This window comes from Cibotium barometz, chromosome 29, assembly GCF_041138505.1.
Source record: "Cibotium barometz isolate CiBa-2024 chromosome 29, ASM4113850v1, whole genome shotgun sequence".
Taxonomy (NCBI): domain Eukaryota; kingdom Viridiplantae; phylum Streptophyta; class Polypodiopsida; order Cyatheales; family Cibotiaceae; genus Cibotium; species Cibotium barometz.
In genome coordinates, this window is record NC_141074.1 from 14872908 (window position 1) to 14944996 (window position 72089).

Sequence of the window (72089 nt, forward strand, 5' to 3'; positions counted from 1 at the left end):
CCTTTGAACACCACACAAAAAAGAAAAGAAATGGCTTCCTATTACAAACATAGTTTAAAAAAGTGAACTATGGTTTCCTCGGCTTTACCACACTACTTAGAAATCCCATCACCAAAACCCACTTTTACACAAACATAGTTTAAAAAAACGTGGGCTATGGTTTCCTCGGCTCTACCACACTACTTACAAATCCCATCACCAAAATCCCATTTTTAAAGGTTTTGAGTTAGTCCAAATAGCTTTCTATAAAACCAGAGAAGGAAATAATTTTTTGGCTTAATAAGTTGGGACCATAAATGTGTGAATCTATAGTTCCACTGGCTCCTATCCTAGAGTAGTTCCATATGGCATTCCATCTATGGCTTACAATGAACTGGGGTCTTAACCAAGTTGCTAGGGGGGATGGGAAGCAAGTCAAGCTGGCCATTCCAAGAGAAGGTGTTATGGATTCTTTGCCTACTAATTTGAAATAGCGGAGGGAGAACTAGGTCCCATTGACTAAGCATATTGAGACTCAGATGAGGGTCTCTAAGAGGGAGCCTATAGATTTCTTGTAGTTCTCTTATGGATTTCCAATGTCTACGTCTATTTTTCCATAAGTCCATCCTGACCGGATGCCCTTTTTCTAGCAAGAAAAAGACTTGCGTCGTGATACTTCCCTCAACATAGTCCCCCAAAAGAGAGAGAAATTGAATCCTCCCTCATGATAATGACCTTGTGTTATAGTTAAGGGGAGAGGGCCAGTTCTCCTTTTTTTTAATTCCAAGTTCCATATACCTTTGAACACAGGGTTGCCAAATGGGACAATCTACAAGGGGCTGAAGAACAAGGCTGAATTGGGAAGGTCGCGCCACTTCTTGAAAGTCTTCACCTTGAGTTTGCTTTGGTTTCTGTGTAGCAATCTAGCCCAGTCAGCAGAGGGCAAAAGAAAGCTCCTTATCACCTATTTGGAATTTAATCTATCTACAAGTTTCAGATTTTGGACAGTCCAAACTCCCTTGGGATTTTGGGAGGGCATAGTAAGTCCAGGCCACTTTAGGGATTTTATAGGTCAAGCCATCTCCTCAGAAGAGAAAGTTTCTGCATAGGGATTCCAAACTCTTAAGATCCTTATCAGAAGGCATCCAGCAAGAGAGAAAAGAGATTAATGTTTGAATCAAAATGTGCTTCAAGACAAAGATCCTTCCAACCGGACTCATTTGCATGCCTCTCCACTTGTCATTTTTTTTCCTTTTTCTTTCTAGAACCCACATCCATCTCTGATGGATGGACTCCCCAAATCCCATTGCAATGCCAAGGAGCCTGAAGACCTAGCCTTCTTGAAGGATTGAACATCCTCATCGGAGGAGCCAATCACGGGGGTCATTGATCAAGGTTTTGATGCCTACCTTGGCATGATTCATCTAGAAACTTGAGGCTAAACAAAAAATATAGACATTCCTAGAAGGTAGAAATAGATTGGTTGTCATTGTGGAGGAGCCCATTTGTGTCATTGGCAAACTATTGAAGGCAAGACTGGGAGGAGTTATTACAAGGAAAATCCTTTGAGGGAACCATTATTCATGGCTTCTTAAATAAGCCAACCCAAGGCATATATCCCATTGGCAGATATCATGGCCTGGCCATTACTAAAAAGGGTGCAAATAGCCTTGATGAACCAAGGGATAACCCCATATCCTTTAGAGATTGGTTGATGAAGGGCCATTCCAACTTGTCATAAGCTTTGCCAAAATCAATTTTGATGAACAAAAAAACTTGGTTTGTTTCTCAACCCCTTCCTTAAGGGCCATTTTAGCCTGTCACATAAGCTTTGTCAAAATCAATTTTGATAAACCAAAAATCTTGGTTCATTTCTTCGGCATGTTCAACTCCTTCCCAAAGAGCAATGGTGGTGTCTAGAATATCTCCCTTTTACAGAGTCTTTTTATTCCGGTCTAATCTAGGAGTTAAAGTGAATGGTGAGCATGAGAGCTAGGACCTTATAAGCTTGGTGGGCCTCTTACGAATCCCTTGCAGATTATGTTGCAAGGTGTCAACTGAGGCTTTAATCTCCTGCAGACAGATGAAGTCAGGCATCATCCCTGAACTAGTAATCCACTCCTTGATTGTGGAAGCTCTGCTTTTGTGTTGCATGATAGAATTCTGATTTCTTCACTGATTTCGTTGGAGTTTTTGAGGGGGCTTTGGGTCCCCAAAGCTGGGGAATACAGATTATCTTCTTCTGGTGAGCTGAGAGTAAATCATATATGTAACCAGTGATTCTTTACCTTTGCTTTGGTCAAGGGACTTATAAGGGGGATCTTGACCTAGAAGAGATTCTTCTTCAGCTTGACTGTTTTGGGCTCCACCTAAAGGGCCCCCGAGGCATCATGAAGCCTGAAGCCTTGACTTTACGGTCTAATCACCTTTAGAGCATTCTGCAACCTCATCTGCAGTTCACGCGATCTGAGAGATTAGAACAAAACAACAGCAAAAACCCAGCTGGTTAGATCTCTCATTACTTGCGGGTGCTTGTCTTCTTTCCTAGGCATGAATTTATCCATGAATTGTGGAGCACGTTTGAGCATGAAAATGTGTGTCTAGCGCAACCTTTGAGAAACACATTTTTTAATTTGCAAGTATGCCTGAAGATAGATGGAGACTTCATGAAAATTATTTATAAATCTCACAGTTGAAATAAATCCAGCTACTTTCAGGGTCATAAACTTTTGAGTAGAGGTTTCAAATAAATCCAGCTACTTTCAAGGTCATAAACAGAGAGCAAACTTTTGATTAAGTATTCCCACACATCAAGTTTCATGATCCATTCACCAAATAGCTTGCCTCCAAACAAGGCTCTGAAGCACATTCAGCGCTAGACTAGCTTTACATTGTGGTTGCTTTTATGGTTGATTTATCTTTACAAAGGCTCTTCACTTTATATAGATATAGCTTTGTACAGATATAATTGATGGAAACTCCCTGTGAAGTGATCCATGAAATGTGGATTACGCATTTTTTTTTTTTTGAACTCTTTATATATGCCCACATGTATGGAACCCTAAACAGAAAATTGTCAACAATTCACCAGTGGATGCCACCCTTTTATGGCAAACACTATGGACCAGTAAGTATCACCCTTTTTGTACCACACTCTGAGCAATACTTAGAGGTCTCCCGTATATATCGAGCACCACATTCATCACAATATTTTGCAGGCTGCAAGAAAATCATCACGACAGCCCTATCAAGACAAAAAAAAAAATGGATCCCATCGTCCCAAAAGAAAGGCTTTTCTGATAAATTTGACTAGTTTTAGCAATGAGTCCAAAAAGGTGTTCATACCATTACCATGATGCGGCTTCCAACATGTAGAGCAGATGGTGGATGCATTCCTCGAGGCATATGTTGTGGCGGTGATGGATGATGTGCATGCAATGCATCCGCTAGGTGAGGAACATGAGAATGCTGTGGATGTGAAAGATGGGACAACTGTTGTTGCTGTTGCTGTTGCTGTTGCTGCGGGTGAAGCTGATGATCTGGGTGGCATTCCATGGGATGTGACAGGTGCTGGATTTGGTGTTGGGGCTGCATACGAACAACACATGAACAGGTCAAACATACATTTTTGTTTCAATACGTGAAAAAAAAGCAATTCACTCATCTTCTCCAAGGTGCCTTCGACAGTGTGAAGTGAGAACATTGAACACCTCCACGTAAACTGGTCTCAAGAGAGCTTAAGCTCAATAACCGGGCCATGGACAACTTATTCATAAGAGTTGCACGCTAAGCCCATAGGTTCTAGCAAGCAAGAAGGGTTTCTCCACTGCTCCTAGGGACTAGCGGACAAATGTGAGACCAAATACAAGTATAAGATATTCTTAAAACCACCATCCAAGCTCAAAATCCATTAACGAAATGCTATTCACCTGCAAGCCCGACCTTGAGGCCACCAGTGCAGTCTACCCTATGGCATGTAACCCATCAAGGATAAATGCATGAATTCTAGTAACTATTCCCCATGTACACTAGGCTTGTCCAATAGAAAAGGTATTCAAACTATGCACCAATGGAAAGCTCAGGCTATTTCCCAAACTTAGTGTCTACTCACAAAAGCTTCAAATCATCAACTTTATCATGCATAACATAGACTTCATGCTATAGCATCCCCACTCACGTCATCGATGCCAAGAGTAGGTGCAGTTTCACACATAAAGATATGATGCCCATAATAGTGGGTGATTCTTCATGCATACACCATCATACTGAATTTCTATCACTTCTCTGGCAGGGGCAAGAAGGATCACTGTCTTGTATTCCATACATACGTTCCATGGGTTCCTAGTCAGATCCAAGCCATGGACATTTGTGAACCCATCTGGCCTTACAATGCTAGACCTAGGCCATGCTGCCAATCATTTCTATCTTGGCACCTTTTTTTTTTGGTAAAAACAATTGTTCTATTACTTCAGTATACACGGAGAGAAGCCCTCAAAACTTCTTTTGAGATCAGAAACAATGGAAAAACGAATCTAATCCCATTGAACTGTATCAAAATCCTTTGCAACATCTATCTATAGCAAGAGTACATCCTGTTGTGAGTATTTGGCATACTTAATAACCACATAAGATTACAAATGTTATCTGATTTGTCATCTAGGAACAAAGCCATTTGGGCTTGATGCAATCCTCTATGCAGTATCTTTTTGACTCTCCGAGTTATCATCTTAGAGATGATCTATATAAATAACAGGCATAAGAGTAATTGGACGCTAGTCCAAAAGATTCTAACAAAGCTACTGTTTCAGCACTGATCTGACCAGTCCTCTCCAGGATGATGGGATAACACCCTCCTGCCATGATTGATTGATCATAAGTAATAATGGATCCTCAAGCAAATCCCAGAATTGCAAAAAGAATTCCACAATCAACCCATCCCATCCAAGAGATTTCAATTTGCCTAAATCCATGACTGCATTGTGTATCTCCATAGACGTAAATAGGCTTTCTAGTTCAATGGCTTCTTGCACATCCATTATTTCGATGACATTCTGAAGCAATTATGTTCGAATGGGTGTCATGTTAGGGGTTTCAACAAGAGGCGACGCAAAAGCTTGCTGAAATTGAGCAACACATTCTTGCTCAAGCTAGAGTACATTGTGTGTCCACTCTCCATTGCCCTTTTGCACTCATGAAATACATTGTTTTTGTATGGTTACATGTAAGCTTTTAAAGAAGGCTTTAGATGAGCAGCCCTCGTCCCAGATAGGCTTCTATCAAGACCTGATTTGCCACTTTTGCAACTTTCGATAATTATTCAATTCAAGTCGATGGTTGGCATAAAATATCTGGTCCTCTTCCTGAGGAGACAAGGGACAAACATGACTAGTTTCTTCACGAGTTTGCAACTGATTTTTCAGCTGTTGAATTCTCTCTCTCCTCACCCATATACCATTTGTCATAATCTATAATCACCCCTTGCATTCAAGATGCAAAATGGTACCAACCAATATCCATATCTTCATAACTTTCAGCTGTCAAAGCAAGGACTACATTGACAACCATGTCATTGAAATACTGATGCGTCAAATAACTGTTTTTAATCGGTAGTAATCTCTTAACAGATAGTTGTAAATCATCTACTGGCATGTCAAAGTACAAATTCAGTCATATAGGAGCACTGCAACGAGTAATCCACCCACATTCTACATGTAAAAGGATCAATCCAAGCAACATTAAACAGCCTGTCAAACCTTGCCTTGTAAGTTATATAAGCATTATGATGAAAGGTATAGCCCTTCTTATCAAGGCACATAGTCGTCCAAATGTCAAGTGCATCTATGTGACTTGTTGCATTTTGCCAGGCAACTCTTTCACTTGCAATCATGTATGAATTTCCTTGAGTAGTATCATCTCTTGCCAGAGAGTTATTTAAATCCCCATATATGAGAGAATTCATCAACCAAGAGTAATGCTACAATTGTGACCACATTCTAGCTCTTTGTGCAAAGATTGTGGATGCATGCAAACTCATGTCTCACCAGAGCATACACTGCACCATGAGTAATTTGCCTTCCACATCATTGTAAGCAACTACATGTTGCAATTCTTGTTTGACAAGAAAGCACACACTAGAGAAAGTAGAACCACCGAATATATACAATATCCATCAAAGAATCCAGTCCAGCCAACCAAAGCATGTTGCTTTATGTTCCTGAAGACATACTATGTCTGACTTCATTCTATGTACATAGTCCTAGACCAACCTCCATTTATTCAAGTTTCTTAAACCCTGTACGTTATATGACATGCATTTGAGAGGTGCCTTCATGATCATTTTATTGAGAAGTTAAAATTAAGTGCGAGCCATATCCCGATGAGCAAGCTTTACTCCGCCAGGTAGATGTTTCAGTCCACATTCTAGACTACAACGGTCGGGTCTCACAAAAATAACCTTTCTCGGGTTTGGGGTTTGCCAACCCTCCACATCTATCACATTCTTATCCTTATTTACAGCATTTTAGTTCTAGTAGGCATATGAGCTGGCTTCCCCGCTCTTGCTCTTATTTGCACACGTGTTAGCAACAGGCACTAGAGGGGTTTGCCTGTCCTATTGATGTTTCCACAATCAGAGCCACAAGAATTGAATCAACAGGTGGCCGCAACATAAGAGTGGGACAATCAGAGGCCAAATGTCTAAACTTATGGCAGATGTAGCATGCTCCTGCAAATACTCCCCATTTCAATTCATAATATTTCTCCCATATTGACATCATCAACCTCCACTGCAATGGATAGTGGGGTGGGTTTATCTACATCCCATAAAATACAAAATCTACTTCTATTACCCAATTTACGTGGGGGGAAAGATGATAATGCCCAACATCTAAGCAAATCCTGGCAATGCATCAGTGAAATCTACTGGGAAATTAACCACCTCAACCCATACTGGGCATTGATTCTTTCAAATTGCTTGATAGTCTTTCATGGGGTGTCCATGGAAGCACATGCACTATCCAACGGCCATAGAACAATGGCAAATTTTCTAACAATTGCTGCTTTATTGGTTTTAAGAGCACCACTTCAAAAAAGCCACGTGCAGCATAATAAACCCCATTGACATAGCATCCACCAAGCAAGTTCTTAACCCATTGAGCAACATCATTTGCACTAGGCATTTTCCCAAGCAAAAACAAAATGACCACACATTCCGAGAATTTCTTAACTTTTGGCAATATAGTTTGCATTAAAATTTTTGTATAAGTGGGTTCAGGTTTATCCCACACAATCAGATTTTCCTTGAAGTCCTTATGCAACACATCAAATAGGTACTGCGCATCAGGGTTGTCATGGTGTGGCATCACAGTTGCCGATTCCTTGAGTCTCTTGAGACCCATTTCATCCGGTACCTTATCTCCACAACCGGAGTAGACTGCGTGATATCTTGGCACCTACGAATTACTGCACAATGCATACTACTAAAGGAAATTTGCCTACTAGTGCATAACAATATACCTCAGCCTTTGTCAAAGTCTAGTTATGGCATGGTTGAAACATAAAATTCTTCCTCTCCCAAAACACACATCCCCCACATGCACACATGCACACAAGCACACAACAAATTAAAAAGAGAGAGTACTGTTCCCAAAAGAATGGGTGGGGCTGCTTTACTGGATGTCCGCTTGCATATGGTGGCACGTAGGTGGGCGCTTTTTCAGGATATGTGTTTGCAGGAGCAGCCTTGGGTATTCATGGCTCGTGACTTGATTGAGTTGGAGGGATTGTCACATGGACGGACACGTGTGCAGGCTTCATGGTGGGACATTGTGAATGCGGCTCATCCTGTCCGTATTCGCTCATCTCACATTTTATCGCATATTCTCCTTTCTTGGCATGCAGTTCTACTATTGGCTCGGTGGGATCCTGGTCATGAAAGACTACTTTTGAACTCTTTGCAGTTCGAAACATTTGTGGAGTCGCGTGTCATTGTTTGGCCAGACAGAGATGCTTCACGCATACGACTCAACCGCATGGTCAGGTTAGGCTTGGTTAGAATCCGAGATGCTGTGATACCTGGTCGTGGCAGGCCATATTCGTTTCGTCGTATTCGGCAGCACTTTAGGGTTCCTCGGACATTTCAACCACTATGGGTTGACATCATGCATGCAGTTGAGCCTTTTACTCCATTGCCTCGGCCATCTGCAGATCAGCCTTGGCTTGATTGGGCACTATGTAAATCTGGTGACTTGATATCACTTTCAGCTAACCAGGTCTATCATAAGCTCGTATCAGAGAAAGATTGGGTTTCAGCCAAGGCCAATAAGGTGTGGGGATTGCACAAGTCTAAATCATGGTGGCAGAAAACTCTTATGCGTGGTTGGCAGTCTAAACTCCCTTACCAAGGTAAGGTTTTCATTTGGAGGATGTTGGTGGGAGGGTTACCTACACGGGATCAGCTCAGCCGTCGTAAAATTACATTGGCCTCTTGCTTCTTCTGCACGACATGCACTGAAACAGTTATGCATCTGTTCATGAGTTGTCCAGTGGCCCATCAGATTTGGTCTTTTGTCTCTCGCGTTTGGGAGGCAGTAGAGAGGTCTACTGTTTCGGCTCATCAGTGGATATTTGGGATTTGTCCTCAAGTCATTACTTCGGACAGTCACCTTGTGATATTCCATTTCCTTAGATGGACAGGACTTTGGCATATTTGGACTACACGGAAAGGGTTCATCTTTGATTCCTTGTCTGGAATACATGGGCACATTCTACGTATCCGCGGTTTGCTGCTTTGGCAGTTTTCTTCTCTTCTTCATGGCACACATGCAGCCAATCCTTTTACAAAATTTCTTCTCCTCAAAACAAATAACTTAATATTCCAACCTAAACCCATAGTATACAACTGAGATGAAAATTGAGTTGAAGGAAAGATGACTTACAATAGCCCGCATGGTTTGAGGTGTAGCAAGAACAGATGTAACACCCGCAAAGTTCTACCCCAAAAAAAAAAAAACCAACAGTAGGCATGTCGGTTGAGGCTATGGCATAAACTGCAAAGTCTATATAAGATATTCAATAAAAGGCAATTATAACCCACATACTGGAAAAGCTGGAACATTGGGCATCGAATGCTGGGGGGCTCTGCGGTACTTGTGCCTTGGTGAAAAAAACTTATAATCCCTTTCAGAAATCGCAGCCTCATGTCTGCCTGTCAACCTTTTGAACCTGTACTGAGGACAGTAACCTCCATTTACTGACAAACAAACTAATCAAATTCCCATACACCGAAAAGCAAACATAATGTCACAAGCATCATCCACATTCAGTAGATGCATGTGGATGATGCATGTCTGCCTGTCAACCTTTTGAACCTGTACTGAATACAGTTAACCTCCATTTACTGACAAACAAACTAATCAAATTCCCATACACTGACAAGCAAACATACTGTTACAAGCTTCATTCACATTCAGTAGATGCATGTGTCATGCTAGGCTACCAATCAGTGTTAGCTTTTTGCACAAAATCAGCCAATGTTGTGATCCCTACTCTATGAATGTAATCATTGCAAAAGTATTCAGTAAAGCAAGAATCGCAAATTGGTAAGTTGACCTCCTTTAAGGCCTAAGAAAAAATCCCCATTCTACATATCTTCTGCAAGACTACTAGAGCAGCCAGCCAGAGGAGAGGAGAACAACTTGGAGAGTGATAAAACCTGCCCAAAGAGCAGATCAGTCTACTGCTTTCTCTAACATCAGATTCAGCAATTAGGAGTGGACTACACGAGGTTTTCTTGCTTTTGTTCACAGCACCTCAATTAAGTTCTTAGCATATCTAACAAGATTCTTACTAAACATGCAACTATACATAGTAGACTATCTTGAGAGTATTATCATCCCTCTTTTTGTATCTTCTTCGCTTTAGCCTCGCCTTCGCCTGAGCTTCAGACTCTGATGGAGACTCCTCCCGCCTCGCCTCAGAGGGACTCATCCGCAGCCCCCTCGCCCGCCCCCGAGGACATCCCCATCAGGCTTTCTCTTTCGCCGGAAGAGGAAGCGAGCCTCACCGCAGATGTGGAACGCCTTCAGGCTCATTCCACCATCTGCCGTATAGTCGGCACTCGCCCCAGCAGAGGGGAGGTCCGGGATCTTCTTCAGGCCCGCCTTCTTGCAGATGTGGGCAAGATCCTGGACGTACAGCTACTGGGCCGTGGACATTATCAGATCGAGTTCGAGACCGCCCAGAGTGTGGCCAAGGTCCTTGCCATGAGTCCCCTTGACATCCGGGGTGCTCGAGCTTTCTTCAGACCTTGGCAGCATGGCTTTGACCCAGCAGCGGCTGAGCAGGGAGAGCGCCTTTTTCATGTTACAGTTTGCTTCCCTGGACTCCGTCGGGAGTATCTTCCGCTCCTCTCTCGGCTAGGAGCATTGGTGGGCTCGGTACTTGAGACTGGCCCCACAGCAGCTTCAGTGGTGGCTAGAGCAGCTGGGCTACCCTCCGTCAGAGTTTTGGTGTCTGACATCTCCTCCCTTCCTAAGGTCATTCAGCTACCTAGGATAGGGGGGGGATGGATTGATCAGAGAGTGGAGTTTTCGGGGCTCCCGAACCAGTGCTTCATATGCAGGCAGGTCGGCCATCTGGCCAAGGCCTGCCCTCGCAGGAGACCTCGACCCCCACCACAGCAGCAGGCCCCTGGTGGCCCGCCCACAGATGCGGCACCGCAGGCTGCCTCCAGGACACCTGCTCAAGCCACAGAGACTTCGGAGTGGCAGCCTGGACAGGGGCGCCGCCGAGGGAGACAGCCACAGCAGCACGCTCAGAGACCGCTGCAGCAGCAGCCACAGTCTCAGCCTCACTGGGTTCCCGTGAGGAATAGCTTCGCTCCCCTCCAGGAGGAGACACCTGCAGAGACCACTGAGGACCAGGAGATGCCAGCACCCCCTCCTTCTCCCCCCCCACCCCCATCCCATCCCACCGCCTCGCTTCCACCTTCGCCTCCTCCCGTCCCCGCTCCGGTTGCGGCAGCGGCTCCCTCTCCACCCCCCTCGCCCCCCCCTCCTCCCCCCCCACCCGCCTCGCCTTCCCGGGAGGCCCTGGCAGTCCCCTGGCGTTCGCCCGCAGTCCGAAGGGCGCTGAGCACTGACCTCGCTCGAGCACCACAGAGGAGACCTACCATGCCGATTCGGGCTTCACGGATATCATCTATCCGCAGTCGGCTGAGTCGCCTCGGTGTTAGACAGCGATCGGAGGCTTTCGATTACACCTTCACTCGGCTTTTTGGAGCAGAGGGCCCCCATGAGCCAGCACCCATCCGAGTTCATGTAGTGATACCTCCGGCCCACGGGGAGGAGGCACTTGATTCAGCGGTGGCCTTCTCGTTCCCTCTTTGTGGCCCTTGCGACCGGGAGTGGACTCTAGAGCTCGCTCTTAGCACTTTGAAGACTCAGGCAGTTGAGTTTTCTCATCATGTGAGCGACCTGGAGGTGACAGATGTGATAGGCTGGCTCAGGGAGTCCCGGAGCTGGCTCATTTTTTCTTGGATCCCGGGAGTGTGGATGCCTCAGGGATTCGTCATTTGGTCGTGCGTATAGTGGCAGACTTAGCACGCGACCCTGGATATGTATGTATACACGAGGTTGCTCTGTCAGAGCAGGAGGCAGTCGCCATGGGCCACAGCCACTGGCGCCTGCTCCGTGATTCTTGTGGTACACCGGGTGGGCAGATTCAGAGCCGCTTGGATGGAGACTACTCTCCATCCAAGCCGCTTGCGAAGGCCCGCCGTACGGCTGGGACAGCATCCACCTCAGCAGGTCACCCATGAGGATCATCTCATGGAATGTACAGGGCCTGGGCGGAGCACATTTTATACGCTATCAAGGTTGCTTGAGGCAGGAGCTTCAGAGATGCCTGGTTGGTGGCAGCATTGATATTTTGATGATGCAGGAGCACCACTTGGGTGAGAGCAGGATCCGGAGATATGGTTCGGTGATGCCTGGTAGATGGGATACCTTTTGGTCTGCAGGGTTTGGTCCTTTGGGTGGACAGGGAGGAGTTTGCATGGTCATTGCAGATGTATGGCGGAAGGCCATTGTGGATCGAGGGATCATTGTGCCTGGCAGAGCGCAGTATGTCATTCTGAGGATGCATGATGAGCTAGTGGGCGTGCTCAACGTCTATGCGCCTAATCATGCTAGTGCCAGAGCAGAGTTCTGGACCCAGGTTATGGATGCATTGCCAGAGGCCGCACATTGGTGTGTCGGGGGAGACTTCAACATGCTTGAGGATCCGGCCGATAGGGTGGGAGGCAGTCATGTTACAGTGCACGGCCCAGAGCTTGCAGCTTGGGACCGGTTTTGCATGACACTGAGGATCACTGATGCATGGCAGCATGGGGCCTTTTCCCGCTCTCAGGACAGTCTTAGGTTCTCTCGGTCGGATCGTCGACAGGGAGGGACTAATTTATCTCGGATTGATCGCTTTTATGTGGGCGACTAGTTAGGGGAGCGAGGGGGCTCCGTCGGCATTCTCGCTGGCACCTCATTTTCAGATCATGCGCCAGTTATCCTGACATTGGAGGAGAGGACACGGGAGCCCAGCTTGCAGTTGAGGATCCCAGAGAGGGTACTTACAGATCCCAGTCTCGCTGAGGACATTGAGAGGATCTGGCATGATAGTCAGTGCCCTGACCAAGATGTAGCAGGCCAGTGTGCCCAGGGACTCATCGAGCTTAGCTCTTTTCTGCACGCTGCAGCTTTGACACGGCTGGGAGAGATTCGCGAGCGGGAGCATCGGCTCAGACGCAGCCTTGCCTCGCTTCAGCGCCTTCAGGAGCAGCAGCCTGCATGTGAGTGGTTGGCGTCACAGCTGAGCCAGGCACGACAGGAGGTTAGAGAGGCAGAGGAGCAGAGACATGAGTTTTACTATCGTCGTCAGGCCTCTCAGTGGACGCAGCTTGGTGATAGAGTGACTGGGGAGTTCTTTGAGATCACTGGACCCCGCCATGCTCGGGCAGGAGTCCGTCAGCTTGGTAGACCGGATGGTTCGGTAGCTACTGAGCCTGGGGAGATCAGAGCCATTGCCACTGCATTTTATAGAGACCTGCTTTCAGCGGAGTCAGCCACTGAGGACAAAGATGCTTGCAGACAGACTGTGTGGGCCCATGTGCAGAGGAGGGTCACAGATCGTATGCGTTCAGTTCTTGGTGCGCCTCTTTCAAAGATTGAGCTTGCTGAGGCCTTGAGGGTCCTGCCGCGACATAGTTGCCCAGGGGAGGACGGACTGACGCCGGCCTTTTTTATGCGCTATTGGGACCTATTAGGGCCAGGCCTCCCGCAGGGGCTTTCAGCATGTTTTGGATACTGGGGTGATGCCGCAGAGCTTTTCAGAGGGCTTGATTTATCTTATCCCCAAGGGGGAGGGAGTATCAGATGATATTCGGCATTGGAGGCCTATTACGATCCTCAATACTGTCTACAAGGTCTTAGCAAAGGCCTTGAGTTTGAGGATCCAGCCCTTCCTGGGGGAGTTGATTCATGCTACTCAGACAGGATTTGTCAAGGAGCACAGTATCCTTGACAACATCTTCACTTTCTGGGAGGCAACGGCCCGAGCTAGATTTCTTGGCGAGGACTTGGTCGTGATGCTTCTCGATTTTGAGAAGGCATACGATAGAGTTGATTGGGGTTTCTTAGAGGGCACCATGCTTCGCTTGGGCTTTGAGCCAAGATGGATCAGAGGGGTGGCGGCTCTGTATTCCACAGCTTGCAGCCAAGTGTTGATTGCAGGAGGACGGGGGCCGAGTTTTGAGTTGACCAGATCAGTCCGTCAGGGGTGTCCCCTTGCTCCTTTTCTTTTTCTCTTCTTTGCGGAGGCTATGAGCATGTATTTGACAGCAGAGGAGGTTGGTTTGAGAGGACTCCAGCTCCCAGTCCGGGGGGAGGACCTGCTTGATGCTGAGTTTGCAGACGACACGGGCTTATTTTTGCATGGCCAAGAGGCCAATCTTCTTCGGGCAGAGCAGTCGCTCCAGGTTTTTAGTGCAGCCTCGGGAGCATTGATCAATTGGCGCAAGACAGTGGCCTTTTGGATCAGTAGTGCTCCTACTCCGGCATGGAGCCCGGACCCCGGTTTTAGATGGATCCCTCCAGGCACAGCAGTGCGGTATTTGGGATGCCAGATTGGCCTAGATTTGTCACCTGAGCAGCAGATTGCCCCGCTTCTTCTAAGCATTCGGAAGAAGCTTTTGTATTGGAGTACAGCTCGACTATCCTTGGCCGGGAGGGTGGTGGTGGCAAATCAGGTGCTGTTAGCGACCATGTGGTACATTACGTCTTGCTGGATCTTCTCGAGCTCTTGCATCAACCAGGTAGTACAGAGGCTGATCAGGAACTTTTTGTGGTCTGGGCGGGACGGTCAGCCAGCTCGGGCAAAGGTTGCATGGGCAGTTATTACACTTCCGCTGGCTCAGGGAGGTTTGGGCATTATAGATCCAGTCGATCAGAGTAGAGCCTTATTGGGGAAGCTTATTGTTCGGGGGTTGCTTCCAGGCGCTGAGCCTTGGAAAGAGCTCCTCTTGCAGCGGCTGCAGGCTCGAGCGCCCCCAGCAGGGGGCACTTGGGCACCAGAGATTCGCTGGATCTTCATAGAGATGAGGACAGGCCTCAGTAGAGGATGGGAGGACAGATTTGCTTTGAGTATCCTGAGAGCTTGGAAGCTGCTGAGACCGGGGCTCTCTCAGCGACCTCCTTGTGTTGAGGAGCGGGCCAGACAGCCGCTCATCTGGAGCCCTGCGGTTCGCACAGAGCAGGGTCATATGCTGGGTTCTCGGCCTCGTCTAGCCTGGGGGCCTTTAGGGGCAAGCCCAGCTCGTAGCTTTGGAGACTGGCAGGCCTTCTGCAGTCTCCCAGAGGAGATTCACGTGGAGAGGCTGAGTCACTTCAGAGGGGGGTTGATTATGAGGGATGATATCCAGGAGGCACTCACAGAGGAGTGGTTCACGCCTCTTGAGCCAGTGGCCCCACGATGGATGGGAGCCTTTACTCAGTTGGAGATCCTGATTGCGGTCAGGGCTTGCACTGAGGATGGCAGTTGCCTCTACTATGAGATTCAGGATGAGGGCAGACTCCAGCGAGTGGAGGTGGAGTCGCCTTTGGTTGCAGAGTGCACTTTTCAGAGGATTCGGGTAGTGGCCGCCGCTTCTCGGAAGTGGCATATTGACCCCAACCTTGCTGATGTACTCCCGGATTGGCGCATATGGGCATATGCAACGCGCCCCTTGGCCCGGCTACAGTGGGACCCCGGGGAGTACGAGTGGCATGATCCTTATGCATCCCTTGAGGCCACAGAGATTACCTTTTTCCAGTATACTGTTCGGCTGGGACGGCATATTTTGACGGCGAGGAGGACGGTCTCTCCAGCGGCAGCGGGGCATTGGCGGCTACAGGGACTTTCACAGGAGTTCCTGGAGGATTTTTGGGCTCGGCTCTGGGCCAGTCGACAGGCCCGCAGGATCTTGACTTTTCAGTGGCTGGTTGCCCACAGGGGCTCAGCAGTTGGCACTTGGCTTGTTTACAGCGGTCTTCCGGCGGCCTGCGTCCGATGCGGCCACCCTTTGGAGACACAGAGACATTGCCTTTGGGATTGCCCTCAAGCGCTCCAGAGGGTATGTTTACGTGGGGTGCCGCTGCTTGGTCGACTTCGTCAGGGCCTGCTATGGGCTATGAGATGGAGCAGGGCAGTCAGGCCATCAGATTTATTAGGGGCCAGCCTCGCCTGGTTCCGGCACCGGATTTCTCGTCCGCCAGCTGGACACAGGAGAGGGATTTACGATGGGAGCTCCTCAGTAGCCTCACCATCTGGTTCACCTGGAGGGCCCGTTGCTTTACGGCCTTTGAGGGGAGACTAGAGCCACCAGCAGAGACAGTACGGGGGATTTGGCAGGAGCTGATCCACACCCTGCGAGGACAGTACGACCGCATCCGGGGTGACTCGGACGAGGCGATCTTACGACGCCAGGCCTTTCACACCACTTGGCGTTGTGGCCCCTTCTACACCTTACACACGGGATCCCCCCGTTGGCACTACAGGCCACCGGTTTGGCTCTTCCCCCCCCCTATTGTATGATTTAGCCTCTCAGTCCTTTGTACTGATGCTTGTATTCTGCAGCACCTAGGGAGAGTCTCCCGGGCTGCCATGCTGTACTCACTGCTCTGTCTCTCTTATGAGCAGGAGCGATCTTTTGTAGCCCTACGGGCATTTTTATATAACTAATGAAAGGATCTTTTCTCGGAAAAAAAAAAAAGTATCACTATGTTCGTGAACGGGTTCTTGCTGGAGATTTGCGTTTGGAGTATTGTCCTTCCGCGGAGAATGCTGCAGATCTGTTCACCAAGCCGGTTTCTCAAGCTTCCTTGACTCCTCATCTTCAGATTCTCGAAGTTTGTTCAGCATCTAGTGCTGAGAGGGGGTGTTAGCATATTCATCCCCAGATTCTACTCTTTTATGGTGCCCATTTGGTCCCTTTTGCATGGCCCTTGCTTGTGGGCTGGCCACCCCTTTTTCTACTATTTTTCTGGGATTTTTCCCAGCCTTTCTGGCATTTACCAGTTGGCCATGTCCAGTAGCTCCAGTTGGCCTCTTTTGCAGCTCCAGTCAGCGAGCACTTACTATAAATAGTGGGTGCTGGCCTCTCTTTTCTCATTCAGTCTTGGACTAACTGTGTCTCTTGCTTCGGACTGCTTTGCTTCAGTATATTCAGCATAGTTCTCTCCATATCTCTCTCTCTTGCACTCTCTGTTCAACACATTCTAGTGCCACTGCTTACGCTGTGTGCATTCTTTCAGCATGTAGGGTAGGATCTGCAAAAGACTTAGCCTAGGTTTTGTTACTTCCTCCACCAAAACCTCACCTCGATGGAGAGCAATGATGCTTGAAAAGAAGAGTCAGCATAGTTCTCTCCATATCTCTCTCTCTCTTGCACTCTCTGTTCAACACATTCTAGTGTCATTTTGCTTACGCTCTTTGCATTCTTTCAGCATGTAGGGTAGGATCTGCAAAAAGACTTAGCCTAGGTTTTGTTACTTCCTCCACCAAAACCTCACCTCGATGGAGAGCAATGATGCTTGAAAAGAAGAGTTACAACGTAAGTATGAGACTATGCAAAGTCGTCGAAGACAGAAAGATGAAGAAGGATACAAAAGGAAACGAGAACAATTAAAAAAGGAACAAGAACGCCAAGCTCAATACAAACAAATCATGGCCAAGTATATGCAACGACTCATAGAAGAGGAACGTCGACAACGCCAGAAAGAAGCACATTAAGTAAAACTTCAGGAAGAGGCACGTGAAGCCCACCACAATTGAAGAAAAAATGGGCACCGCTCATGGCAACATCAACAAAGGCCAAGGAGAAATCATCTAGGGTTGTGAAGCAACCCAAGACCGAGAGCATTGATGCAACGAAAAGAGAGCTTCTAAGACAAGAGTTCTCGAGAGACGTGATCATAGAAAGAGGTGTTTTCGAGGAGGTGCCATTACTGGAGATGCACGTGCTAGAGCCAGAGCCAAAGCCAGAGCCACAAATCGAGCAAGTGGATCTTTCCAAATCCTATTTGAAGAAGGATGAGGTCAACTTGATAGTTCCCAAGGAGGTGGATCTCTCCAAACACACTTTCAAAGGAGATTCCATAAAATCTATACGAATCATGTGAGGAGGAGGAAGAGACTACATGTGATTCAGAAGATCCAAACATTGTGCCAAAGAACTTGAAGACCAAGTTAGAGAGCTTGGGGATCGAGCCAGTGGATATGAAGTGGAGTCTTCAATTGAACTGAAATGGAATTGGAGCAAAGGTGTATGGATTACCCCAAAGCTCCAAGCTTAGCAGGTGGGGATGTCATGTGTATCCGCTAATCCCGATGCTCATAGACATGAATATTCTCATAAGCAAATTTAGGGACAGATTTAGGACGGATTTTGCAACCCTACAAGCTCCTAGAAGTGCCCAAGGCATAGCCCAATGGTTGGGACATAGTTTGGACACAAAATATAACTTGTTTTGTGGAAAAAATATGCAAAATTGACTTGATTATGAATTCATACTTTTTCTCTTTAAATAGCATCATTAGGCATTTATCAAAATCATCATTCAAAGATCAAGACGATCCATTTGTTAGAATTTGCAAGACAGCAAGGACACAGTGGTGGATCAACAGAGGCTTCTCTTGTCCGATTGCAAGATAGGACTACAAGGCTCTTTGGTATGCATCATGAAGCTGTGAATCAACAAGATCATTTGCACAAAGTTGTGAATCAACAAAAGCATTGTATATAAAGCATATTTTAGCAAATATACAATAGATTAGGTCTATCTTTTTTTCTCTTCTGTGTCTTTGCTAAACATAGGATTAGCATTAATCTTCTTTGTTTGGTGTTAATCAAGAACACGCTTACGTGATGCATGTCACATTTCTTTACACCACAATTTTAAGATTCTAAGGGTTTATCCCTTTGAGTATGCTTTGACTCACACAAAAACGAAATGATCTTCTCTCTGAGATTTGCGCCTCTAACTCCAGTGTGCCTAGCACTTATTAACCTGTATATCCACTACTTCTGTCCATATCTCTTACAAATCCCCCTTGTAGTTGGAATCAAGCCCAAAGCTTTGCGGAAAGCTTTGAACTTCTCCCATGAAAGTGGCTTGGTGAAGAGATCTGCCACACTGTCCTGTGATGGACAATAGATAAGACAGAAATCTCTTGCAGAAGTCTCTCCCAAATGTAATGATAGTGAATCTCTATGTGCTTGGTCCGTGCATGGAAAACTGGAGCCACAACCATAACACTCTGACTATCTGTTAGTATAGGAGTAGCACCCTGCTCGCTAGCACACAAGTCGATAACCAATCTCATGAACCATATACTCTCAACTGTGGCCGTGAAGACTGCTCTATACTCAGCTTCACAAGTAGAAGTAGCCACGATAGGTTGCCTTTTGCTAAACCAAGATGTGGAAGAATTACCTAGCAAGAAACAAAATCCACTAGTGGACTGTCTAGTATCATAGTCTCCAGCCTAGTCTGAATCACTATAAGCATAAAGCTGAAAATCAGCCCCCCTGGCATAGAACATCCCATAAGACTAAGTGCCTTGGAGATATCTAAATACTTGCTTTACAACTTACCAATGCTTTATCCCTGGACTGTGCATAAACTTACTCAACAGGGATACACCATAAGAAATATATTGCCGTGTGTTGCATCCAACAACTTGGTTGTAAACAGTAGCATCAAAAGGCTCACCTGCATCATGGCTACTAAGCCTCATACCTGTCTCAACTGGAGTAGAGATAGGTTTGCAATCTTCCATGCCAAACCTCTTCAAAAGCCTTTTTATATACTTAGATTGATACATTATAATGCCACCATCTGTGTGCATAAAGTGAATACCCAAGTACAAGTTCAACTAGCCAAGATCTAATAATTCAACAGCTCTATGTAATTCAACTTTAAAATTTTCTGTTGATTACTCCCTGTCAAGATTATGTCATCAACATAGAGTATGATGACCACTATGTCTGCACCATCAATGTGCACATACAGAGTACTTTCAGTTGGACTATCATCGAATCCATGGCTGGTCAAATGTGCATGTATCTTTGCATACCATGCCCTTGGTGCTTTGCTTAAGTCCATAAAAAGTGTTCTTCAAAAGAAATACTTTGTGTTCATGGCCTGTAACCACAAAGCCAAGAGGTTGACGCACATAGCCCTCTTCCAAAAGTTCACCATTCAAGAACGCCATCTTGATATCCAATTGATGCATACTCCATCCATGATTTGCTACCAATGCAATAACTGTCCTGATAGTAGTATCTTTGACGTAGGGGCAAAAGTCTCTTCATAGTATATTCCTTTCTCTTGAGAAAATCCTTTAGCGACTAGTCTTGCTTTGAATCTATCAATAAATCCAGCTAGCTTCCACTTGACTTTGTACACCCATTTTGTTCCAATAACATTTTTACTAGGAGGCAAGTCAACAAGTTCCCACGTACCATTCTTGATGATGGAACTATACAAAACCCCAAAAACCGACATCATATACTCCATCACAGAATGGAGTTGCGAGAGGAAGAATAGGACCATTATGGAGATGGCCCGTGCTATGCTTGAGCATTCTTCATTACCTCGACGTTTCTTGGCTAACGCGGCTTCCACTGCTGTCTACATTCCGAATAGGTCTCCTACTGCTGCTCTTCCAGATAAAACTCTATATGAGGCTTTCCATGGTGAGAAGCCCTCCATGTTCATTTCCGGATATTTGGGTGTGCGACGTATGTTCATGTGCCTAAGGAGTACCGCTCCAAGTTGCACTCGAAGTCTCAGCGCATGACTTTTCTTGGATACAGCACTGTGTCCAAGGCATATCGTCTTTATGATCCTCAGGCCGGCAAAGTTGTTGTGAGCCGTGATGTGTTCGACGAGACTCCTACATCCTCAGAGGGGGGTGGTGAGCTTCTTCTTCCTCCACCTCCGTCTCCGCCTCCTTCTCCTACTCCTCCCGTTGCTTCTGTTCCGTGTCCAGCTGTGGATTCTCAGTCAGATGATGATGACTCTTCTCCTCCTCCAACGAGTTCGAGCAGATCTGTGCCTGGATGGTATTATCAAATAATTCGTGATTCTGGGTTACGTGAGCTACCTTCTGCTCCTCCGCCTAGTTCTCTCCGGCGTTCCTCCAGAGTCACAGGGAAACAAATTCATGAGGGCAACATGTTTGTTAATTATGCTCTTATGTCCTCTATCATTAATGGTCCTTCTGATCCCACTTTTGTGGACACGGCTCTTTCACATGAGCCTTGGCGTCGTGCTATGCAGGCACAGCTGGATGCTATCGAACGGAATGGCACTTGGATTTTGGTGCCTCGGCCACTGCAACGTAAGGTAATTGGTGTGCGTTGGATTTTCAAATCGAAGTTTCGAGCTGATGGCAGCTTGGACAAGGACAAGGCGAGGTTGGTTGCCAAGGGTTATGCTCAGCGCCCTGGAGTCGACTTCGATGACACCTTTGCTCTGACGGCCCGGATGACTACCATTCGCACCGTTCTTGCTCTTACAGGTCAACATAGATGGCCCGTTTTCCAGATGGACGTCAAGTCGGCTTTCCTGAATGGAGAGCTTACACAGGAGGTTTATGTTGATCAACCGCCAGGATTTGTTGTTCCAGGCAAATAGGATCATGTGTACTGGTTGAACAAGGCTTTATATGGTCTGAAGCCGGCTCCACAGGCTTGGTACCAGCGGATTGATGAGTTCTTTCAGAAGCTCGGCCTGCGCCGTTCTCATGCAGATTCGAACCTTTATATCCTCCTTGAGAGGGGGTTGATTGTTATCATTGTGGTCTATGTTGATTACCTCATCTTTACAGGTTCTTATTCTGTGAGGATCCGTTTTGTTCTGGATGCTTTGGAGACAGAGTTTGAGATGACGAATCTTGGCCTCTTGCATTATTTTCTCGGCTTTGAGATTTGGCAGACCTCGAAGGGCATTTTCTTCCTCAGCAGAAGTACACACGAGAGATTCTCGTTAGATTTCAGATGATTGGGTGCAAACCAGTATCTTGTCCTGTGGATATTGGTGAGAAGCTTTCTCTTCTTGATGTTCTCTAGGGATTGATCAGGGACCATATCGGGTTCTCGTAGGTTGTTTGGTGTAGTTGACCTACTCCGGATTGGACATATGTTTCGCAGTCAGTTTATTGAGTTCTTTCTCATCCAAACCCCGTCAGCAGCATTGGCGGTGTGCTCTTAGAGTTCTTCGGTATTTGCGTGGCACTTTGGACTTTGGCATCTTCTATGGCCAAGGATGCACTCTTGTTGGATGGTCTGATTCAGACTCGGCTGGAGATCCAGATACTCAGTGTTCGACCATCGATCGTGTTTTTACACTCGGATCTGGAGCCATTTCTTGGAGCAGTAAAAAGCAGCCTCCTGTGACGCTTTCCTCTACCGAGGTGGAGTACCGTGCGGTTTGTTATGCTGCATGTGAGGCGATATGGTTGCGGAGATTATTGGAGGAGCTCGGCTGTCCTCCTACCGGATCTGCTCTTCTTTGGTGTGACAATCAGAGTTGCATCGCCATCGCCAAGAACCCTGTGTTTCATGCTCGTACGAAACACATTGAGATTCAATATCACTATGTTCGTGAACGGGTTCTTGCTGGAGATTTGCGATTGGAGTATTGTCCTTCGGTGGAGAATGCTGCAGATTTGTTCACCAAGCCGGTTTCTCAGGCTTCCTTGGCTCCTCATCTTCGGCTTCTCGGAGTTTGTTCACCATCTGGTGCTGTGAGGGGGTGTTAGCATATTCATCCCCAGTTTCTGCTCACTTTTGGTGCCCATTTGGTCCCTTTTGTATGGCCCTTGATTGTGGGCTGGCCACCCCTTTTATTATATATTTTTCTGGGATTTTTCCTAGCCTTTTTGGTATTTTACCAATCGGCCAGTATTAGCATCCCCAGTCGGCCAGCATACCTGACCTATAAAATGGAGGTGCTGGCCTCTCATTTCTCATTCAGTCTTGTACATATTTGCTCCCTCACTTATGAGACTTCTAGTGTCTCTTGCTTGGGACTGTTTTGCTTCAGTATATTCAGCATAGTTTGCTCCACATCTCTCTCTCTTGCACTCTCTATTCAGCACACTCTAGTGCGCCTTTGCTTTCGCTCTGTGCACTCTTTCAGACTGTACAGGAAAAGTGCAAGCCCTAAAGCTGGACACATGGCCCCTTGTGAGCCCTTGTCTAGGGATGCGTTAGCCAATGTGCCACTACACAAATGTCAGGATCAAGTGTGCATGTCCCGCACACACATTTAACCCTCTTGAATGAAGTATTGGTGTTCTAGGCACTTATTAGGCTAGTAGCCAAAGTGAAAACGGTCACCTGTCTAAGTCATAGGTAGAGGAGCCCGTATTTGTGTGCACTACAAACCCGTCATTGGCATGCAAACTAGCAACAAACAGTAGGGTTTATGGTGGCTATTGGGACCAGCTGTGAACAGCCCATTCCCTAGGCCAAAGGGCACAATAGGAGGCCATATGGGCATAGGTGCACATCACTTAGGAGCCATACGTGTCAAAACGCTGGAGACAAATATTATTATTTATCCTCTTTTTCAAGTCGGCCAGCCCCTTAGCCCAGTTGGCCTCTTTTTCCAACCCCAATCCCCTATATAAGAGTGCTCCAGCCCTCAGTCTCAGAATCTGACTAATTTGCAAAAACCCCCGCATCGTGAGCAAGCCCCAAGCAGCCCACAAGAAAGAAAACACAAAGGAGAAAGGATCTGAAGCTAGACGTGCAGCAGCGTTTAGCAAAACGCAGCACATAGGGGGTCACCTGGAGGAAAATGCAAGGCAGATTGCTGTCCAGCAGTGCAGCAGAAGGTGGCCAGTTCAGCCCCTTCACGGGTGCTTTACATAGGTATATTGGTCAGTGTTTGGTGCTGATTTGCAGCTCACAGTCAGTCCAAATACATTCAGCAATACAAGCAAATACACCTTCAATGGGGACCCTTCGAAGGGTTAATTGGGACCCAATAAGGTGTACTCTCTAGTGTCTCTCTCTTTCACTTGTTCATTTGCAAATCATCAAGTTATGAATGCTGAATTATGCTCTAATCAAGCTAATCATTTTATCTACAAACTTCCACATGCAACATTCACACAGCAGAAAGACTTAAAACATATTATGATTAAGCACATGAGAGATTAAAGCTAATTAAAACTGAACAAGACACAATGGGGAAACAGAGATCCCAAGATGAAGTCTCCTCCAAGAGTGGCCAGCCATGGAGAAAGTGTTGGAATGCACAGCGGAAATGAGATGAACTGCTGTGAGAAAGAAAACGCAGAAGTGGAGAGAGAGGGAGAGAAGCTGTATAAACTCTGCTATATACACAAGATCCGGTACAATAAGAAGTGTGGGGGCAAGGGTGGTATAAATACCACCCTGGGCTGCTGCTCAGCCAGCCTAAAACAGGCTGACGGCCCTATAAGAGCCCACGGCTGGGAAAACCTCCAGTCAGCCAGCAGATGACCAGTCGGCCAAGACCAAATCAGGTCGGGCTGCATACAGATCAAGTCGGTCTGGAGAAAAACAGTCAGCCAGCTCTGAAGGTCCCCCCCATGACTAGCAAAACTGGGAAAAGAACATGGAAAATGCTGAAAAATGGAGACTACTCCTAACTGGCCGGGCACACCCACCACAGAGACCCTCACTCCCTACTGAGTAATATGGTACAGACAGGAGATGACTGCTAACACCCCCTCTCAGCTCCTGGATGTCGAACCAAACCCAATGAGCTAGAGTGTTGACAGAGCATCGCCTGAGGTAGGACCTCGTGAAGAGGTTTGCTGCATTGTCCTCCATCAAACAATAGATAAGCAAGATGTCACCAGCCAAAATCTTCTCACAAACAAAGTGATATTGTATCTCTATGTGCTTGGTCTGGGCACCGAAGACCGGGTTCCGAGTAATAGCTACACAGCTCTAGTTATCGCACTAGATGACCGTGGGTTTCTTCTATGGAAACCCAATCTCACCAAGTAACCTCCGCAGCCACACAACCTCGCAAGTAGCACCACAAGCAGCCCGGTACTCTGCCTTTATAGAAGACAAGGCAATAGTTGGTTGCCTCTTTCTGCTCCAAGAAATAGCTCATGATGTAGATCTCCTCATGTCTGGATCTCCTCCCCATTCTAAGTCACTCCAACCTCGGAGTCTGACTCGGTCCTTGATTCCCCATCCAGTAACATAGAAGAGTCCAAGATTCTTCGTACCCTACAAATACCACAAGATCTGCAATCCTGCGTCCCAATGAATCTTCAAAGGTGTCTGCATGAATGAGCTCAACAACCCCACTGGAAAACTCAAGTCCAATCTAGTGTTCAGTAACCAAATCAATGAACAAACAAGCTTCCGATACAAGTAAGCATCAACTTGCTCACAAGGATCATTAACTGTAAGTTTGGTATTCAGGTCTATTAGAGATGAAATAGGCTTGCAATTCTCCATCCCAGAGGCCTCAAGCAACTCATGAACATACCGCTGCTGAGAAACAAAGAACCCCCTCTGGGTCTGCCAAATCTCCAATCCCAAAAAGAAATGGAGTAAGCCTAAATCCGTCATCTCAAACTCCTTTGACAAGGCAACCTTCGTCACAGCTATGCGATCCACATGACCGCCAATGAGAATAAGATCATCCACATAAAGGATAATCAAGGTCACCATACCGCATTCCCGAAAGAGATACAAGTTCGGATCTGCAACTGATCTCTAGAAACCCTTTCTAAGAAAGAAAGAATCAATCTTCTGATTCCAAGCCCTGGGAGCTTGTTTAAGACCATACAAGGCCTTCCGTAACCTGTAAACCAACCACCCCTTTGATCCCGGCCTCAAAGCCTAGAGGTTGCTCAATAACACCTCCTCCTGCAAGTCACCATTAAGGAACGTAGATTCTACATCCATCTAATACACCGGCCAACATTGAGAAGAGGCAGGGGCAAGATGTAAGCCCAACGGGACGTGCAATGACAGACTCAACCACATGTCCAAGAGATAAAGATATAGAGAGAGAGGAGAGAGAGAAGGGAATAAGGATCTTGCACAATACACCACATTGAGCGGGGAACAGGCTCCACTTCCTTTCAGGAATTTATTCAGGAACAATCCACGAGCACACTGGCCAGGATCAATACAATCAATGAATACAAAACAAATAGATATGCCGATGTAGGTTATCCAAGTTGATGCCGATGTCGATGTCGATGTTGAGGGACAAGATCTCTGACCCACAAGTATCTCTCACCGGGCTAGTACCAAATCTAATATCCAAATGAATCCAAATCCAAATCCAAGTCCAAGTCTAGATCCAAGTCCAAATCAATTCCAAAACCAAGTCCAAATCCATGTCCAAGATATATATATATATATATATATACCTAGATGAATCCAGGAATATGTCCAAATTCACCTTTTAGGAACGTGCATGTTATATTGTCATGGTAGTCAACCCACAGGACTATATAACTATCAACTCCATTATGCATAGTATGGACTAGATACTACTACATCCCCACTAACATCATCAATGCCCAATAGTGGGTGTAGAACTCTGTATCAAGATATGCTCTCACACACGCACTCCACACACACACACACACACACACACACACACGAGCATATATTCACACAGCCCTTCGTACTTTAGTTTCTGTCAAACCTCCGGAGATGCAGGGCCCACTCAGCCATATGAAGCCTAGCACTAAGGGAAGTAGCAAATAGAAAGAATTAGCACAGCAAATATGTCTAAGTTCCATTTCCATGCCCAAGCTCTATGTCCAAGTTCTCCTTGTCTATGCTCCATGTCCGAGCTCTATGTTCCATATCCAAGTTCAAGTGGTCCAAGTTCCCATGAGTAATCTCCACAACTCCTACAACATTGTCGATAAAGAAAACCATGGAAAAGCTCTTTCTGGCAAGAAAACTGATATACAACCCGTTTTAATGGTTTTCAGGCGATAAAAACATCCATTCAGATTTATCAATTTTAAAAAAACAAAAACAAAAACCTTTGCAGTCATTTCAAGGAAGGTTCAGCAACTTTTGGGGGTCTGCCAAGGTTCCCCTTTGCCAAGACAATTGGAAAATTGCAAGTGGTGCCATACGTACTTGCTGCTCTGCAGAGTTGCCCATCATTTTGGTACAGGATTTGGATAATTTGGGAGATTTCTCCATTTGATGCCAAATTGGAAAAATTGAACATGGTGCTTTGCTTACAATTTGGGGGGTTTTCAAATTGAGGTCAAAATCAGCAAATTGAGCCTCTTTCAATTGCAGAAATTTGGGGCTTTTGTCAAAATTGGGCAATTGACTACACATTGAAGCAATTGGAGTGCATAAAAATTGGGGCTTTTCAGATTGGAGCATGTAATTGGGCATTATAGCTGTGATTTATCGCATATGTATACACATTGTGTGTAATTGGACAATTTGGTGCAAGTTTACACTTGCTTCACTTTGAAGGCAAAAATTTGCACATGACATTTGGTTGCCTGGCAGTGCACATTGGTGCTTGGTTTGCTTGCAGGTATATTTTGTTCACATGGCTCAAAATGCACAGATGTATTTGGTGTGCTCACCTAGGAGGACAAGTTGGATGGATCTAACTACTCCCTCTAGAGTTTCATGATCCGCAATTTGCTGGTACCCAAAGGGCTTTGGGGCATCGTGTGTGGTGATGACACACGCCCAATTACCATACAGCTAGCAACGCATCAAAGGGGAGGTGCTCAAAGAGCTCCTGAGGTAGAACCTTCTCCCACACAAGAGCAGAAGATTTGGGACTCTAGGGATGCACAGGCCATGTCATTGATAGCCCTTTCAGTGAAAAGGACTATTATTCCGCACATTCGTTCTTGCAAGACATCGAAGCTTGCATGGGACACATTGAAAGTAATGTATCAGGTACGCAACGAGGCAAGAGTTGCCTACTTGAAGAGGCAATTGGATCTTCTTTCTATGGATGAGGGTGACTCCATGGCAGATCATCTCACCAAAGTGAAAGATTTGCAGGAACAATAGCTCAAAATTGATGAGGTTATCCCAGACAGACAGTTGGTCACCAACACTCTTCATTCTTTACCACCTGCCTACTTGGGATTTCACCTCTCTCTCAACCTCTCTATGAGAGGAGGTGGTGATCCTGTCACTTTTGAAGAGCTGGTGGGTTTACTCTTGTTGCAGGAAGAGCAAACAAGAGCAAACTTATCTAGCAACCGTGGTGGAGACAAGGCATTTACAGCCAAGGATAAGGGAGCTTTAGGCATGGGGGATAACAGTCTAGCAAGGCTGGTCATGGACAGCCCTCTTCTAGTGGTGAAAAGTCTGACAAAGGGGATGCAAACAAGTCTAAAAAGAAGGGCAAATGTCACTACTGCCATAAGCCTGGACACTACATCAGTGAATGTAGAAAGCGGATTGGAAAAGAGAAAAGGAAAGAAGCAGGCAATGCAGTAGCAGACTCTTCTGATGACAAAGCACAACAATCGGCTAATGTAATTCAGGAAGAGTACACCTTTTTGGTCACATGCACTAGTGACACACCAAGTGCTTCAGACAATGATATGTCTTGCATTGCATGACAGACAGAATGTATCATGGTATTTTGATAGTGGTGCTTCGAGCTACATCACTTCATGCAAAGATGTATTTCAGCACTTGGTTTATGTTTCAAATGGCCGCATTGTATCATGTGCAGATCATACCACATATCCAGTAAAGGGAATTGGCAATGTCATACTTATTGCTGCCAATGGTGCCAATATATGTATAAAAAATGTATTGTATGTTCCAGGGATAAAGAAAAATCTGCTCTCCGTCTCAGCCATAAACGACCGAGGTTTAAAGGATGAATTTGAAGATGGGAAGTGTTTCATCAAAGGGTTATGAAATAGTCACTTCTGGAACACGATACAAAGGCTTGTATAAGCTGAACAGCTATGACAAGCGTACTTATGATGCAAATACAGTGGCTGCCCACACTCCTGCTATGCATGATGCAGAGCTATGGCATGCTCATTTTGGGCATGTAAATTTTCGGAGTTTGATGCTTTTGCAGAAGCATCATATGGTTGAGAATATGCCGCCACTTGAGTCTCCAACAAGACATGTATGTGAGGGGTGTATTTTGGGAAAGATGCAACGTAAACCATTCCCCAAAGATGGAGCTGTTAGAGCTGAAAGTAAATTATAGCTCATACATATACTGATGTATGTGGTCCAATGCGGACACCATCCATAGGGGGGCATCTTTATTTCGTCACATTCATTGATGACTACTCCAGGTTTGCTTGGGTTTACCCCTCGAAAGCGAAAGCAGAGGTGTTTACATCCTTTCAACACTTTTGTTGGAAGACTGGCGATTCCGAGTGTGTGATCTATGTCTAGAAGGTGCCTTGGATTATCCCATAAGTGGAAGCATGGGAAGTTGAAGAGCCATATATAGGCTAGAGTGGCACCTTGTCATAGTCATCTCCTCCGGCCGGTGTTTTGGGAGGCAGCTCACTGGGAGATGGGAGCCATGTGGAGGGATGCAGCAGTGCCTGTTGGGGGTGTTCATGGAGCTCGATGGTGATGCGTCTCCTACGTGCGTTAGTCTTCCACTGCGCATTCTGACATGGTATCAGAGCCCGGGCGTGTGTGGTCCTGGGCAGCTCAAGCGTGTGTGGTCCTAGGCGACCCCCTCGCGCCTCAGTGGCTTGCGGAGCTCGAATCGAGGGAGGGTTTTGAAAGGTTGGCGATTTCGAGTGTGTGATCTATGGCTAGAAGGTGCCTTGGATTATCCCATAAGTGGAAGCATGGGAAGTTGAAGAGCCATATATAGGCTAGAGTGGCACCTTGTCATAGTCATCTCCTCCGGCCGGTGTTTTGGGAGGCAGCTCACTGGGAGATGGGAGCCCGATGGAGGAATGCTGAAGTGCCTGTTGGGGGTGTTCATGGAGCTCGATGGTGATGCGTCTCCTACGTGCGTTAGTCTTCCGCTGCGCATTCTGACAACTTTGTAGCAATGGCTGAAAATATGTGTGGATGTAAAGTCCAAACACTCCGCTCAGATAGAGGTGGAGAATACATGTCAAATGCATTTAAGGATTATATGCTTCAAAAGGGCATCAAACACCAATGTATTGTGCCTTATACACCGCAGCAGACCTATGCAACTCATGTGTTGAACAGGTGTCCAACAAAAGCTTTTAAAACCATAACACCATTTGAGGCTTGGTATAGCCGAAAGCCAACAGTGGATTATATGCGTACATTTGGGTGTTTGGCATATGCACATGTGCCAAAACAACTCCGAACAAAGCTAGATGACAAAGCAATGAAATGCATTTTTGTGGGCTACAGCAATGAGAGCAAAGGATACCGTCTTTATAATCCAACAACACGTAGGATTTTTGTCAATAGAGATGTGGTATTTGCTAAAAATTCAGAACAGCCCATGTACAGCTTGTATAAAAGTAATGATACAGGCATACAGGACATGTTTGATGGGCTATTACCCATTGCAATTAGGGGGGATTCAGATCAGCCATCCCCTACACAAGAAAATCCTCATGTGGAACAGCCAGCCATTCAGCCCCCTTCTATGGAAGAAGTGGAAGATCTTGTCAAGGAAGAGCAAACAACCATAGACACAGCCAAGTCGGTGCCAAGATGGTTGCTGATAACTTTGCAAGAAAGCAAACTTGCAGCTCCACTAACAAGTAGAACAAGGACTAGTTCCAGCATATGCATCATGAGGAGTCTGCATTAGCCATGGGTGGTCTCTTTGATTCAGAAGAGCCTTCTTCTTATGAAGAAGCACATGAGAATGAGCATTGGGTGCAAGCTATGCAAGATGAAATCTCTTCTATCATGAAGAACAATACTTGGGATCTTGTGGAATTGCCGCAAGGCAAGCATGTCATTGGAACAAAGTGGGTGTACAAAGTCAAAAGGAAGTCTAATGGTACTATTGACAGGTACAAAGCAAGACTTGTGGCTAAAGGCTACTCCCAGAAAAAGGGAATAGATTATGAGGAGACTTTTGCCCCTACTTCGAGAATGACGACAATAAGATCAGTGATTGCATTGGCTGCACATAAAAGATGGAAAGTGCATCAATTGGACATCAAATCTGCATTCTTAAATGGGGATTTACAAGAGGAAGTATATGTAAATCAGCCCATTGGTTTTGTAGTTCCTAGTGAGGAACATAAAGTATGCAGGTTACACAAAGCATTGTATGGGTTAAAGCAAGCTCCAAGACCTTGGTATGATAAAATACATGTGTTAGAAGTCATCTCCTGTCTATACATATACACCAAGGCCTCTGTTGTGGGTGTGCCCGCCCTTTGTAGGTGTCTTATCATTTTTGCTCACTCCCCGTATTTTTCCCCCATTTTTCTCTATTTTTTTGTGGCATGGGAGGCAGTCTTGTAGTGGCAGGAGAACCTTGAACCTGGCCAACTGCATCTGTGGAGACACTGGAGGTGGCCGACTGCTCTGCATAGGTCGTGGACCTCCTTGATGCTGGCCGACCCCCCTGCTGCTGGCCGACTGTGCATTTCAGCAGTCGTGGGGTTTTGTGGTCCTGTCGGCTGCCCTACAGCAAGCCGACTGCTGTTGGGGGCCATATAAAATGGCCCCCAGCCCCCTTGTCACCATTGTATCATTCCGGGATTCTTTTGTGTATATAAAGTTACGCGCCTCTATCTCTCTCTCTCTCTCGTGTGCTGTTATTTTCTGCATTGTGTTTTTGCTTGTGTTCCCAGATCTGGTCATCATCTCCGCTGCGTATTCTTACAGCATACTCATCTAACAAGCCAAGGTTATGTGAATAGTCCAGCTGAAAGCACATTGTATGTGAAGAAAACCGGTGCCGATATTCTCTCAGTCATCTTGTATGTAGATGACATGCTCATTACAGGTACTAGCAAAGCACAAATTTCAAATTTTAAAGCTGATTTGAAAGCTAAATTTGATATGTCAGATTTAGGGCCTTTACACTACTATCTCGGCATACAGTTTATGCATACAGATGATGGCATTGTTATGCAACAAACTAAGTACGTAAAAAGTTTGCTAAAAAGGTTTCACATGGATGAATGTAAGCCCATTTCTACTCCAGTAGAACCAGGTGTACAGCAATGCATGATATTGGAGAGCCTTTTAAGGCTGGCATTTACAACCAAGTAGTGGGATGCCTCATTTACTTGGGTAACACGAGGCCTGACATATCTTTTGGGGTGTCTTTGTTGAGCAAATTCATGCACAGGGCAGGCACAAAGCATTGGCAAGCAGTCAAATGCATTTTTCGTTATCTTCAAGATACCCTCGATCTTGGTTTGTTCTATCCCAAGGGGACAGCTTGCAGCTTTATGCATACAGCGATTCAGATTGGGCTGGTGATTATGACACCTAGCAATCCACCAAGGAGAATTTTTTTTTTCTTGGCAGTTCATGCATATCTTAGTTGAGCAAAAAGCAACCCATTGTTGCCACATCTACTTGTGAAGCTAAGTACACGGCAGTCTTCACAGCTACAGTAGATTGTGTATGGTTGAGGAGATTATTGGCTGATCTTCGTGAGTGTCAGCAGACACCCACCACCATTCTCACTGATAGCCAAAGTGCTATGGCCGTGGCACGAAATCATGTATTTCATGCACGTACCAAGTACATTGAGATTCATTATCACTATGTCAAAGAGAGGTTACATGCAAGCCTACACAGGATAATGTTGCAGATCTATTCACAAAGGCTTTACCTCGAGAAAAGTTTGAACCTTTCCGCAAAGCTTTGGGCTTACTCTCATACAGAGAGTGATCTGCTACCTTAGACAGACACTTTCACTACAGGGGGGATTTGTAGGCATATGCTCACTTATGGTAGTGTTATGTGTGAACAGGACTTAACCAAGGACACTTTTTTCCATGTGGTTTTCCCCCTTGGATATCAAGTGTGAAAGGACACTCTACATATAATATTTTGTACTTCTATATTATATGGATGTGACACACATGCAAGGGTTGACTTGCATTTTGTGGCTACCTCACTTTTGGCTCTCTCTCTCATTTCTCTGTGTGAGCTTCTTCTTCCTACACCTAACCCTGATGTGCAAGTTTCTGTGTGTGTGAGTCCAACACCAACACGACTAACCACTGTGCGCATGAGTCCCTGTCGGACTCTCACTACCCTCTCAACCACAATGAACATATATGCAAACCTGGTTTGTGAGGGCTTCAAAAGCTCAAGGTCACTATTGGCACGAAACATTGCCAAGACCTTAGGCCTCTTGGTAACAAACTTCACCAAGCTACGGGCAGTGTCAAAGATGTCAACAATCCACCTAATCTTGGCAAGATCTTCAATGAGCAAGTCTAGGCTATGGGATGCACATGGAGTCCATACAATCTGCAGGAACTCATCCTTTAGCATCCGTCCCATAGAGACATAGTTGCTACCATTATCAATGACCACTTGCACTATGTTTGTGGGCCTATCTCCATGATAGCCTCGCGGAGGTGTGACCATATAAAAGCTCCTATCACCACTATCCCACGCATAGATGCATCAATGGCACGCAAAAACATAGTGCCCTTGCAAGAGGACACCAAAATATTGTACACATTCCTCTTGCATATATTCACATAACAATGTGCAACCATACTTGCTCCAAGTGGCTTTTAATGGCTCCATCTACACCTCCACTGCTTGTTGCTCTCTTCTCAGCTCTTTAGTGCGCAAGGTCTCATAGGAGGGTCCCTCCCACTCACATCCAATGCAACTAACTGTCCTCATGGCCTTTTTCCATCGTGGTGTGCGCACAATGTGAAAAGACAAAGCACATTGGATGAAAAGCCTAGTGAGTTTCCTAGTTGCATCTTTAATTGCCTGCTTTTGCATGCTTGCTCTTTTTAGAGAGGCTTTGGGTGCTACGGGCAAAGGGGTTCGTGTTGCCGTGGGAGTGGAACTACCAACACCCCCAAATCCTGCTTGGCTCTGTGCATCTTCCTCTGAACCCAACCATGTTCTCTTTGATGCCTCGCATGTTGTCACCAATTGGCCGACCATTTGGTCCATCTCCAGTTTTTGCGTCTCGTTCACTTGAGGCCAGGCCGGTGTCTCGTGTGAAGAGGCCAGTATTTTGCTGACATGGACGGGAGCCAGACTGGTGCCACCCGTGTGTTAGCAGGTTGGTGTCGTATGGACGGGAGCCAGACCAGTGCCACCCGTGTATGACCTGGACTGTGTTCGACCCATGGGACTGTCACGCCATGGAAGAGCCAGTATTCGTGCCGTGTTTTGCCTATGGGACTGTCACACCATAGGGAGACTCGTGCCTGGAACTGTGTCTTACCTATGGGACTGTCACTCCATAGGAAGACCAGGTTTTTACGTTTTTATGTCGTGCCAGTTTTGTGCCGACAGATACTTTGTACTTGTTCCATGAACGGGAGATATGTCCATGTTACTATTTGCACATGCACACATATTTTGCATGTTTGAAATTGTTTTCGCATGACATGTATTTGTGTGTTTGCCTGCTTGACGTGTTACTTACTGAGCAGGGACGCCTGCCAGTGAGTCGTGAAGTCTGCTCTGTATTCTGACAAGTTTTGGTGCATGTGAACAGGTGGTAAGTATGTCGCACATATTGTTTTAATGATTTATATTCTAACCTTTTATTTTATAAGGTTAGGTGTTCACATTTATTTAAAAGTGGGCACCCCCTTTGGGCACCCACTTAGGGGCCAAGGTGGGGAGCCCCACTTTTAAGTGAGTGTGGGGGTGGGCATGGTCACCTACCCACACTAGTCCCCCCACATGCATGCGTGGAAATCTCTAGTTGTAACTCCACTATAATTTTATTAAAAAAAAGCTCCCTCCTTCAAGCGTAGAAATCAATCGCTTCCATCCTTCAAGCGTATTCACCAACCTGCGCCTTCTCTCTCCCAGGCGACTGTTTCCCCTGAACTACTGGCTGCAACCAAACATGCTCCCAGGTGGCTGCTGCTGAATTTTTATGTGCCTCTGCTCCTACAGCAACCAAGCTGCTGGCTGCGTTTCTGAATAACCAGGCGCATGCTTTTACTGCTCCTACAGGCGGCTGCTCCTACAAGCGGCTGCTCCTACAGGCTGCGCTGCCTTTCTCCTCTGCTCTCAGACGTGGGCCACCTCCAACAGGCTGTGCGCCTCATTTGCAGCAAGCTACGCCAAACCTCCAGCAGGTAGCCCATGACAGGTAGCTGCGCAGGTTGTAGCCAGGGGGCAGTACACAGCAGCCAGGCGCTTCCTAGTGGCTGTTTCTCTCATCCTCTCAGGCGGCTGAATCTTCATCAGGTGGTTGCGCCTACCCACAGCAGGCGACTACACATGCTTCTCTTTCCGCAGTTGTATTCTTTCCGTGGATGATTCAAACTATCCAAAGATCACTTCTCTAACGTTTCCTCCTCCACAAGAAGGCTGCACATCCTCTCAACCGGCTACAAGAGGATCTCATATCTCCTGGGTGGCTTCAAATTCTACACAAACACCACAAGTATTGGTTCTCTATCAACCATCTACAAGTAAGTGACTTTCAGATTTGAATAAAGTATTTTATGTTTAAATCTGATAAAGGATTCATCCCGCTCGGCCAACACCCGTTCGGTGCCGGATTGTCCAAGCTCTATTGGAGAACCTCGGTCCAAAGGTACTGAGATGATCGGGAGAGCCAGGCATTAGTACGAGAGCGCCTGTTTGTGCGTGGTCTCGGAACACCAATGAGGCGTTCTCCGCGGAGTCCAGTGAAAGCACAGGACCGCAGAGATTGGTCATTCTGCTTCGAGCTTCTACATCAAGTTTCGACTTCGAGCCTATTTGTTTGGTACTGTTTTCATATGTACATGGACATTATCTGGTTCTTGGAACCCATGGAGCATTGTATTCATTAAATGGTCGGCCCGTTCCGGCCCCAGTGCTGGTGTCCATCTTTCCATTTCATTTCATTTAAATTTCAAGTTGTATTAAGTTGTCCATTTCAAATTTGTGGTTTTAAAGTTGTGCTATTAAGCGTGTGGGTGTCCAACGGAGTCCTTCCCACTTGACGGGATCGGTTTCACATGTATCCTCACTAGCCCCAATATCCTCAAGCACAAGCCCACAACCGCGTCCTGCTAGTTGCTGTCTTTTCCATTCTTGTAGCTCGGCTTTGATGTTTGAAGACACAAGTTTGCATGCACCAATGCCTTCCCCGGTTAAACCTGTGAAATGGACCTTAACACAGATTATGGACCCTCCTGAGCAAACCCCGCAAAAATTGCATTTCCACTTGTGTGCCTAAACCACCATATTTAGATACGGGAGTGACATGGGCCCACATGGCATCCTTAGTGCAAGGCATCTTGACAAATGCAAGGCTAGATTGGCACCCTGGCATGAAAACCCCCAAATTTCAAAATCTGTGTGTTTTTTACAAAATCGAAGAAAAAAAGCACAAATTAGCACAACCAACTTGAGAGTTGGCGGGCACCGAACCTCGGAAGTGCGGGAGGAGCTAGTAGGAGCTGATTTGTGCAAGGCAAGAACTCCTTCAATCAATTTCCCAATCGCCTGTAAACGTTTTTTCGAAAAACGTGCTCTCTCGATAGAAAACGTTGAAAAACGTAGGTTTTCCTAGGCAGCATGAAAGAAACGTGTTTCATTCCAATGAAACGTTTCATTTCATTCAGACGGAATGAAACGCGTTTCATTGCAACACTGGTCTCCTGGGAAAGAGATTCCTTAACGGAAGTGGGCTCTTTGTCCCAAATGATACAAGACATCAAAGCATAGTTCACCTATAACAACTCCTATGATTCACTTTTATCACGAACTCTGTGCGATCTTCAAGGTCCATCCTCTATGGTCCACTGTGGAGTTTTCTGGCTGATCATTCATAGAGAGACTGTGTTGCGTCTCCTCAATTGTAGAACACTTCTTTTGCAGTGGAAAGTAATAAAGACTACAACAAGCTAAGTAAAACCTAAAAATGTTGCACCTTCCATAGCTGGGAAGCTCATCCCACATGCCCTTTGGACCATGTTGCATAAATAAGGAGGCACCTTAAAAGACTCCTCAACTCTAAAATCTCCTCCCAATAATGTCAAAATGTATGTATGATACCAACCCATATCATGCTCATCTATATGGGCAGACTGTATGTGCCCTGAACAAAGACGATTAACTAACTGCCGTTGTAAGAAGCCTTCAGAGCCATTTAAATACACAAATGTAGCCATCTTTTGCTCTCTAAACTTGCAGCCTTGCTAGGGATAACCTGATCCCTCCTCCATTACGGGTACATGCTGCATCTCCATTGGTTGAATCTCATGATCCTCCATACAATGTGCCAGCCCTTGATCATCATCCTCACTGTGAACAGCTGGTCTTATCTCCATCGTGCATGCAATGAAGCACCAAGTCACGCAGCTCAACTGGCTGAAGCATTGCCATTTGAAAATTCAAGTGATGATGAGACTGGGCATTTACTACATACCAGCTGGTTTACCAAACATGTGCACACGGGCATTTTTGTTGCATCTCATCTGGAACCTATCAACATCAACAGAGTGATTTATTCCATACGCAGCTAATTTCCAACAGCAAGGCCACTCAGCAATATAATACGAAAGCCTTGCAGAGAAAGGGGCTTCCTAAAGTGGTTTGCCTCTCGTTGTGGGCACCTTTCCACTGCATCCGTTATTGTTTACCCAGCTGACACAGTGTCCATGCCTGGCTATTGTCACTCCATAACCATTTTCAAGGGTCCCACTTTTCCAAAGTTCTCATTCTCTCATATCTAGTCCCTTCCTACTTAGAGGGGTCAATAGCCAGGCACAACTGAAAAACCACATCATGATCTTTCCTTGGGCGCAACAAGGGCTAGCATCAAGGGTTTACCTTGCTCTTTTTTAATTTTAGTCCTCTCTTTCCACTGCTAAGCTTTTGTATACTCTTTTTCTAAGAATGATCGGCAATGCCTTGGATAGCCTAATCTGCTACAAGGTGCCTTGTAACAGGCTTTAATGCTCTAGTTTCTCAGTTTAATCGTCGTTGTCGGCATGCTCTACCAACTGCAGGATCTACCAGGAATTTTCTGTTCCGAGCAGATGAAGCCTCTTGCTCTTGAGGCCGAGTCTCTCACATGAGCGTAGGCATTAACTGATGCATATGACAAGTGTCTTCAACATGAAAAATTTACCCAATCCAAACTGTTTGTAGATAGTGACAAGCTTGAAGACCAACCACTCTGATGCTTTTGGGGTGGGCAATGACATTGCATGAAGCAAACCCCCTCACTTCACTTGCACTCCTAGAGAGTTGGTCTCCATGTCGTCACACGAGAGCCTTTAGAAAGAAGTGTCAGTTCCTATTACACCATAAAGCTTGCCAAGAAATGTATCTGATCCTGAAAAATATGCAAGCTGCAGAAAACTTGTGGTCCAGCATTATTGCTTGGAGCTGCCAGGTAAGCATGGGCACATTAAAAGTGTTGGCATTTCAAATTAGAGTTGGTTCAACCTCGACAAGCTACCTACCATTCAGCATCCTCATATGGCATATTGGGACGCTCCACAAGCTCCAGCCCATGAACAACCACAAACCGCACACGTTTCTCTTCTCCTGAAATCAGATGCGGGAACCTGTTCCTTGCCTCTATAGCAGATGCCATCTCTCTTCTTTTGTAGTTATATGTTGAACCTATGAAGACATATACCAATAAACATGGTTAAAATCACTTATTGTGTGCTTTTGGCAGTAAAAGCATGCATATTACTATATGAACTACCTCTTACCAGATTTTGGGTATAGTTTGACAAGCCTCCTATAAAGCCCACCAGCAGCTTCTAGTGCCACTCCCATGGTCTTCTCATGCACATTATCCAAAGTTGCAAGGCGAACATTTATTTCACTAATGAGGGTCTCATATAGATTAGCCACATATGCTAGAGGTAACACATACTTAGGGTCCCCCTCGAACTGGACATCTCGTGTCTTCCTTTTCTTTTGCTTGTCTTTCCCATTGGGACTATTGTACGCTGGATCAGGGGTTTCAGCACATGAGATCACATGTGCAGTGATGAAATTGGAAAGCAGAAGATCTAAAAATCGTGAACGGGCAGCTTCAATAGGGATTACATCTGCCAATTTAGTCAGAAGCAAAAAGTTAGTAAATTAAACAATACCAGAAACACATCAAAAGAGCACTAAGACATTAAAGTGCCTTCAAGCCAGGGCCCTACTTAGCTCATAAAACGGTGAGCCCAACAGAATATTAAACATTATTACATCCAAAGTGGATTATGAATTTATTATTAAAATGAATTATTGAAACTCACCAGCATCAGTCAGCACACCATATGGTGACCTTGGAGGCTCTTCATTATCAAGTGGCAAAGAATGATCTTCCACATCCACCACTTGTAGTTGTAGAGAGTGACCATAAGATTGGGTAACACAATCCTAAGAGCACAAATTAGCTCAATCTTCAGTAACACAAGTAAAGTAAAAAGTAAAGAAGCTAAAGTACACACTGCAACGTCCTAATGAAAGAAGGTAAGTAACAGTACTAGTAAAAAGTAACAATACTAGTAAAATAAAGTAAAAGGACAAAAACAACGAGCAAACCTTCAGTCATAGTCTTTTTTATCAACCTTAAGAGAATACCCACTCTTGACATTCTTTATCTCTAGCCTAGAGATTAAAACTTACCATTCCATTTGATGCCTAGCAACTGACCTGAGCACAACACACCTCTTAAGCCACAAATACTCATTGTCTTGCTTTATAGGCTTCCAACCTCATGTGACACGTCTTTGTTAAAAATATGATGAATGATCCAGCATCCATATGTGTGTGCCTTAGTGACATTAGCCTACGGCCCCCAAGACTCTAAGGTAAAGTGGCAGTTACCAGAATGGATAAGATATAGGCGGATTCCAGAGCATGTAGGTGACAACTAGATGGCACTGAGTTGCACCTACCCCATTCAATTTGAAAAGGTGGAGAGATTCCTTTCTGACATCTGTACAAGAATATGCTGGAGAATAAGAATTGACTATATTAACTTCGTGGAAACTCTATGATACTTCTTCATGCTTGGAGTTCATTCTTCTTGTGTTGAGAGAGTTGTTTAGTGATAAGTGCTTATAGGCATCCAACCTCATGTGACACCTCTTTATTAAAAATATGATGAATGATCCAGCATCCATATGTGTGTGTTTTAGTGACATTAGCCTAAGGCCCCAGGCTCTAAGGTAAAGTGGCAGTTACCAGAGTGGATAAGATCTAGGTGGATTCTAGAACATCTAGAAGACAACTAGATGGCACTGAGTTGCACCTACCTCATTCAATTTGAAAAGGTGGAGAGATTCCTTTCTAGCACCTGTACAAGAATATGCTGGAGAATAAGAATTGACGGTATTAACTTTCTGGAAACTCTAAAATATTTCTTCACACTTGGAGTTCATTCCATGATTCACACTTAACCATAAACTTGCCATGGTCATATTTTCATCATTATCCTTGTGTTGAGAGAGTTGTTTAGAGATAAGTGCTTTGTGCTTTATAAACTTTGTGTTAGTTTCACTAGATTCAAGCCTGTCAGATGAGTTTCATTTCTTCTCATTGAAAATATACAATTGCAAGTTAATAACAAAGCTGCTATTAACTGCCATTGCCCGATGCCACTCAAAGCTCCATTCAAGAGCTACCTTATCTTGTTGTTACGATCCCATGGCTTTGCCCCCATATAACAACGGCGCTTCCTCCTCTTCAGAGTTCACCTCGCACACTAATAGCCCTTAGCCCTTGCGCTGGTCCTAATAGCCCCTACGCTTGACTAAGCCATAATCCTAACCTTCGGTTAGCACATTCCCTTAACCCGAGGTTATCCTGCCCTCAGTTAACATTGACCCAAGGCCCAATTTAGGGATGTAACAAACATTTTGCAACATGGCCACTTGGAAATATCTCTCTCTACCTTGGTGCACCCACCAAAGGTGAAGTATGGGGCCCCCTTTTGGAGACAAGATCTTAGTGAGGCAACCTAGAAGCAGACTCCAAGTGATGATGCTCTCATTTATGATCAAGAGCCTATAAATAGGCAAGATCGCTTCCTTTTGTATTCATCTTATCCCAAGCTTTGTGGGACAGATCATAGATGTTACCTATTGGAGGCCATGTTGGCTAGGATCTATGTACGTCTTGATACATATATACAGAAAACACTATTTGAGCAACATATCTCTCTCCTCTCTATTCATCTTTGCATTTTTGCATGGTTCTTAATACGCGCAATTCTTCCACATGTTACATTGGTATTAGAGCCTGGTGGAACTCCTAGAGTTGTTGAATTGGTGCAAATTTGGAAATCAAATAGTACAAAGGTGCCGATTTTTGGTCCAGACAGGAAAATGCAGCCAAGTGGTTCTTCAACATTGAGTATCCCAATGAAGCCGAAATGAGGGCAGCTATGGGGTATAGAGCTCCCATGTGGGTATAAAGCATCATGGGGTATACAGCCCCCATGTGGTACAAAATGAGGGCAGCCATGGGAAAACGCATAGTACAAAGGTGGCTGTTTTTGGTCCAAACGGGAAAACACAGCCAAGTGGTTCTTCAACATCAAGTATCCCGGTGAAGCCAAAATGAGGGCAGCCATAGGGTATAGAGAAACAGTGTTTTCTGTATATATGTATCAAGATGTACATAGGTCCTAGCCAACATAGCCTCCAAAAGGCAACATCTATGCCTGTGACCTGTCCCACAAAGCTTGGGATCAGATGAATATAAATGGAAGTGATCTTACCTAATTATAGGCTCCTAATTACCCCTATGTTGCAGTCAGCCAATGTTGGCCAGGCCCTTGGACAAATAAAATGCAAAAGTAGACATAAAATGCCAAATTGCCAGAAAATGTCCTCTAGCTTCTTCTTACTACCTCTGGTAAAATTCCTAACATTAACCCTGGCTGTTTACTGCCCCAAAAGGTGCCTATACAACATAGACTAAAACTGGGGATTAGCATGTCTACATGCTGCGCATGTGACATCCCCTCTTGCCAAGATTGATGACGGGAATCCAATTAATCTTGGACGACTGACGTTATCCCTTTACTGCATGTGGACTCCATCCTTGGCATCTTGGTTCCAAAACTTGAGGCACTCTTGACCACTTGGATCTTGTCTTGAAAACCTGTTGTTATCCTTGGATTGTTCCAATCTCTAGTGCTCTGTTGCGACTTGTTCTTCTTGTCCCCTCCTTGGGCTGAAGCCTTGTACCTTTTCTAGGGCTGAGAGTTAGATCCCATCTTGGAAACCTGCATCCCCTTGTTCCTCTCTCCATCCTTGTAGTGTGGCAGTCGGGCTGAGCATCTAGGGGCTTCATATCCCACGATACCCACATGGGAGCAGCAACACATCTCAATCTTCTCTCTGTTCATCACGTCAAAGCCACTTTGTGCGCACATGCACCTTTCTTCTAAGTAGCATGCTTTCATGTAGGACTGCATGATAATTGATACTTATATGATGAAAAAGCTACAACAAACAGAAAGCAAAAGAGATGTCATTCATACCGCAGAATCAGTGTCGTCCTCCTGCTCCAAGCTATCTGCAGGATGGCCATTTTGGTCCCTATCAGCGGCGATTCCATCAATGTCTCCACTTCTGGAGTCCACTGTATTCAGATCATGGAGAGGGCTCACAATGAGGGTGTTGCCTCCATTCAAATTGTAATGGGTTACAGGCGGTAGCCGGCCCCCCATTTTGTCTATCCCTCTCGGACAAAGGAGAGACGTAAAAGAAAAAGGGGCATTGAAAGCCAGACTGGGGGTTTTGGACGGCAAAGTCGGAATGCTGTTTTCCCGGCAGCTTTAATCCAGTCGAGGCAGCTTGACTGGTGTCGATTTTGTTCCAACGGGCAGGACTGTCAGCCGAGCTTCAGTGCTTGCCAGAAACGGCAGCTCGAATCGTCAGAAGCAGCTCTTCCAGCAGGATGCTCCGTCGGTTATGTCGACTTCGCTACGGCAGAAAATTAAGTCGATATTGGAACGGGAGGTAATATTACTCCGTCGGGAAGGTATGGGGTACTAGAAGTACGAGTCCAGTGAGAAGGGGGCGACGGAAAAGCTGATGAGTCCGTCGATGCCAGTACAGAGCACGGCAAGTTTCTCCAGAGAACTGCACAACAGCGAAGCTGCGGGAGCTGAGAAATGGAAGGGGACATGAAGGGCAAAAGAGATCGAAGAAAACAGATTTCGGGCTTCGCAGAAGAACGGCAAAATTGATGCATACGGCAGTGGATTTGAGCTAGAATTTGAAAGAGAAGCGCGGTACCTCTAAGAAGCTTTGGAGATTCGGGTCCGTGCCTCGCACCTTAGGTACGCCATCGCCAAACCTGCTTGAGAAAAACTCTGTGGATCGACTTGTTGCCGAACCTACTAACCCTCTCCCCTTGCCACGTGCAAAGCCTTAGCACCACGAGCCCAACAACGCTAACAATAACTAGTACTGCACCCGCGTATTCCCTCTCTACAACCATCTCTCTCTCTCTCTCTCTCTCTCTCTCTCACACACACTCTCAAATGTTGAAACTCTCTACACACCTGCTCTCTCTCTCTCTCACACACTCTCAAATGTTGAAACTCTCTACACACACACACACACATGCACACACTCCCTCTCTCTTCTTACACATAGAAGCGCTCTCTCTCTCTCATTCACAGATACACACACACTCACTCTCTCTCTCTCTCTCACGCACACATACACATGTAAATATATAGTATATACAATATTATGTTTTAGATACATATACCAACAACAATAATAATAATAACTAGTATTGCACCCGCGTATTCCCTCTCTACAACTCTCTCTCTCTCTCTCTCTCTCTCTCTCTCTCTCACACACACACACACACACATGCACATGACACGTACACACACTCTCAAATGTTGAAACTCTCTTTCTCTCACACATGCACACACATACACATCTGCTCTCTCTCTCTCTCTCTCTCTCTCTCTCTCTCTCACACACACACACATGCACACACTCCCTCTCTCTTCTTACACTCTCCTACACATAGAAGCGCTCTCTCTCTCTCTCTCTCTCACTCACTCACTCACACACACACACGGGTGTGCACACATACACTCTCTCTCTCTCTCTCTCTCTCACGCACACATACACGTATGTAAATATATAGTATATACAATTATGTTTTAGATATATATACCTATACATAGACACATATACTTATACATATATACATGTATTTAAAAATATAAATACAAACATGGACATAATTTAATTAATTTTGATTAAATTTTAATGTGCGAAGATGGGTAATAAGATGTGGTCACTTTTAAATATATAGATAAATATATCATACACACATCGAAACACACACATATGCACACACACACACACACACACACACACAAACATATATATATATATATATATATACATATACATACATACATATGTATGTACGTATAAATGTAAATAAAAACACATACAAATATACATATATGTTTTCTATTTAATTTATATTTTATTAAAAGCTACTTTTTATTCTCTATCTCTCACGCTCTTTCTCTCTCTTTTCACCCTCCCTCATTACATCTCTCTCTCTCTCTCTCTCTCTCTCTCCAGGTCTGCCCCATCTCACTCTCTCTTAAGCACATTCTACACATAGATACAGATGTACGCACATGCATGCATATACTCTCTCTCTCACTCTCTCTCACACACATGTACACACCGCATATACACTAATGCAAACGCACACTCTCTCCTCCCACACGAACTATCTCCTACGTAAAAATTATCTTCCTCTCTCTCTCTCTCTCTCTCTCTCTCTCTCTCTCTCTCTCTCTCTCTCTCTCTCACGCACCTATACACACACGCACATATACTAATGCAAACGGACATACACTAATGCAAACGCACACTCTCTCCTCCCACACAAACAATCTCCTACATAGAAAATCTCTGCCTCTCTCTCTCTCTCTCTCTCTCTCTCTCTCTCTCTCACACACACACACACACACACACTTAAATAGATTTACACACATATATATAATTTTAATTAATTAAATTTTAGATTAAAATTTGATGGTAGGGATGAGTGGTGAGGTGTACTCACTCTCAAATAAATGCATCTTACATGTAATGTCTCTCTCTCTCTCTCTCTCTCTCTCTCTCTCTCTCTCTCTCTCTCTCTCTCTCACACACACACACACACACATGCACGTGCACATGCATACCCTCTTTCTCTCACATACACATGCACACAAAGGCAATGGCAACAAATGTTTATACAGACCAGCAAACTGTAATATCAGACAGCCTCAAGGGATGGCATGAAGAATCAAAAGAGGAGATAGTCTAATCCTGCAGGCAATCTCGAATTTCCAACAGTGGAATCGGCAAAAAAGGCTGAAGCATCTGAATTATATCACGCCAAAGACGACGATAATGAGGTCCCAGGCCATAATGTGCAGCAGCCTGTGGAAAAGAAAGAGGGGAGCCATCAGGATGGATGACATCTCCCACAGAGGTAACACCCTTTGAGTGGAGAAAATATGAACGCCGGGGTTCTTCACTGAAAATGCTTTGGACCAGTGGATGCTCTCAGCGCGGAGAGAGTTGCCTTGTAAGGAGCCGCGACCATTCCATTTTAAATTTGAAAGGACAAGCTTCCAATCAGCAAGTAATCCAGAAATGAGAGGACAGCCCTTAATTTTTCCAGTAATGTAACCAAGAATAAAATCCCAATGAGTAGGTTGCCAATGGCCAAAAGCGGAAGTCGTCACATGAAGTAACAAATGACGGATCATCGCTGTCCAAGGCTGAGTGCCTTCCAGAAATTGAAGCATCAATTTACCTCTGTGGGCAAGAATATGCACCTGTAAATTAAGGATATTCAAGCCTCCATGCATTTTAGGGGTGCACAAACGATTTGCCGAAAGCAAACGTACTCTCTTTTTCCCCTGCTTCGACCTCCAGAATATCTCAAAGATGGTGGACACAAATAATTTCAGCTCCCCCTTAGAAAACCTGATGAGAGGAAGGTAGAACTGAATATAAGCAACCAAGATGGATTGGAGAATCCGTAAACAAACATGCAATGGCCATGTTGCAAGTTTCCAGTATTCCAACTTTTTCTTGAGCTTTGCCAAGACCCAATCTGTTTGTTGACGGCGAGTGACTGACCATCCCAAAGGATATCCCAAATGCCTAATCAAATTAGTGGAGTGAACTATTTCTCCTGGCCATAGCAAATTATGCCACTGTTTTGAATGCAGAGGCAACAATTTAGATTTCTGAAAATTGATTTCTAAACCAGCCGCAAGGGCAAACAAAGAAAGAGCCTGCATCAAAGTAGAGAGATCCTGATGTGTGTTGCGAGGAAGAAAAAAAGAATCGTCAGCACATGCCTGAGCAACCAACTGACGTCTATTCTGAATGTCCAATCCATGAAGACTGCCAGTATCAACCAAATGATCTATATAAAGAAGCATGGGATGCGTCGCTATAGAATACAAAATAGCACTTAAAGGGCATCCCTGCCTAACTGAACGATGCAAAGTCCATGATTCTGAGAGATCTCCTGACAATATACAAGCCGCCTAGCTATCAGCATAAAGCCAGTAAATGATATTCTGCATTTTTTCTCCAAATCCCAGAGCACGCATGGTTTCTTGAATGAACCCCCATTTAATAGTATCAAAAGCCTTAGCAATATCCACTTGCAATAATAAGACATCCTGCTGCGTGTATTTGGCATATTCAATGCCAATATAAGCATTTGCAATGTTATCTGTAATGTGCCTGCGAGGAATAAATCCATATTGTGCAGAATGGAGTCCATCATTCAAGCAACCCTTAATGCGATTGACAACCATTTTACTGATAATCTTGTATATCACCGGCATAAGGGTAATTGGTCTCCAATCTGCCAAAGACTGACATAAGTGTTTTTTAGGCAACAGCTTCACTAATCCTTTTTTCCAGGAAGCTGGCATTTGCCTTGTCTCCCAGGCAATGTTTACCATACGCAGCAAAGGTAATTTGAGGGTGTCCCAATATGCAATAAAAAATTCAACTGCAAGGCCATCCCATCCTGGAGCTTTCCATCGGCCACAAGACCTGATTGCATCAGACAGTTCTTGTTCAGAGAATTTTGTTTCTAGTTGTTGCGCCTGAGTAGCAGAAAGGATGGGGGATACATGCTGTAATAACCGATGACGTGCATCACACACTTCCATGGAGTGAGAATTGTCCTCACCAAATTGAGAGGAGAAATGGGTAACACAAGTCGCAGCCAATTGTGCTCGGGTGGAGGTCCACGTGTCATCTGAAATTAAAGTGCGACATATAGATGCAGCTTGTTTTTTGGAATGTAAACTCTTGAAAAAAATTTTGGAAGAGCAGCCTTTGTCCAAAAGCGCCTGTTGTCGTGCCCGTATCTCCCATTTGACAACCTTTCGTCGGTGATCATTTACCTGAATACAGTGACAAGCTTGACATAAAGAAGTGGCTTCAGCCAAAGTTAGGGAGCGAAGATGACTAAGCTCGATTAACGATTGGCATGTTTGCTTAGCATAAGCAACAGTCTGTCTCCAACCTTCCAGATACTGTTTACCATAATCACGGATGACTGATTGCATGCGAGCAATAAAAGCTGTCCATGCATAATCCAAGTCAATGAAAGATTGAGGAGAGAGTGGCTGACAGGCCTCAAGTATCAGTGCTTTGAATGCATCATGCTCCAAGTAACTATTATTGATGATAAGCAACCTTCGAAGTGGCAATTTGTCATCAGGCATGTCGTGCAGATGAACTCTGAGCCATAAGGGTACATGATCTGAATATGTAAATGTATAATCCACCCACAATTTGGTCGTGAGAGTATCATAATGAAACGGATCAAGCTGATACCATCGATCCAGGCGAGCTTTGTAAGTGGATTGTGCATTATGTTGGAAGGTATACCCAGGCATCAAGGGCTGAGATTCTTTCCAAAGTTCAATCAGATTAAGCGTTGCTATAAAATCTGCCCACGAAGACGTCTCAGTAGCAAGCATATGTGTACGACCGGATGTATTATCACCAGGTTGAGGGGCATTATTGAAATCTCCACATATGAATGCTTTCTGTCTCCAAGGGTACAATTTCATTTGTTGCCATATCTGTCCTCTAGCCTGTGAGGATTGAGGTGCATATATTGATGCAAATTCAAAGATTTCACCCTGAATAAAGCACTGCATAACCATCCATCTGCCTTGGAGGTCATTAAATGCCATGACTGGCTGTAAATGATGTTTCACAAGAAAAAGTACACCCGAAAAGGCATGGTGGCCTGCATAAAAAATATCATAACCAGCATAATGGCCTTGCTGTCCAGCGTAGTGATGTTGATTGTGTTCCTGAAGAGCAACAATATCTGGCTGCATACGCTTCAAATATGCCCAAACCATCTTCCACTTTTTAGGGTCACACAAACCCTGTACATTGAAAGTTAGAACTGTGATATATATGACATCATATTTATAGTGTATGTACAGTATGAACAAAAAAGTAGCTCAAGCTTGCATTTCCTCCACAGGATCTGCACCCCGATCAGGAGGAGGAATATCTATGAGACGGGTGGCTAGCAGGCTAGCAGCCTCTTCTTCGGGAAACAGAGTACGACCTGCAGTTACAGTAGCCCAGGTGATGCCAATTCCAGAATTTTCTTCTAGGGTATGCCCACTAGAGGAGGCTCCATTCCAAGTTCTAGAAGGCAAAGGACGCCTGGGGATAATTGTCCTGCGCGGTGGTTGAGATGTTTCTTGAAGTGTCTTTTCTTTTCCTTTTGGTGAAGAAGTAGAGGGATTAGCCACAGCTACATTCATATTAGAAGAGACTGGCATTTTGCCTTTTTCTTGAGGCATAACAGGAGTCTTTAGACTTTTGTTTTTAACCCCTGAAGGACCAGGAGTGTCCTTATTCTGCATTGGGATGGGCAAGGCATCAGGCGGCATCTTATGGAGGACCAGAGGACATTGAGATGCCATATGTCCAAACTTTTTGCACTCAAAGCATGCGCCTGCAAAAAGACCCCATTTGAGTCTGAAAAAAGCACTCCCCATGGAAACGTTATTTATGTTTCTTGAAGTGTCTTTTCTTTTCCTTTTGGTGAAGAAGTAGAGGGATTAGCCACATCTACATTCATATTAGAAGAGACTGGCATTTTGCCTTTTTCTTGAGGCATAACAGGAGTCTTTAGACTTTTGTTTTTAACCCCTGAAGGACCAGGAGTGTCCTTATTCTGCATTGGGATGGGCAAGGCATCAGGCGGCATCTTATGGAGGACCAGAGGACATTGAGATGCCATATGTCCAAACTTTTTGCACTCAAAGCATGCGCCTGCAAAAAGACCCCATTTGAGTCTGAAAAAAGCACTCCCCATGGAAACGTTATTTATGGTAACAGCATAAGATTCCGGAGTGGGCTGATCCGTGTCCCATAAAATACAGAATCGATTTGAGTTGCCATTTGGTCTAGGAGGGCATACAACCTTTCCTAGAGATGCTACAATTTTAGGTAACAAGGAGGCCAAACATTGGGGGAAGTCCACCACTTCTACCCAAACAGGACAGCGATGCTTAATCAAAGCCTGATAGTCTCTGGTGGGGGACCATGGCAATACATGAACCATCTGTTGTCCATAGAAGAGAGGGGAGTGCTCTAAAAGCGTTTGCTTATGGTGCTCATCCACCATAATGACCTCAAAGAAACCTCTTGCCACAAAATGGACTTTGCGAACAAAACAACCACCCAATGTCCGTGTCAACCAATTCCCGACATCAGCAGCACAACAGGCATCCTGCCTGGGAAAAAAATAATCACAGCATGCTTTGCATATTCTCGAATGGGATCTATGATTTCATCTACATCCACTGCAAGTCCCACCATAGGAACAGGATCTTTCCAATTCTTGCGTGTATCCTGAAATCCTTCATGCATTACCTCATAGATCAGCCCAGCCTCGGGCGTTTCAGGCACAAGGTCATCCTGACCTACAGCCTGCTTTTGTTTTTTATGAGCATAATATTTTGTAGGAGAAGCCATGATGAGATAATAGGCACTAGGTAAAGTCGGTGCAGAAAGGCGATATCAGGACAGCTGGACAGAGAATCGAGGGCGTTGCAGAGGCACCAGCGAACAGTCGCAGTGGACCCACGAGCAAGGACGGGTACTCTAGAAGCAGAATCCGGCGACCAAAATGCAGAACTGGGCGATTAGGATAATGGCGAGGCAGTCTGCTGAGCAATTTCGGCGACGAATTGAAGCTGCGAGGGAACCAGGTGCTCACGGGAGCAGCAAACGATGGAGTCGAGTCGAGGCTGATGGACCACGCAGGGTCTCTCTCTCAACAGTATACACACACCCATGCGCTCGCACGCGCGCACACACACACACACACATACACGAGCACACAAAGAAGAAAGGCGAGCTATACACCAGGTCGTGAACCCTAGAACAAGCTCTGCAGAGCGTCGACACACACCACACTCCTCACACACACACACACACACACACACATACATTCATGCACACACACAAACACACCTCTCTCATGCACACGTGCACACTCTCTCTCTCTCACACACACACACACACCCTCATGTAAATATATATTATCTATAATATTATGTTTTATTATATTTAGAGACGTATACCTATATATACATGTGCATTTATAAAATAAATAAACATATATACACATATATTTTTAATTAATATTAAATTTTAATACGTGGGGATGCATGATGAGGTGTGTTCACTCTTAAATAAGTGTATCTTATATACAATGTCTTTTGTCTTCTCTTTTGCATACATATGTGTGTGATTGTGTAATGTCTTCATGCGTGCATGTGTCGTGCAAGTGTCTTGATTGTGTGTATGTGTTAGTGTGTATTTGTTGTGTGTATGTACATGGTGTGTATGTTTTTATTTATGTGTATCCATAGCGAGTGTCTACATGTACGTGTGTGTGAGCATGTGAATATACTCGTGTGTACATCTATGTGTGTGCAGCAGGTGCATATGTGTGTGTGAGTGTGTGCATGTCCATGTATGTGCACATGTACTTGTGTATGTGAGTGTATGTGAGTGTATTTATGTGCTTGTGTGCATGTATGCACATGTGTGTATGTGCAAGCTTGAGTATGTGTGCAAGTGTGCATATCTCTATATGTTGCAGTGTGCGAGTGCGTGTATGTGTGTTTGTATGCGTGTGTGTGTGTGTGTGTGTGTGTGTGTGCATGAACATACATGTGTGCGTCGACATACATATAAATCTATTTATATATACATGCTTACATACATATAGATACACATACATACATAATATATATGCGTGTGTATGTATATTCTCTCTCTTACACATGCACATAATATGTGTGTGTGTATGTATATTCTCTCTCTTACACATGCACATAATATAATATTAGAAGATATGTGTGTGTGTGGAGGAAAGGGAAGGGGTGGTCAACTTGCTTTCTAATGTATTATATATATATATATATAATAAACTCATTCAATGAGTAAATGGTTTGATGGTGACAACTAATTGTGAGTCCCAATGCATCTAGGTGTGTGGGAAAGAAACCCCCAAACACTTGTCTTCTCTTCTCCTTTCTCCTTTTCAAAAAATCTCCCTCTCCTTTCTCCACGTAAAGTGGTTGGCACTCTTCCTGAAAAGATGCAGGGGGGGAGAAGAGAGCTTGAGCTCTTGTAAACACACACACTCACAAACCCTAAAAGAGAACACACAAGGTGAGAGGCTGAAAATCTTCTTCTTCTTCACACAACACTCAACACACCATATACAAAAGATAAGAGTACACACCATATGAAAAGGTACTCAACCAAATACATACTAGGGTTCTCTATAGTGTGAACCCAACTAAATGAGCTAGCGCTATAACTATGCCAATCTATAGAATGGCTATCACACAGCCTGTCATCCCACTGGCCGCATATCACCCATGATCTCACCAACCATGCCAGTGGTGTAAGTGTGGGGCCTATCCCCCAGGCGGGTCATCAATGTCCACCGCCTCACTAGGATGAGCTCGATATCTCAACACTCCCCCTCGAGCTTAACTCCATCTCATGTACACTAAGCGAAGCCCTAAATATGCGGAGCTTCTCTATACCCAATGCTTTGGTGAAGATGTCAGCGACCTGATCCTGTGTGCTGACATAAATAAGGTCAACGTCTCTTGCCAAAACCTTCTCTCTGACAAAATGGTAGTGGACCTCTAGATGCTTCGCGCGAGCATTAAAAAACTAGGTTCCTGGCCAACTGTATACTACTAATGTTGTCACAGAAAATGACAACTTGTCTATCCACTGATAGACCCAAATCTGCAACAAGTAGCTTTCTCAACCAAGCTACCTCACATACTGCCATAGCAGCACCTCTGTACTGGATAGAGCAACTGTAGGCTTGCTGCTCCAAGTCACAGCAGCACTCCCCAAAGAAAACATGAAGCCACTAGTAGATCTTCTATCTGAGATACTACCAGCCCAATCAGCATCTGTGTACCCATGTACACATATCTCTATCCCAGTTTCATAAAATAGTCCACAATGCAAAGTAGACCTCACATACCTCTCAGTATGCGTCTCAATGCGTCCAAATGTAGCTTCCGAGAGGAACCTGCATAAACTGACTCATCAACCCAACAGCATAGCTCAAATCTGGCCTGCTGATCGTCATGTAGATCCAGCTTCCTACTATGCGTCTATACATAATACGATCCTCCAAAATCTCTCCTGAATCTGCACTCAACTTGCCATTCTGATCCAATGGCACTGAGATAGGCTTACAGCCTATAATGCCATACTTGGACAACATGTCCAAGCCATACTGTCTTTGCAGTAATCCAATACCATGTGGTGACCTAATCACCTAAATGCCCAAGAAATATCTCAGCTCCCCCAGATCCTTCATCTCAAACTTCTGTCTAAGCAAGATCTTTACATCAAAGATCTTTGCATCATGGTCCCCCGTAATGATCAGGTCATCTACATAGATGACAACAAGCACAACCCCTTTATCACTGTGTCTCACATACAGCGAGAAATCTGCATTGGCTACATGAAAACCAATAGTGACATGATATTCAGAAATCTTGTCAGACCATGCTCTTGGTACTGCTTGTTTTAAGCCATACAAGGCTTTCTTCAACCTACAAACATGCTCGGGGTGACTCATCCTCATAACCAAGTGGCTGCAACATATACACCTCTTCCTGCAAATCCCCATGCAAGAATGCATTCTTTACATCCATTTGATGTAAAGTCCATTGCTTTGATGCAGCCACTGCTATCACAACTCTCACTATTGCCATCTTGGCGACTAGGCTGAAAGTTTCCTCATAATCAATGCCATATGTCTGCGCATATCCTTTGGCTACCAATCTAGCCTTGTACCTGCTTATGCTTCCATCACTGTTATGTTTTACTTTGTACACCCACTTGCATCTAATGGCTTTCTTGCCTTCAGGCAATTGCACTAAATCCCAAGTCTCATTTCCATATAGTGCATCCATCTCCTCATCCATAGCTTTCTCCCAACACACATTTCCAACAGCCTCATCAATGCATGTGGGCTCTACAACCTATACAACTTTTGCCATGTATGCATAGTGATGTGCCACATAACCATCATAGGTAAACCTTTGCACAGGATTCTTCACTCTCCCAGATCTTCGCAGCTTTACATTCATGGCTTCCATAGCCTTCTTTACACCAGGTGTTCTCATAGCTGGTATCCCAAGATCCTCCTCAAGGCTCATCTCTGAGCCGCTAGACTCTCCATCAACATGAGAATGCCCTGCAAAAATGTTAGGCATCCTAAGGGGCTCAATCACTTTCTCTTTGCCTTTATATGATGTACTAATCACATTTGCAGGACTGGTATTATGACGCAGCCTGCCACTCCATGGTCTATCAATTGAACCACTAGATGAGGACTCTCCTGGTCCACTCAAAGACTGTGATTGCTGACTTGCATTCTATGCAACCACATTTCCACTCACATCAGTCCTAACAGCTTCTTTTTCAGCAGCATACCAGCTGCTCATCTCATAAAAAACAACATCCCTGCTTACCCTCAACTCACATGTAGAAGGGTTATAACACCTGTATCCCTTTTGCTCAAGGGAATACCCAATAAACACACATTTTTCAGCTTTTGGATCTAGCTTAGTTCTCAGCTCATCTGGCACATGCACATATGCAATGCATCCAAAGACTTTCAGATGAGACAAATCAGGTTTTCTACCACTAAACCTCTCCTCTGGAGTTACATCATGTATGGCTATAGTTGGAGTCCTGTTCATGATGTAAAGTGCTGTGAAAACAGCCTCAGCCCAATAGCTATGCGGCATATTCTTCTCTCCCATCAATGCTCACGCAATCTCAGCAATGTGCTTGTTTTTTTGCTCAGCAACTCCATTTTGCTGCGGAGTGTATCTGCATGTAAACAATCTCTGAATACCATTCTTCTTCAAAAATTCAGAGAACTCATTGGAGAAGTACTCCCCCTCCATCTGACCTTAGGCACTTTACATGTTTCCCTGTTTGCTTTTCAACCATAACTCTGAAATTCTGAAAATGAGTGAACACCTCACTCTTCTCCTTCATGAAGTATACCCACACTTTCCTTGTGTAGTCATCAATAAATGTCACATAATACCTGCAGCCTCCCATAGACATGGTCTTCGTAGGACCCCATACATCTGAATCCACAACATCTAGTGCATTTCTGCTCACATGGAAATACATGCTTCGTTTGCTTTCCAAATTGGCATGCTTCACATATTTTCTGCATACCTTCAACTTTAAACTTTGGCAGCCATGTCATCACAATTCCTTTAGTCTGCATAGACTTCATTCTTTGCACATTCACATGTCCAATTCTTTTATGCCAAATGTCCGTGTCTGCAACAATTCCTGAACCATTTGCAAACATCGCAGTACTCACTTCAGGCATGTTTACATTCTGCCCACTCTGTTGCCTTTTGCAACCAACCTGAACTTGTCTTTAAAGTCTTCAACATAACAACCATCAAGGTTAAACCGAGCCTGCAAACCCTGCTCAATCATCTGGCCAATTGAAACCAGATTCTTTATTATGTTTGGAACATGAAGTATATCTGCAAGGTACTTCACTTTGCCATCCTGCATAGACAATGGCGCATCTCCAACATGGGCAATTGGATGAGCAGTGTCATCCCTTGTTTCCACAAAACCTGGTCTTTCAAGGTTTTTCATCTCCTTGAACCACTCCCTATGACTTCTCATGTGGTTTGAAGCACCTGAATCAACATACCATACATCATCTTTATGTGCTGCTTCAACATTTTCAGACATGGCATTAACGACATGCTGCATAACAAACAACCTTTCATTATCCTCATTGTTTTTGCTCGAGGATGCATAGTTGTTTTGCTACAATTTTCCATTTTGCATGTCAGCCTGCTTCTTATAACAATCTGCCTGCACATGTCCAGGCTTACCATAATAAAAGCATCCACGTGTATCATTATACTACCTTTGCCAATTTCCACGACCTCTTTGACTCTCATTGCCTCTGAATTGGCCTCTTCCACCTACGTGTTGTTGTTGTTGTGAATTCTGGGACTGTTGTTGTTGCTACTGCTGGCCATAATTCTGATTACCTGTTCGGCCACCTCCTTGGCCGCGTCCACGGCCTCCTCTACCTCGTCCTCTTCCTGAACTTGTGTAGAAGGCCTGTTGCTCTGAACTGTTTTTGTTTTGTGAAGACGGTTGGCCTTCAACCAAGCTCTTCTCTTCTATATTCAACAAAGACACCAAATCTGTGAAATTGGGAATGTTTTCTCGAGTCTGAATAGACGTCTTGAACGCCTTGTATTGTGGCCTGAGACCACATAGACAGACTTCCACCTTATCATCATCATCTACTGAAACGCCAATAGATGTAAGGGATTTCACAATACCCTTGATCTTCAATGCATAGTCATTCAACAGACATACACTTTTTCTCCACAGTATGTTCATTCTTCAACTGTATCTTTCGTGCCTTGGTATTCGTTTCATAGAGTTTTACCAAGGTGTCCCACGCCTCCTTGAGGGACGGCATCCTGTATGAGCCCAATCATGGTGTCATGTATACTGATAGAGAGCCAATACATAACTTTTCTGGCTCCTTGGTTCCAATCCTTAAAGTCTTTCACATCTGCAACAACAGTCGGATTGATCTCCGGTGCCTCTTCATGCCGCTCACCTTCTATGTAGTCCCAATAACCCTTTCCCATCAGAAAATTTGTCAACCTGAACCTCCAAGCATGGAAGTTGTTCTTATCAAGCTTCTCAGCAACAATCTAGTTTATGCCATCATTTGACATCTTGCCAGACACACAAATTTACCAAAAACAGCACTCTGGTTTGTCCTGCACAAACTGCTGTATTTTCTACAGCGGTATTGTACTAGACTCAGATGTCATAACCTGTGACCTCAATGTGCATACATACACCCAATGGCAACTGATGACCTCCTTGCAGCACACACAATGTCTGCACAACCAATTTGTCTTCCTGTAGTTCTTAAAACAAAGTTCTGTATAGAATCGATGACTTACCCGCAGTGCTCGAAATTGCCTACTTTCTAAAAAAACAAAGGTCCTAACGCGCCCGAAACGCATTTTCGGTACAAAAAATGTAGTCCAATAGGATAGTGTAGTTGCCCTATAGCTTTACTCCCATGAAGAAAGCTCCTCAATCAGAGATCATTTGCCGGTGCCTCCCGTAGAGCTCCCGACAAAGGTGTAGTTGCCAACACAAATAGGGAAGAGTAGATGAAGCTCTTACCCTCGTACCGCTTCCTGTGGTTCTCTTGCTCTCGCAGCTCAGCCCTTAGCATGAACCAAACTCTGATACCATGAAAAGATGCAGGGGGAGAAGAGAGCTTGAGCTCTTGCAAGCACACACACGCTCACAAAACCCTAAAAGAGAACACACAAGGTGAGAGGCTGAAAATCTTCTTCTTCTTCACACAACACTCAACACACCATATACAAAGATAAGAGTATACACCATATGAAAAGGTACTCAACCAAATACATACTAGGGTTCTCTATAGTGTGAACCCAACTAAATGAGCTGGCGCTATAACTATGCCAGTCTCTAGACACACAGCCTGTCATCCCACTGGCCGCATATCACTCATGATCTCACCAACCATGCCAGTGGTGTAAGTGTAGGGCCTATCCCCCAGGCAGGTCATCAGTGTCCACCGCCTCACTAGATGAGCTCGATATCTCAACACTTCCTTTATCTTGTATAGATATAAATCTTTTATTTAAAACAAAACAAATCATTCTATACTCTCCCTTTATCTTGTATACACTTTGTTTATATAATACATTTTGTATATATATATATATATATATATATAAATGACCTTGAGCAAAATAAAAGACCTTGAGCAATGAAGCAGTTGGAGGAGGCGAAGGCACGGCCACGTGGAGCTCAGAGCTGGCTGCTGAGGTGCCTGGGATATATAGAATAACCAAAATTTTCAAAAATCTGAATCTTTAAATTTGAAGGCTAGGCAAAATGCAACCCCTTTTTCTAAATCATTTTTTATTAAAAAACCCAAATTATTCTACTCTCTCTCTCTCTCTCTCTCTCTCTCTCTCTCTCTCTCTCTCTCTCTCTCTCTCTCTCTCTCTTTATATATATATATATATATATATATATATATATATATATATATATATATATATATATATATATAACAAAACAAACCATTTTTTATTTAAAAAATCCAAAAACATTTTACAAAATACACCTAGGAAACTAATTTAAAAAGATGGATGAGAATAAGTCTGAGGGGATTCACCTAATTTTAGAACTTTTAGGAAACTCATTAAAAAAGATGGATGACAGTGCGGGCTCAAGGGATTCACCTAAGAATATGTAAAATATCATGTGAGTTAAACAAAAGGGGCTTACAATTTCATTGACTTACATAAAGTTTTACGTACATCCTCGATTTTTTAAATACAAAGAATAAAAAAATTGTAAGTTTAACTCGTAGTTTATTACCTTGAAGTTAACAAAATGGGTATATTTAAAACATCAAGCTTCATAGATCAAACTACTCCTTTAATGCATGTAGAGTGTTTTCCTTTAGTGAACTCCCCAAGAGTGAGTTAAAAGTTTTATTATCAAGTGATTTGCATCTCCCTTACACTTCTCATGAGAACCACTCTCTTTGTCTCAACAACATGCATGTTCCCCATGTAGAGGACACATATTGTTTGAACAACATGCATGTTCCCTATGTAAAGGACACATATTGTGTCAACTTTCATAAAGAAATCTATTTTCCAAAGGATTCATGTTGATAATTCGAGCGTAAGAGGTATGAGGGGCAATGCTCTCTGGGTCACCAACACCAAGAAGTCTTTTGACATACACGCCGATCATCATGCAGGTTGTGGGATCAATTGTAAGGCAATAGCCGTCAATGTAGAAGGGATTTGGTCCTATGGGCTTCTTAGGTATCATAACAAAAACCAAGGCAGTGATCGATCCTGGCCAGATCTTGTGGTGTGCGAAAAGTGAAAGCATGGGGCAGCAGGAGATGGATGGCCGAGGCTATGAGAGCAGATCATCAACAGCCATGCAAAGATTAGTGCACAGTAACAGTAATCACAATTCATCCTAGTCTTAACTTTCTAATTACGTTTCATCCTAGTTTGTACACTAACAGTGGTCCGAATTAATCATGCCCTTAACTTTCTAGTATGGTTATGTGCACACTAACATTAATCAAAAGTCATCACTCTTTAACTTTTTAGAAAGGTTTTGAATTGCTGTTTATATTAGGTTACATCATTAATTATAAAACATCCAACACTTATGTATACAATTCAACCTTAATTACTAATTATAGGTCATCATATATGATGGATTATGATTTGTGCATGCAGATTGCTGAGGATCTGCACTTTGTTCTGCGTATGAGGCATGCATTTGAGTCGCTGGACTACCCATCTGGCTTGTTTATGCCACCACCATTTGCAGGACTGAGATCAAATATTGGTGCACACGGGTTTCCCCCCATCTCCATTGCCCCCACAATTCTCCAAGAGATGGATCGAACTCGGTGATGAGCAGCACGTGAGGCCGGATATAAGGGGATTTATTTATTTTTGGATAGAGGGTGGTGGTGGACATTTAGAAACATGCAAATGGACGAGGGGGGATGCCATGCATGCATCATCTCCCTCCCTCTCTCTCTCTCTCTCTCTCTCTCTCTCTCTCTCTCTCTCTCTCTCTCTCTCTCTCTCTCTCTCTCTCTATGCCGCCTCTACGTCAAGGCTTGGAGTCGGCTTGCAAGTAAATGCAGAGAGCTTCTCAGTGTTTCTGGGCAGAGCTCTTAGCATTTCACGGTGGGAATCAGCTGAGATCTGTAGGTTATTCTATATATCTGCACTGTTGTAAAATCTTTCCTCCCACCTCCACCTCCACCTCCGCCTCCGCCTTTTGTCCATCCTCGCGTTCTTCTCCTTCCGCCTTCACCCTCTTATCATCATCTTTTGAGCTCTCCTTTTCACCATGCCACCTTCACCCTCTTATCATCATCTTTTGAGCTCTCCTTTTCACCATGCCGCCTCCCCTCTTCCACCTTTTTCTCTTCTCTCCTCCATAGCAACGCCCCTCCCTGCCTCCCTACCCGCCTCCCTTTGCGCCTTTTCCTTTGCATGCAAAGTACTTATGTGCCTAGCACTCCCCACTCTCATGTAAGCAGATAAATCATAGCCCCCGAAACACACCACCCCACTCCCGCGCCATTGGACCGCGTGTTTACTGACATCACGGACATGTTGCCACCACCTTCACAATTTTGCATGCAATACAGAGGAGCTGCTGTTGCATGCAAACAGAGGAGTTGCTGCTGTTGTTGGATGAGGGTAAAACGAGCGACTAGCTAACAGTACAAAATAATAGTACGAAATAACAGTTCATACCCGGGAGCGTGGAATAGCAGGTGAGGTGACTCGGGAGCGTGGAACAGCAGGCGAGGTGACCGGGAGCATGGAACAACAGGTGAGGTGATGCCAAAACGTGGAGGTGATGGAGCGCAGGTGTGAAGCGCAAGTGTGAAGTTCACATGGAGGGAGAAGCGCAGGCGCAAATTTCCAAAAACCACCTCCACATTTTTTATTTTGAATAAACCCCACCTCCTTTGCTCACTAGGAGGGTGGGGTTGTGGTTTATCTTGTATAGATAATAATAATAATTGGGTCAGTCCTCCTAAGGAGAAACACACCCCTTTGTGAGGGGGAGGTAGAGTGGGCCACAATTTAACCTGCATGGCCATGGCCCCATGGCCTCTATTTGAACAAGTTGCAAATTCTCACTTGCAAATCTTTGAGAATATATGGGTGCCCAATTTTGTTTTTGTATTAATTCATTAGTGAGGGGAGGGTTTTCATCGTATAGAGCCTTAGGAAATGGCAAGGTTGGGGTGTGAGGCTGTCAACTTTAGTATTAAATAAAAGAGTTTTCCACCACCTTCGAGATTTTTCCACCGCCCTTCTTGATGTTCGAAGGCAATTATCACATTATCTGTCTCTCTCTCTCTCTCTCTCTCTCTTGTTTTCTTGATCGCTTGTAGACCAGGTCACTCTTGGTCACTTGTAGCACAAGGGTGGGCGGGTCTCTCTCTCTCTCTCTCTCTCTCTCTCTCTCTCTCTCTCTCTCAATGGAGCACTTTGGACACATCCTGGGAGGATGGAGGAGGTCATGGAGGGACGGGACATCATACTATTTATAGAGACGCACTAGAGCCCAGAGAGGGGGGAGAGGGGGCTACCCAAAGGAGAGGGTTACCAGTGGGAGTTTACATATAGAGGGGGACCACACGGCAGAGCACATGGAGAGGATCTCGAGGTATAGTGATACTCTTCAAGCGAGAGCTACAGGAGTGCCTACAGGTGGTAGCACGTGACCAGGAGGCTAGATACATGTGGATTAGACTGCAGCTCTCAGCAGACAGGGTGTTATACATTGCTCTATGCTACTTCTCTCCTAGAGGAGTGAGATATGCCACGACAACAAAGGAGGAGAGTGGAGGGGAGGAGGAGGACACAGGGCCATTGGGAGAGTTCCCATATGCAGCCCTTTCACATGAGATCATACACTACTCCAACCTAGGGGGAAGTCCTCCTTATGGGGGACTTCAATGCATGAACACAGAAATGACAGTGCGACATTTATGATTTCGAGCACCCCGAGGTGATGCACACACTAGAGGTGGAGGACACGGGAGCTTGCAGGGTGTTAGAGGACATGAGGCCGGATAACACCAGATATGGTCATCACTTACTTGAGCTGGGAGCGCGACACCATCTCCTTATTTATAACGGGATGAGATAGTGGCAGGATTCAGGAGCACTGACATGCTTTCCACCATGATTAGGGGTTAGCACAGTGGACTACATCATGGGGTCCATGGAGACCACACAAGCAATGACATCTTTCACCACCCCCCTGTCCTATTGGTGCGGATCACACGTACCTCTTACTGTCACTGCTGGCGAGCTCCACACCAGCACCCACACAGCCCACACAGGCATCACATACAACTTTCTACTTCACCCATGACTTGGCTGACATATATGAGCATCATGTATATGACGGGCTATTCCAGATGGATCCCCCGTCACCTCTAGACACACTCACCACCCAGCTATCATCTCTACTACATACGGCCGCCACCCGACAGCTTCCCCCATCATACACACATTGCACACACAGATAGATCTGGGAGCATGCCCCCAAAAATCGATGGTATGATGATGAGTGCAGAGAGCTATATGGACACCTCCGTGCCCAAAGAGCATTGGGGACCATTACACAGAGATAGGCGAGCCGATGGATGAGGACCCTCACATGCCGTAATTAAGAGGCGTGCATATGAGGAGGCACAATACTAGGATATATACCACCTACTCATCATGAGCAGAAATGCAGCCAACTGCATGGCATAGGATGAGAGAGCCTTGCCCTCGTACCCCGATTGAGGATCCACACACATGGCACACATATGCAAAGAGCATCTACCATATCCCTCACCAGCTGCCCATACCACATCCACAGGAGTCCCGCCCTACCACCTCTACTTTCTTTACCGCCTTGATGGTAGAGAGAGCTATCCGCCCGTTTTACAGCATGGGAGATCGACTGACCACACAGGTATACAGAGTGAGCATCTTATTTATGTAGTTTACACACTGGGACCCTTTGTTGCTCACCTCTTTAATAGGGCACTAGTGGAGGGCCTACCAGCTGAGTGGACTATGCACACCATCGTGCCTCTCCACAAAGCGGGAGACATGCTAGACCCCAGCAACTACATGACTATCATGATTGGTCATACATTGGCCAAACTTTATGGTGCAGTGCTTGAGGCAAAGTTGAGCTCATATGCAGAGGAGGGACTGCGAGCACCAAGGCAAGCTAGATTTCGACGAGCTTTCTCCACTATTGACCATATATTCACTCTGAGATGTTTGATTGACCAGGCTAGGGCGCGGGAGAAGCGATTATACTAGTGCTTTGTGGATTTTCGCAAAGCATTTGACACGGTGCCACGAGAGCAACTCTTCCAGCGCATGCAGTCATTGGGGATCCCATCAGAGATGGTTTGGGGTATCTATGCTTTATATGAGCAGGTCCTCGGGTGCATACGATGCCCAGGGGGCTATCTGATGTTATTGCTAGCACCATAGGTGTGAAGCAAGGATGCCCACTCTCTCCTACACTATTTAGGCTATACATCGATGAGGTGGCTGACTTCATTGGTCACGCTAGTTCGACGAGATTTTCCACAACTCAGGGCCGGTTCGACGACGAGACAGGCCATCTTCACACTAGCAGGAGGATAGGTAGAGGTGGTAGACTCATATGTGTACCTAGGGATTACATTTACAACTCCGCCAGGAAGATTTACTATGGCACAGGCAACCAAGGATAGACTCACAACACGAGGGTATGCAGCTCTGGCCATGCTAGAGAGACAGTGTCACCAGGCACACTTCCAGGAGCCCCGCACGAAGGGGTGGTTGTTTGACACACTAGTCACCCCTGCTTTGATGTATGCTGCAGCAGTATGGGCACCTAGGCTCGTCACCTCCACATGGTCTCAAATAGAGAGGCCTCGGATTCTCATGCTCTCACGGATGATCCGCAAAGCAAACCCTCCGTCCCACGACATTGCCCGGACAGAGTTTGTTGCACCTCCTATGCTAGTAGAGGCCCTCTTCCAGACGATCTACTTCATACAGAGGATCAGAGATATGCCATCAGATCGACTCTCACATAGAGCTTTTGAGGTGTCTAGGCACTTGCACAGAGAGTGGAGATAGAAGATCATGGTATTCACATATGATATAGTGGCTCACTCAGCATGGTCTCGACATAGATCACCTGTCACCTTTCCAGCATGGTCTCGACATAGATCACCTGTCACCTTTCCAGTATGATATACATGCACCACACATCCAGCTCTCTCATAGTGAGAGGAACAGAGTCCTTCGGCAGGATTTATGGCAGCGATACACTCAAGAGACTTGGATTACACCCAGTCAGCCTCCTCTACCGCCGAAGATGCTATACTATAGAGATCAGTTTATGCGTATCTCAGAGCGGATGGATTCATACAGAGACTTGGATACATGGATGTGTACATGCCTCACAGTGCCCGAGTGGCGATTGGCTAGCTAAGAGTGTCATCACACCAGCTTGAGATTGAGGCAGGTAGGGTAGCACACGGATCCCTAGAGCAGAGAGGATATGCAGACTATGCCAGGAGGAGGTTGAGAGTGAGGAACATTATGTATGCAGATGTAGAGCATATAGTGTCATTAGAGAGAGATACACCACCATCTTCAGTGGACATCCCTCACTCTGCCAAATGATGGAGTCCGCAGAGACCAGCGCAGATTTGGCCAGTTCTTGTTAGAGACACTGATAAGAGGTGGGTGACATCTCCAGCTAACTGATTTCTTCCAGAGATCTGTCCCAGTGCCTACCCCTGACACAGGAGGGGGTTACACTAGCGCGCTGCGGACCTCCGAGCCAGACGGAGACCGAGAGCACCAAGCTACCAGACTCCCAGACTACATCAGAGGGAGATCACAGAGATATGGGCTCGACATCAACACCATATCCAGGAGCGGTTAGGTCACTTACACTCACACCCGAAGATCATGCTCCGAGGTATTTTTGCCTCGCCATCGCCTATGTATCACATATTACACCCACATTATGAAACTGGTTGGAGCTAGACAGATCTACATTGCATTCTTGTATACCCTACACATATAGGTTGCATACTAAGCCTCTAGCAGTAGTGCTCCATCCATCACACCCCCCCACTAGCTTAGTACTTTCATACTTTTTTTCATGTTCATTTTGTCCTTTTTTTTTCTGGACATCCAGAAGACATTGAGAGTTGTACATTATTTATCTCATAGGTCGAGTTCGGCCTCTAGTAGATGTTAATACAACTTTCTTTCTTCTCTCTCTCTCTCTCTCTCTCTCTCTCTCTCTCTCTCTCTCTATGCACCTGGTCATCTGTCTTTCTCACTAGTCGTCGTCTCTTTGGCTATTGTTGTTGTTGTAGAGCCATGTGCCGCAATGTAGCAGCTAAAAGGTGCCTAACCTTAGAATGTGCTAAGAATAGGCAGCATTAATTTATTAATGTCCACGGGGCATTAATAAATTAATGCGGGCATAGAGTGAATATGGAGGAGTTTCATTAAGTTTCTTTGTCTATTAAGGGGATTTACACATGTTCCAATAAATATCAACGAATTCTCCTAAAAAGGTGGAGGCAATATAGGCACATGGATGAGGGAGACTACCCCATCCATGAGCTTGGTTGGAGAGACCTCCCCCATTTTAAGGGATTCCTCATCTCTTTTCCTAAAGATACAAGAGCAATCAGATATGTGTGAAGGCCCTAATAAGTAAAGTGTTTGTGAATGGTCACACCAATACTGAAACGAGAAAACCGCGAACCTTGGGAGCATGCCGAACAGAGAATACAGACGCCAGAGAGAAACATCATATTGGGTCCTAACTGCCCCCCCCAAGCGTGTGTCAAAAGAATCCCGCTTGAGTATTTCTAGATTTTATTACGTCAAAAATAGGTTACATGGCTATTTTAGCCCTTGCTTGCTCTACAAGCTTTTCTTTTACAAAATTTGGATGATATCCGAGAAATCCTTGCTTACTCCACAAGCTTTCTTATACAAAAATAAAATATCTGAAAAATCTCACTCCCGTGATAGTCCTCCCGCCTAAGAATACAATCGTTAACCGTCAACGCACGTGGGTGATTAAACACATTGATCGTTCCCACATTAGATTCACTCACAATGTCTTTACACACGTCGCGTGTGTCTTAGAGTTGATAGGATTCACTCACAATCAAACTCCCACATTAGTAGATTCACTTACAATGTCTTCATACGTGTCACATATTTTCACAGAGTTGATCAAACTCACACCACACGTCTAACACGTGTCACAACTAGTTGGATTCACTCACATAAGTTCTTCTTTTGATGCATAAGAACTCTCCTTGAACTTTACAAAAAGTTTTAAATAAAATTTATTGTGAAGATAATCAAATGAAATGAATATGTTGCTTCACAAACTTTAAATTCAAACAAGACTAATAGGTTTTGAAACGGGTTAAATAAACAAGTCTAAATCTATATAATTAGCTTAATGTCAAACGAGATGATGATGAAAAGATTCATTGCACTTGAAGTTAAAATAAACTTGAAGATGAAACTTGGCAATGCAAAAGTAAGAAGGTCTTACCTTAATATATTCTTTGCTACAAAATGAAAAAGTTTAGAGAAATAGAGAATTTAAAACAATTCATAAATAACTAAAAATGTAATCATTCGGTAAAGATGAGGACTTATCATGCGTAAGTCGAGCTGATAATTGTCAGAAGCTCAATGCGGCTCCATGATAGAAATCATCGAAATAACCTCCACATCATGCTTACACCGCACATAACAATATGCCTACCCTCATGTACAAACTCAAGTCTATAAATTAGTTAAGTAAAATAACCATATGGCCTGGAATAATGTCGGCCTTGAGTTAGGAGTATAATCTGAAAATTTACCCCAGACAAGAGTCCTTGCAAATCTATTGGCACATCTAAGGTCATTAAATCCAAACAATTTTGGTCCTGATCTTATATCAATAATCGGTTTTGTTTTAAGATTCTTTCTTTCTCTTCTTCTTTTTCTTCTTCTTCTCTCTTCTTCTTCTCCTTCTTCGCTTCTTCTTCTTCTTCTCCTTCTCTCTCTTCTTCTTTTTCTTCTTCTCCTTCTCTGTCCTCTTCTTCTTCTTCTCCTTCTCATGCCTCAACTAGCACTTCCATGCAGTCCCCCCCCCCCCCCCTTTTATCCCATATAACGTTTGATAGCTCGACAGAAAAGGGTATAAGGAAAAGATGAGGTTATGTCTTACATTTGTCTCTTAAGGAAACATCGTTGCCCATGTTGGGCTGTGCCGTATGGCTGTTCGTTGTTGGTTGTATGCCACCGGTCATGCGTGTGCGGCTGGTCATCATCTGCCGCGATAATGTAGCTTGGTCGATCGGTGCGCTGGTGCCATGTTCTACTGAGACGATGCGGCCTGGTCATTGTTGCACTGGTCATAGTGCTCCTTGGTCGGTTGCTCTGCCCGTCGGTGCTGCATGGGCCGTCCTGTTCGTCGTTGCGCTAGGTTTCTTGGGCTTTGTGCCATCATTCCTCACCTTCACACAGAGGATCTCTTGGTCCCGGGTCGTCTGAGTGCCCCGAACACACACACTTTTCTGATGGACAAAGCGTAGCCAGGGCTCTAATAACACTGAAATAGAAAAATCGCAAACCTCGGGAAGCATGCCAAAAAAAATACAGATTCCAAAGAGAAACACCAGATTGGCTCCCAACTACCCTCCCAAGCATATGTCAAAAGTATCCCTGCTTGAGTATTTATAGAATTTATTACTTCAAAAATAGGTTACATGGCTATTTTAGCCCTTTTTTGCTCTACAAGCTTTTTTTTATAGAAAATGGATAATAGCTGAAAAATCCTTGCTTGCTCCACAAGCTTTCTTTTACAAAAATGAAATATCTAAAAAATCTCTCCCGTGATAAATATGTTGAGATTGCTCCAATTAGTGTAGTTTGTCCATAAAGGATCTATGTGGGTGTGATTTATTGTTGTATTTTGTTGTACATCATAGTGTAGTCCTTTTTTCGAGCTTGCAATTTAAGAATGAATTTCGCTTGTTGTTATAATAGATGTTGAAGTCACCTAAAACTATTGTTGTTGGTGAGTGAAATAAGAGTAATATGTTTTAATTTGAAAAATAGTTGATCAATAGATATTAGTTCTATTCCTTGTATTGTAAATATGCCATGTGCTTTAGCTTTATATACCATACATGTTTTCATGGCTTCCATATACATTAATGGATTTATAGTCATTTTCTATTACTGTTGTTGCATTGTTTGTGTTTTATCATGAAGTATCATTATGTTTGATGCCATGAGATAATTTGTGTGTTTTATTTCTTGATGGTGTTTTTTTAAGAAATGTGTAATAAAGCAATTAATTATAAAGTTTGTTTCTGTTTTTCTACAACTGAAATTTATGTGATCCATATGGCTTTTGTAGATAAACCAATCATTTTCCTTTTAACATTGTTATATTATCTATGGTTAGTGGGTTTACAATATATAATTTTTCAAGTTATTTTACTTTAGATAATGGTGTAAGCTAGGCCATGTCCTTTAACATTTTCTGGATGAAAAGCAATTATTTTTAATGTGAGATCTCGTGCTTTATATGTTGTTTTTGCTAAAGTTGGTTTTATGAAAAATTGTTCTCTAGTAAAAGTGTGATCCTATCTGTATTTCTTTGCTTATACATGCTACTGGTATAATAAACTAATTACATCTTTAGTATCAATTAGATATGTAGTTTAGAATGTATTGTATTTCTTTGCTTATACATGCTATTGGTATAATAAACTAGTGACAGATTTAGTATCAATTGGATGTGTAGTTTAAAATGTATTGCCCTGCCATTATGTTAAATATTATATTTCCTGTGTGAAGCCATGAATAAAGCCAAAGGTGAGTTTGTATTTAAACTCTTTATTGGTAAAATCTCATTAAACCTTGCACCACAATAATAATAGCATGAATGTTTTTCCAATGCATGATCCCCGTGGTTAAGTAAAGAAGAATTCTCTCATTTGGATTTTTTCGCTTGCACTTCATTATATCATCCTGTGAGACCGGTTGAGGGTATGGACAGCCGTTGCCACACCCTCTCCCCAAAGTGGACGAGGAAGATCACGATGCTCCAACATGGTCCTCGCCATCTCCACCACAGTCCTGTTTTTGAGTTCTACAACTCGATTCTCTGAAGGCGGTCCTGAATTGGCCGTTCCCTCTTGATGCCATGATCTACACAAAATCTGAGAAATACATTCGAGGAGAATTCACCCCCTTTGTCAGCCCTGAGAGTCTTTACCTGCAATCCAGACTCTTTTTCCACCATCACGTGCCAATCCTTGAACCGTGCAAAAGCTTGGTCCTTCTGTGAAAGAAAGTAGACCCACGTGAATCTGGTACAGTCATCAACAAGTATCCTCCAAGTGATCGTGTCTGTTGAGGTCCACACAAGTCAGTGTGAATCAACTCCAATGGTTTTGAAGCCCGCCTGGAAGCCTGCTTCGGAAAGGATTCCCTGTGCTGCTTACCACGTATGCAAGAACTGCAACGTCCTTGCCTACTGCCAACATCTGGCAAGCCAACCACCATCTAGTCCTCTGGAAAGCTCGCCGCAGTGCGTCCACATTTAAGTGGCCAAAACGAAAGTGCCATAGATCTCCGACATGAGAACTTGTCAAAGAGGAGAGTGCAGAGTGCTTGTAGATACCATTCTCCACACCGCCTTCCCAAACAACCTGGCCAGTCTCACGATCCCGTAGAGCAACTGAATGCTCCTCACATTCCAATCGAAAGCCAGTCTTGCATACTTCATGCACTGACAGAAAATGAAAACCAAGAGCAAGAACGTAAAGAACACAGGAGGCATGCTTGGCCCCCTTGCCGTCGAGAATAATCTCCATCCGGCCCTCACTGTGTATCGGAATGGTGGAGTTGTCGCCAATGAAAATGCGACCTAACTGCCGTTTCAGATCCAAAAAGAAGTCATAGGACGGAGTTATGTGCCTGGAAGCACCACTGTCAAGAATCCATTCTCGGGTATCCTTCGCAATGAAGCCAACTGCCTCCTCGCTCTAAGACGATGAAGCATCGGAGTCCATCATCTCTAAGTGCACAAATGCAGGAGTCTTTGCAGCTGAGGCTAAAGAATCAACACTCTTCCCAGTCTGCTTAGGACACTTCCTCCAATAGTGGCCTTTCTTGCCACAATCATTGCAAGACCGCCGCTCGACCTTCAGTCTCTCGTTCTGTATCAGGCTTCTTCTCAGAAGACTTCTCCAGTGAAGCCTTCTCTTTGCCCTTGTTGTTATTCCGGCCTTTCGGCCGTTGGCCCAGTTAAGGCCTCCGAACCTCCGCTATGAGGAGGGTTCGTGAAACGTTCCTCCTGGTCTAAGACCATGGGCACAAGCTCTTCCCAAGTGATGGTTCTGAGCCTGCCACTAGTAGTAGAAAGCGGAATACTGAGCAGGTAAGTGGGACAGCAAAGTAATGGCCATATCTTCTGATGATATCTCCTTCCCAGCCTGGAGGACTTCCTGCTGAAGGGCCTGCAGCTTGTTAATGTGCTCCCGCATCGTCGACGACTTTGCAGGGTTCATAACCCGCATCTGCACTTCCAAGAAAATCCTCTTCATGGGCGATACCCTGTTATAAAGAGAAGCCAAGTGCTGCCATATGCCTCTGGGCAGCGTCATATGCTTTACGTGATTGATTACTTGTGGGGTGCAGTTGAGGAAGATAAATGACCGGACCCTGGCGTTGACACGATCCCACTGTGCCTATGCCTCGTAGTCCTTCTTCATTGACAGTAACTCCCCTTCCTCTGCTTCCGGTCGTGGTACCCCAACAACGATGAAATTAGCAAGGTCATATGACTCCAGCACAGACTCCATCGTAACCTTCCAGATGCCGTAATTGTTCCCGTCTAACTGACGGTCCACTGGGAATGTGGGGAGAGTTGGGATCTTCACATGCTTCTCAACCAGCTCTAACAAATCTGCCATCGCGAGGATGTAACTGAAAAGGGTGGGTGGCTGGGAAAAAAAACTTTAAACCTGCAAGTGGCTGTCCAGCAACTTAGCCCGCCTTCCTCTTGCTACTTCTCTTCCCGAACAGTCCCTAAGAGTCCACCAATCAACAACGCAACAATTCCCCTCTTGCTCAGAAAACTCCCAAGATCTTTCAAGAGCCTAGGGCTCTGATACCATGTCAAAATACGCAACGGAGATGATAACCAAATCTGAGACCACAAGAGCAAGTAGAGTACAGAAAATAGACAGCACAAGAGAAGGAGAGAGATAGGCGTGTAACTCTTCTCTATACACAAGATCCCACAATGAAAAGATGATACAATGATGTGGGGGCCATGGGGCCATTATATATGGCCCCATAAATGCAGTCGGCCAATGGAGAAGCAAGAAGCCAGCCTCACGACTGGGTCTCTCCAGTCGACCAGCCAAAAAATCCTCCACGACCCCAACAGAACAAGTCGACCAACTCCATATGCGTATGAGTGCAGTCGGCCAGCTTCTGTGTGATCCTGCCAGCATAGAACAGCCACCCACACCATGGAAAAATGAAAAAAAATGAAAAAAAAAAAGGGGGAATGAGGAAAAATGAGAAACACCTATACAAGGCGAGCACACCCACAACAGAGGCCTTGGTGTTTGATAAAGACAGGAGATGACTTCTAACAGTCTTCTTAGCCGGAGTCTTATTTTAAGTGGGAGGGAATGTCTCGATTGTGACTAACTCTCTTAATTTCTCCTTAATTGCTTCTTAATTCCTTATTAACTAAAAAGATACCTGTGAAGGAATGTCCCGATTGTGACTAACTCTCTTAATTACTCCTTAATCCCTTATTAGAAAAAAGATACCTGTGAAGGGTCACACCCTTACACATGGGTCACTATCAAAGGACATGTCTATTCATTAAAAGACACACCCCTAAGTCCAAAAGACATAACCATTGATTCAAGAGCCACACTCCTTCCCAAGGATGTCTCTTCACTTGTATCCTTTCGACCTCTATTTAAGAAAGACTCCTATCTCAATGCAAATAACTCGGTCTTTTCTTGCAGTATTTATCTTATGTTCATTAATTAAGTCTTTATCATGTTAATAAAGCTATAAAAGCTTTACACTCATGCTCAAACCAAAAACTGGCAAAATTATAAAACCAACCTTCTTGATGCAACTCTTCTTCGCCGCTTCTTTGATGATGATGCAACTTTCAAGACTCCATCTTTGCTGAAATTTCTGCTCCAACCTCCATGGTAGCACTCCATGTTGTAAATCTCCCCTTGCAACTTTCATTGGCAGCTTCATACTCTCTCAAATGACCCAAACAATTCACCAAGAACATAATCTCTCTCATAATGCAATCATAATGATAATGTGTGCTTAAATTTTCTCATAAGAAAATGCTAAAGATATAACATATGCTTAATCAAATGAACTCTCATAAAAACTACTATACATATATATCCACCATAATCAAGAGTCCATCCTAGCTAATATGGGATTGATCACGGTGATTAGCATAGATTAAGGTGGATTAAACCACACCAAGAACTCCATGGTTTCGAACTAGGGCTCACAAGGGACCAATTTCCACTCCAGGTCCTGCACCTGCTGTACAAATATATCCACGTGGCATCCAAGTCAAGTTCCTGCACCTGCTGTACAGATATGTTCACGTGGCATCCAAGTGCGGGATGCACGTGACAATTAAATAAGTCGAGGATTCCGCACATCACAATGAACTTAGACTAGACCTCTTGCAACCAACGCTCCCGATCTAAGTCAGCGACCTACAGTGCCCATGACAAGGCCAGTAAATCAACGCTCTCAATCTGAAGCAGCGACCTATTGTGCACATGACAAGATCAATGTCACCCTCTTCACTAGAACTAGTCTATTATCCTTGGTGGTCAAAGTTTATGACAACCCACACTTGTATCCTGTTAGTGACAACTGTTCCAAGAGCACCAATGCCTACTCTCATGGCATTTCTCCTAATTATAGTCATGGCAACGTCTGCTCTTGTGACACCTCTTTGAATCATAGTGGTCCTAGTGCCAATCCGGACTACCATAATTATGA

General features: G+C 44.7%; 1 protein-coding gene across 2 annotated transcripts; it reads right to left on the reverse strand.

The window, feature by feature from the left end:
• Window positions 1-1458: 1458 nt before the first annotated feature.
• LOC147621888 (PPR containing protein) lies at window positions 1459-43096 on the reverse strand. Of its 2 annotated transcripts, none has more exons than XM_086822907.1 (9): window positions 42931-43096; window positions 42171-42774; window positions 38932-39055; window positions 38389-38733; window positions 38131-38293; window positions 9078-9201; window positions 8916-8969; window positions 3331-3567; window positions 1459-3198 (listed from the first exon to the last, which is right to left on the reverse strand). In XM_086822907.1, the coding sequence occupies exons 2-9, from the start codon at window positions 42357-42359 to the stop codon at window positions 3097-3099; spliced, it is 1338 nt and encodes a 445-aa protein (XP_086679033.1). In that variant the 5' UTR covers window positions 42360-42774; window positions 42931-43096; the 3' UTR covers window positions 1459-3096. The 2 variants fall into 2 exon arrangements, with proteins under 2 accessions (XP_086679033.1, XP_086679032.1); XM_086822906.1 differs by having other exon boundaries at window positions 2645-3198; window positions 3325-3567.
• Between the last annotated feature and the right edge of the window lie 28993 nt (window positions 43097-72089).

Bases quoted from the DNA above. Each gene is read 5' to 3' on its own strand.
- LOC147621888 (XM_086822906.1), bottom strand. From the start codon at position 42,359: ATGGGGGGCCGGCTACCGCCTGTAACCCATTACAATTTGAATGGAGGC. The intron at 38,734-38,931 runs GTGAGTTTCAAT...CTAAATTGGCAG, and splicing joins TGGTGTGCTGACTGATGCTG to ATGTAATCCCTATTGAAGCT. The intron at 3,568-8,915 runs GTAAGTCATCTT...GTTCGTATGCAG, and splicing joins CTCAAACCATGCGGGCTATT to CCCCAACACCAAATCCAGCA.